Source organism: Xenopus tropicalis, chromosome 4 (assembly GCF_000004195.4).
Source record: "Xenopus tropicalis strain Nigerian chromosome 4, UCB_Xtro_10.0, whole genome shotgun sequence".
Taxonomy (NCBI): domain Eukaryota; kingdom Metazoa; phylum Chordata; class Amphibia; order Anura; family Pipidae; genus Xenopus; species Xenopus tropicalis.
The window spans coordinates 21,966,781-22,038,869 of NC_030680.2; the positions used below are offsets into that span (position 1 = coordinate 21,966,781).

The window sequence follows — 72,089 nt, forward strand, 5'->3', positions numbered from 1 at the left end:
TGCTCTCTAACCCTTTGGATGTTGCTCAAAACAGGTGCTTATTTTCTAATTTCTGGTTAGGGGGCAAGTTTTGATTGCATAAAACCAGGTATAATTGCCAAACAGAGCCTTCTATGGGCTTCCAGGCAACATAGGGACTGTCAAATAGGCAATTATGCTCTTATAGGCACCTCAAGGAGCTTTTTTCAATGTGGCTCATGGGTATAAAAGGTTGGGGATCCCTGATGTGATGGACGAAATGTTTCGCCAGGCATGGATTTGTGGCGAATTTCCACATTTCTCCATTGGCGGATTGTTTCGCGAAACAGATGAAAAAATTTGGCGCAGAAAAATTCGCAGCATGTCCAAAAATTGTCACCGGCGTCAAAAAAGAATAGTTGCGGGCGTCAAAAGAATAGCCGCGCGACAAAATAATAGCCGCGATGACAAAAGAATAGCCGTGCAACAAAATAATAGCCGCAGGTGACAAAATATAAGCCGCGGGTGACAAAAGAATAGCCGCAGGCAACAAAAGAATAGTCGTGGAGCGACAATTTTTTTTGCCGCACGTCATCTTCGCCATTTCGCTAATTTTTCGCTGTTTCGTGGATCTTTTGAAAGATTCGCTCATCACTACTGCTGTATAGTATAGAACCTATCAACCAAATGGTCACATACTGTGTATTGTTCTGTGGGTTCAGGTCAAGTGAGGAGGAACTGAAAATCCTCTTCGCTTCCTCAACTGACAGTGCAGTAGTTTTCTAACCTGCCCAATCCATGAACCAGTCAATACCCATGGAGCATAGGTAGAACCCTATAATGACCTTTGATAAATACAGTCAATATCACTATGGTTTCCCAAGACTCGGCGGAATGGCATATATCATCGAGGAACAAACATCCATTATTTGAACTTGTTCACTTGAAAGTAAGGGCTACACACACGTACGCATTCCTATGTACATGTAAGACAGTTAACAATTCACTCGAAAGTTAGCGGTGTCTTGTTGTTGCCCTCAGAAAAGCAACAGACTATGACCGTCTGCAGTTATTTTAGGTTATGAACTCATTTATATGCAGTGGAATTTTTTGAAGTTTTCCCGCTGAACTTCTGGTGACTGGGGTGTAACTATAGAGGGCATAACTGTGACTGCTGGGGGGCCTGGTGGTATATGGGGTCCAGTGCAGCACTAATGATTAGCCATGGGCGTTTCGCCAGGCATGGATTTGCGGCGAATCTCCACGTTTCGCCATTGGCGGATTGTTTCGCGAAATGGATGAAAGAAATGGCCGCGGAAAAATTTGCTGCGTGTCCAAAAATTCTCGCCCCCATCAAAAGAATAGTCGCGTGTCAAAAAAAGAATAGTCGCGGGTGACAAAAGAATAGCCACGGGCGACAAAAGAATAGCCGCGCGACAAAAGAATAGCCGCGGGCGACAAAAGAATAACGGCGGCCGACAAAAGAACAGCCACGCGACAAAAGAATAGCTACGGGTGACAAAAGAATAGCCGCGGGTAACAATTTTTTTTTGACGCGCAGCATTTTCGCTGTTTGGTGAATCTTTTGAAAGATTCGCAAATATTTTGGCGAAGCGGAATGGGACAGATTCGCTCATCACTACTAATGATAAGCAGTTTCATAAAGTTTTTTGAGGGGGGGATGCATTGCCTTTGCTGTGGGATCTGGAATCTTCTATGCAACAGTCTGAGGATATTTTATTTAATTATTGGGTCATTTCCCTTTACATTTTTCCTTCCACGTCTGAAATAGAGCATAGAATTGAGAAATAACTGGCCCGTGCAACCTACAGAATGTAGACTTTTTGGAAAATACATATCAGGAATAAACCTTTTTTCCCAATGACATTCCAGGCATTGTACGGATGAATTTGCATTTCAAACGCACAGGGAGATTAGCACACAATTCAGTCTGAGGCACAAGTGAAGCTGAAAGGAGAAAAACAACAAGGCCACAGAGTGGCTGTTTTGCACAACCTAAGTGCTGAGTATGCAGCTATATATATATATATATATATACAGGTATAGGATCCGTTATCCGGAAACCCAATATCCAGAAAGCTCCGAATTACGGAAAACCTGTCTTCCATAGACTCCATTTTAATCAAATAATTCAGATTTTTAAAATTGACTTCCTTTTTCTCTATAAAAATAAAACAGTGCTTTGTATTTGATCCCAAATAAGATATAAATAATCCTTACTGGATGCAAAAAAATCCTATTGGGTTTAATTAATGTTTTATTGATTTTTTAGTAGACTTAAGGTATGAAGATCCAAATTATGGAAAGACCCCGTATTTGGAATACCCTTGGTCCCGAGCATTCTGGATAATGGGTCCTATACCTCTATCTATCTATCTATCTATCTATCTATCTATCTATCTATCTATCTATCATCTATCTATCTATCTATCTATCTATCATCTATCTATCTATCTATCTATCTTTCTATCTATCTATCTATCTATCTATCTATCTATCTATCTATCATCTATCTATCTATCTATCTATAATATATACATAGGGACAGTTCTGTGCCAGTATAGTTATCTCCTACACAAGGTCCAGCATAGTTGTTCACCTGAACAAATTGTCAGGAGCTTTGAGGGTATAGTGCCATTTTATGGCCATAAAACACTGGAAAGACTATCTATTTCACAACTTATATTGAACTGCTAAACATTAGGGCCCCTTACCAGTTAGTTGCAGAGTCTCCTTCCCATATTGCATATTTGAATGTGGAGGTTCAGTTCAGTATGAATACAGTACCATACATAAACATGATATACACTCTCTTTTAGTGTTTTGGGACTCTCTGTGCTCATTGGTTGAACTCTACTGCTTCCAACCAATTAGCAGGGAGGTGATCAGATGGGAATATGATTGGCCGTTAGCCTGGACTGTGGGAACAGAAGGTAGGTAAGAAGCAGGGCTATTAAGGTGACTAAACTTCTAAAAACCAGAGGCCTTAGGGGGTGTTCGCAGTAGTTCAAGAACAACATAGGAAGGGCAGCCGCTTGTCCAGCCTTGCATTCATGTATTTCCAACTATTTCTATTCTTTTAACCATAAACTGTCATTAACTGACATCTCTGGTGATCATTAATGGCTGGGCCATTGCAGATCTGTGCTGTTGCTTTATATTGGGGCATTCTTGGATAGAACACGTCTCTCCTAGTCACATGACTGCTGAGTGAGCTAAGGCTACACCGATGTCCCTCAAATACAAGTTTGAACATTTTTAGGTTGCAACCTGCTTTATCCAGTCATTTCTGGCTTATTTCCATAATAACATGTGGCATGGCTGTATATCATGAGCCCAAAGGTCCCTGACTGTTTGGCCAATGAATTCTCAATGTATGTTGGGCTTAGGGCAGTGTGTGGATAGGATAAACTGTATACAATACGTATTGCCCAAAACAAGCACAGACCCCCAGCCAATATGCACAGGGGCAGCACGATTTGCAGTAAGGGCAGGGGAAATGCTGGTCATTCTTATCAAATATACTGAATACAATGTAGTATCAATGGCTGCACTATTTATTGTATTGTTATTCCTGTCTATTCTGTATTGTTTGACCTGCACATAGCTATGTATGCAAGTAGCGCTATACAAATAAAAATATAGATACATAACTAATGATAAACCTTAATGATAATGCAATACCAGAGAAGCTACAGGAGTGTATTGACTTATGTTAATGCAATGCCAACCTACTTGGCCCCAGGTACATATGTGCATAAAATAATGATATGCTATTGAACGAGGTGACACAGTCTTGTTGGTATTTCTCTGGATAAGGGATCCCCAACCTTTTTTTACTTGTGAGTCATACGCAGATGTAAAAAGTATTGGTGAGCCACACTAGCATGAAAAATGTTCTTTGGGGAGGCCAAATAAGCACTGCGATTGGCAATTTAGTAGCCACATGTGGACTGCTGATCTGAGGAGGCTCTGCTTGGAGTAAAACTGTGTCTCTGTGCTTCCAAAACTTGTCTCCAAGCCAGATATTTAAAAATGGCACCTACTTTGAGGCCACTGGGAGTGAGGGAGTGGTGAGCAACATGTTACTTACGAGTGACTGGTTGAGGATTACTGCTTTGGATCACAACTAGGATGTTTGGGAACTTGATGGACCATGTTGTACAGCAGAAAGTGGGTTAAGTGGTGTCCAATAAGCAGTATTCCAATTTATTACATAAATGGATTTGTTAGGGCAATGGTGCACTCAGAGGTTTGACTTTATATTTCCTTATTTTTACCATTGTCCTGTGCTCACAAATGCCAAAACAGTGATTCCTCATAGGGGGTCCACGGAACCACCACTAGAGCATTTCCGATCTATCACTATGGGAAATGGTAATGGTGAGAGACAGATATGGACATTAGACCACTGTTGCGTTCCACCTGATTACAAGCATCAGCCTAAAGGGTAACTAAACTCAAAATGAAGTACTTTGCCTGTTCCTCTGCTTAATGTCTTTTTCTGTGTGGGAAGTGCTATAACTGCTAATTGTGCAAGATCTATGTTATGTGTAATTTATCTTTAAAACACTGTTCCACTTTCAAGAAACCTAGGCACTTCACTTATGTGGAACTAACTTTCTCACAGGTTTTCAAAAACAACAATTACAAATAGTGAGAAGATAGGGGGCTATATCGCCTAGTACAAACATCATTTCTGTAAAAGTAAATACATCATACTTTATCTCAAGTATATTATTATTATTATCCATTATTTGTATATACAGATGACAGACCCCCTACACCTCACATATTAAGCATACCTTTTCAACAGTAGTCCAGACCACATGAACATTAGACAGATACCTTTACAACTGTCAGCAAAGGCATTTTTGAGGGAAACGGCCATTAAGCTTATGTATACCTGCTACAGAGTCCACAATATAGCTCCATAAATGATATCCACTTTGCATGAGAACATAAACAGAAGACGCCCGTAGCAATGAGTAAGTAGGAAGCCATTAATTGAATATGCAATGCTGTCAATAAATAACAATCTACACAGGGGGAATATTCAAGAGAATTCTCTATAAGTGTACATGCTATCCATAATGGCTAAACAGTTACATGTATAATGAATAAGTAGCTGCTTCATGTTCTTAGTGATGCCCATCCTCAACCAACCATTATAACCAGCATGGGAAAATGACTTTGTCTGAAGCAATGTAATTTCTTGCTGTAATGTAATATAATTAGAGGTGAGCAACGCTGTGTGACAGGTAACCATCTGGAGCACTGAAGGATGAGGCCGACTCATTTGCTTGGAGATTTCCCCACTCCCCAAGGAAGATGAGACAATGTGCTCCTAAAACCTATGTGAATATGGTAAAGCCAATGTTATGGGAGACCAGGTTTGGACTGGGATTCAAAATGGTCCCTGGCATTTCAAATACACAGAGGGCCAAATAGCCCTGCACCAGCCCCATAGTGACTGACTATGACTCCTTACAGCAGCCCCTCTGGCATTTGCCTGAATCCACAGATTGCCAATCACACTCACTTAGAGTACAAGGTAGTTAGGCTTATTTAGTAAGCAACAAAAAGTTTATTTGACACCTAGGTAATAGCCACTAGCCAAGGGGCCAGCAAAATAGACAGACTGCACTAAATAAAGAATGTTTTCAATATAGTTAGTCAGGCAAAAATGTAATCTATAAAGGCTGGAGTGGGCAGATGTCTAACATAATAGCCAGAACACTACTTCCTCCGTTACAGCTCTCTAAGCTGTTAGCAGTCAGTAACCAATCAGTGGCTCGAGGGAGGGCCATATGAGCCATAACTGCAGTTATTTTGCATTTGAATCAGGGCTCACAAACTAACTGAACAGTTATGTCCCACGTGGCCCCCCTAAAGTCACTGACTAACTTAGAGGTTAGGGAGCTGAAAGCGTAAAGTAGTGTTCTGGCTCACTCCAGCATTTATAGATCCTTTTTCTCTGTAATAATAAAAGAGAACCTATCTTTAGTACTTGATCCTAACTAAGATATAATGAAGGCAAAACCATCCTATTGGGTTTATTTAAAGTTTAAATTCTTTTTTAGTAGACTCAATGTCTACTTAAAGAGCCCCAGGTCCCAAGCATTCTGCATATCAGGACCCATACCTGTATATGAATGCATGTTGCATAGCTTAAATGATTACAAGCAATAGTAGCAGATTTGCTGAATAGGATATGGTTTATAGATGGGCTAAGACACATGCAAAACACAGACACCCAGATGCATACTCCTGATGCACTTCAAAATATACAACAGTGCGAGGGTTATGAGATTTATTATATACTGGGCTAACAGCATGCACTTAGTGTTGGAGTATACCGTATGTGTATAGGAGGGATGGGAAGAGATGTAGGGGTCTGTCTGGAGGAGTGTGTAAATAATGTGTGTGCGTAATGTGCTGAAGGGGAGACTCCTTTATCTGTTATATCTCCCTCATACTGCGTCTCTATGTATCTATTAAACTTATTCTATTGAATAATCTGATTACACTCAATGGACTATACAGCGTCTATAATAATTAGTCATCAGTCATTAACTAAACATAATTATTAGAATATAAAAACTCTATGTCTCTAGCAGCGGCGATCATTGACTCTAAAAATTTAAATTTCATATGAGATTTGCCTAGACTAGTGCTGTCCAACTTCTGTGCTACCGAGGGACGGAATTTTTCTGGCCTACATGGTGGAGGGACGATAATGGAAGCCAGTTTTGACCACTCCCCTTTTTTAAATTGCACCCACTTCAGACCACACCCATGTTATCGCAAGAGCTTTTAAGAGCATACCCACATTAAAGGAACAGTAACACAAAAAAATGAAAGAGCTTTAAAGTAATACAAATATAATGCACTGTTGCCCTGCACTGGTAAAACTGGTGTGTTTGCTACAGTAACACTACTATAATTTATATAATAAGCTGCTGTGTAGCCATGGGGGCAGCCATTCAAGCTGGAAAAAAGGAGAAAAGGCGCAGGTTACATAGCAGATAACAGATAAGTCCTGTAGAATACAATAGTGTTTTATCTGTTATCTGCTATGTGCCTGTGCCTTTTCTCCTTTGAATGGCTGCCCCCATGGCTACATAGCAGCTTATTTATATAAATTATAGTAGACTTTCTGAAGTAAACACACAACTTTTACCAGTGCAGGGCAGCAGCACATTATATTTTAGTTACTTTTATACACTTTCATTTTTTGGTGTTACTGTTCCTTTAATGGTGGTAGCGCAGCAAAAACCCAAATGGTTGGTGCTCACTGTAGGGATATCCCCCTTCATTCATATGTGAAAGAATTATATTAGGTCATATTAAGACATACCCTTAAATCCATATGGCTCCTCTTCCCCTGTGGGTAGCACAGCAACCCCATCACATAATTACACACCTTAGGGATGCAGAGTATGGCACACACAGGCAGCATAGGGCAGGCATAGTATGGCACACACAGGCAGCATAGGGCAGGCAGAGTATGGTACACACAGGCAGCATAGGGCAGGCAAAGTATGGTACATGTAGGCACAATAAGGCAGTACATACAGTGATACAATGCCACTCACAGCAAACAGACAGGTGGGGGGGCCCACAAGGGGGCAGCCACGGGCCGGATGCAGCCCTTGGGCCACCAGTTGGACAGCACTGTCCTAGACAGAGGGAGGTGCAAACTTGGCTGACTGTCATGGACATAGTGTGACCATTCAGAGTAACATTTGTATATAGCAGCACCATTTATAAATGGGGTGAATGGGAGATAACAACTATAGCAGAAAAACATGCTCCAAACTGCCCTTACCACACCCACACATGCCCAGTCTGCCAGAGATCACCACCACATCCATAGATCCCTTCTCCCTGGCATTAATGAGCATTTATCTGACCCTTGGGGACCATTTCTCGGATTAAAATAAATACCTTAAACCATCTGGATAAGGATAATGGCACAAGGAACATTTTATTGCCCGTGCTTAATTTCCCTTAAGTTCCCTTCCCGCAGGCACCAATGTAAATCACTGATGGGAAAACAAATGCATTGCCTCTTCTATGGGGTACTTTGGGCTACTACATGCATAATGTATGTTTTCCCACCGGCAATTTACATTAGTGCAGGTGGGAAGGGAACTACCGACATTTGTCACCTGCACTGGAGGAGATTAAGCTCCGGCAACAAAACGTTCCTTGTGCCTTTACCCTTATCCAGATGGTTCAAACGATTTATTTTAATCCCAAAAATGTTCCTCAAGGCTCAGATAAATTCCTTGCCTACACTGATCAGCCAAACTCTTCCCTAAACTTTTTGTGGGACAACTCTTCTGTGGTGGTTGAAACTGGCCTTCTTGAACAGGAACTGGAGCATCAATAATTTAGCATACTATAATAACTAATTGGAGTGTGTGACCTAGTGGCTTTGGTGATGTCCTTGTTGGCTGGAGAGTAAATGGAATACTGCATTGCAAGGCCAACCTTTGAGCATAAAGTTTGAGCATAAAGTTTATGAAGAGATACCATAAAGCTACACCAGTCCCAACTTTCCCCCGTACTAAGCACAATTCAGTAGAGCTTGCCTTTACAATACATAGGGACTTTGCCCCTACACCCAACCTTCTCCCTGTGAAGCACTCCTTTCATGGTAGCCCCATAGTGCCCTCCTGTTGTAGCCATAGGCTAAATGAGGATAGGGAGCAGTGCCAAACAGGCTGTGGATGGTGTCGGACTGGCCCACCAGGATACCAGGAAAACTCCCGGTGGGCCCAGGTGTCAGTGGGCCCTCCTGCTCCTGACCATTTGGCCTGCTTCATGGTCATTCCCTATTTGTGAATGGGAATGAAGAGGAGAATTAGATGGAAGGATAGATACTAGCATGTAAATAAAAGAGACTAGGAGAATAAAGAGGAAAAAAGAGGAAAGGAGAAAAAATAGTTTGGAGAGTGGGCCTAGGGTCTAAGGGTTTCTGGTTGGCTCTAGGGTCCCAGACCGACACTGGTTGTGGAGCAATCAGATAAGAGTGCGGCCCAACAAGGACCACCTCTTGCTTGAATCCCACTACTTGGAGGCAACACAACAAGTGTCACTAGGATCCCAGTCTCTTCCTATAGAATTTGGGAGTGGCTACGGTTTGTCCATGACAGAAATAAATTATCAGAAAGTTGTGTAATACAGTAGGGATTTAGGGTAAATTCCCAGCATATTGCAGATTGTATTGAGCACATCATTGCTTAAACTATAGCACCGGCCCATATTCTCTTCGCTGTGGAGTTTAAATTCCAATGAATACTCAGCGGTTTCTAACGTTGAACTCTGGACTTAAAATTGCTTCGTCTTATTTTAAACACTGCCGAGCCCGGTCACGCAGAACTAAGTGTCCTATTTTTTTCATTGTGACGCCATCCAAATGTTTTGTAATAAATCCTTAAGGTTTTCTACCTATATGTACATTGCAATGGGTCCCCTGTATCACCTAGTATTCCCTTCCATTGTGAATACTCACTATACTTCCAGAATACTTTCTATGCTTCTTTTCATTTATCAGTGTTTCACTTCTGTCACTAGACAGGAACTCCATTGTAGCACCATTCTGTTTAAATGGGGGGGATTTTTTATTATCTATCATTTTATGCCGAACTCTTGGAGCTCTAAACTGCTGAGATGATAAATCTCCCCATGTTCCATTACCCTAAAAAGTTAAATGAATAGCAGCAAAATTGGATTACAAATTCTGTGTAGGTCACTCACTTTTATTAGCTCAGCAGCAATTGTCTTACAGATAAGTCATCAGAGCTTCTGGGAAGCACCACAGAACCAACAAGAGTCAGTACCATTGTTAGATGCTGATTAAAGGACAATGCAAGCTCAAATCATGGCCGGGAGGGACACTAAATGACTAAACTGGGACCCTAGGCTTCTCCTGGTTCTGCCCCCAATAAGGGGTAATTATATCATAGCCGGGATTAAGTACAGGTACTGTTTTATTATTACAGAGAAAAGGGAATCATTTAACCATTAAATAAACCCAATAGGGCTGTTCTGCCCCCAATAAGGGGTAATTATATCATAGCCGGGATTAAGTACAGGTACTGTTTTATTATTACAGAGAAAAGGGAATCATTTAACCATTAAATAAACCCAATAGGACTGTTCTGCCCCCAATAAGGGGTAATTATATCTTAGTTGGGATCAAGTACAGGTACTGTTTTATTATTACAGAGAAAAGGGAATCATTTAACCATTAAATAAACCCAATAGGGCTGTTCTGCCCCCAATAAGGGGTAATTATATCTTAGTTGGGATCAAGTACAGGTACTGTTTTATTATTACAGAGAAAAGGGAATCATTTAACCATTAAATAAACCCAATAGGGCTGTTCTGCCCCCAATAAGGGGTAATTATATCTTAGTTGGGATCAAGTACAGGTACTGTTTTATTATTACAGAGAAAAGGGAATCATTTAACCATTAAATAAACCCAATAGGGCTGTTCTGCCCCCAATAAGGGGTAATTATATCTTAGTTGGGATCAAGTACAGATACTGTTTTATTATTACAGAGAAAAGGGAATCATTTAACCATTAAATAAACCCAATAGGACTGTTCTGCCCCAATAAGGGGTAATTATATCTTAGTTGGGATCAAGTACAGATACTGTTTTATTATTACAGAGAAAAGGGAATCATTTAACCATTAAATAAACCCAATAGGGCTGTTCTGCCCCCAATAAGGGGTAATTATATCTTAGTTGGGATCAAGTACAGATACTGTTTTATTATTACAGAGAAAAGGGAATCATTTAACCATTAAATAAACCCAATAGGACTGTTCTGCCCCAATAAGGGGTAATTATATCTTAGTTGGGATCAAGTACAGATACTGTTTTATTATTACAGAGAAAAGGGAATCATTTAACCATTAAATAAACCCAATAGGGCTGTTCTGCCCCAATAAGGGGTAATTATATCTTAGTTGGGATCAAGTACAGGTACTGTTTTATTATTACAGAGACAAAGGAATTCATTTGTAAAAAATGGAATTATTTGATTGAAATGGATTCTGTTGGTGATGGCCTTTCCATTATTCAGAGCTTTATGGATAATGGCTTTCCAGATAACGGATCCCATACCTGTACTGCCTTGCTTTGCCCTGGTAATAAAACTATGCCTTATTCAAAGACATTAAGAAAATAATTTATACAGCTATACACTTAAAAATGTCTTGTACTTATGATTTAGTATTATATCACATTCAATAACTATATATTATGTAATGCTTTGTGACTTAAAATATACATGTAGAATAAACATTTTAGCATAGACTGATTGACAGATGGGCAGGCAGATATAGATAGATAGATACATGATAGAGATAGATGCAACTTGTAGATAGAAAGAGAGAAAGAGATAGAGAGAGAGAGATAGATAGATATATGATAGAGATAGATGCAACTTGTAGATGATAGATAGATAGATAGATAGATGCAACTTGTAGAAAGACAGAGAGAGAGAGAGAGAGAGAGAGAGAGAGAGAGAGATAGATAGATAGATAGATAGATAGATAGATAGATAGATAGATGCAACTTGTAGAAAGACAGAGAGAGAGAGAGAGAGAGAGATAGATAGACGATAGATAGATAGATAGATAGATAGATAGATAGATAGATAGATAGATGATAGATAGATAGATAAATAGATAGTTAGATAGATAGATGCAACTTGTAGATAGAGAGAGAGAATGATAGATAGATAAATAGATATAGATGCAACTTAGATAGATAGATAGATAGATAAATAGATAGTTAGATAGATAGTTAGATAGATAGATAGTTAGATAGATAGATAGTTAGATAGATAGATAGATAGATGCAACTTGTAGATAGAGAGAGAGAATGATAGATAGATAGATAGATAGATAGATAGATAGATAGAGAGAGATAGATGCAAATTGTAGAGAGATAAATAGCTAAATAGATACCGAGCTTTTATACTAATAATTATGATGATACAAATATATATATATAAATACATATTGGGAATCTATAGGATTGCTGCTTTCCATGCTATAAAGAATTATTGAATGAGATTTGGTTCTTCATATGAATTCTCAAGACTGTGCAGTCAAAGAAGTATAAGACTTGAAGAGCCACTGGGGGTCCAGTAATACTGGGCTAATATTTGTGTGACCCTATTATCTAGAGTGAAGTGCAAACAAGAACTAGATGCCTATCCGAGAGCAGTAGGAATTTACTATATACAGATTATTGAAACACCCAGGCAGGTTTGTCCGTATACCTGTTAAAATTCTGCTGAAATCAATAATACAGAGAGCATGGAATGAGTCCTTCTGCATGTCAGTCGCTTCAGACGTTCAATCCCCCCCTGCTGCCAGAACATTTATGTGCTCTGACCGGGACTGGGTTTAGTATTAAAAAAACCCAAACTAAGTTTCTATCATCTATCTATCTATCTATCTATCTATCTATCTATCATCTATCTATCTATCTATCTATCTATCTATCATCTATCTATCTATCTATCTATCTATCTATCTATCATCTATCTATCTATCTATTCTATCCTATCTATCTATCATCTATCTACTACTATCTATCTATCTATCTATCTATCTATCTATCTATCTATCTATCTATCTATCTATCTATCTATCTATCTATCTATCTATCTATCTATCTATCTATCTATCTATCTATCTATCTATCTATCTATCTATCTATCTATCTATCTATCTATCTATCTATCTATCTATCTATCTATCTATCTATCTATCTATCTATCTATCTATCTATCTATCTATCTATCTATCTATCTATCTATCTATCTATCTATCTATCTATCTATCTATCTATCTATCTATCTATCTATATATCTAGCTAGCTATCTATCATCTCTCTCGCTCTCTCTATCTATCTATCTATCTATCTATCTATCTATCTATCTATCTATCTATCTATCTATCTATCATCTATTATCTCTCTCTCTATCTAATCTATCCAGCCATATACCTAAATGGAAATGGAGAATTTAAGACTAAAAAGTTATTAATCTCTCTCTGTTATATATAAAAATTGTACATTCTGTATCATCCAGCTCTTTATGGAGAACAGACCAGGGATGATACGCTCATTACAATATATTGACATTTTTACAGATTAACAAAAAAGTAAGTGAATTAAAACAAATTCATGTATATTCTCTCATTATATTCTAACATTAGGATACCTAAACTGAGTATATTTGACATTTGTCAGCTTTTATGAGGTTTTATTGCATGTGAAACATCCTTCTCATGTTTTATCCCCGTATTATCCATATACGCCAATGAATTTCCTAAATAATATAAACACAATTTTTTTCATGCAGTTTAATCGAGCCCTTTGGTCATTGAATATATCCATTTGTACATTTGCTACCTTGATTGTCTTCATTCTGTTGTCCCCATAATTCAAGAACAAATGTGTCAGTTATTTCTATTTTTAATATTTAGTATTTAAAAATACACTAGAAATATTTAGTGTTTTAAAAAAAACTATAAACTGGAAATTAAACATCCCATTTTATTTTATGCTTATTTTTTACATGCTTAATATAATGTATGAAATATAATAATACAATTATATGTAATAAAAATTATGAATGTATTAAATATAATATTAGTAGTAGAATGCGCAATAATAATAATAATAATACATTAGTACGTTTAAAATTAACTATAATAAAAATGCATACAGCTACATATTTACATATTACAAATTTATTTATTACTTTATTTATTTTTGCAATAATAAAGATAATAATTATTGTAAATAATAATCATGTATATCATAAATAATAATACAGCAATAATAATAATAATAATAATAATAATAATAATAATAATTTGCATACACATTTCAATTCATATATTATTTGTAATAATAATAATAATAATAATAATAATAATAATAATAATAATAATTGGTATGCCAATTATTATTCACCTATTAATGTATTATTTTTATTCGTATAATTTTTTATAAAAAAACATAATAAATTGTATACCAATTATTATTCACATATTAATGTATTATTTTATTAGTATTTCTATGAATAATAATAATAATAATAATAATAATAATAATAATAATAATAATAATAATAATAATAATAATAATAATAATAATAATAATAATAATAATAATAATAATAATAATAATAATACATTGTATACAATTATTATTCACATATTAATTTATAATTTATAGCAGTATTATTTTTATGGCTAATAATGATAGTTATATAAATGCTTTGACATGTACATATCACAAAGTATATATTTATATATTATACCTTTTTTCCTTGGTATCAGAAGCCGCTCACATCTACCTGCCCAGATTTAAGCGCAGTCATTAATATTCCAGCTTTATTAGAAATCTAACAGGTTTCCCTTGGGAATGAATTTGGGAGACACACATGGCAGAGCGGGGACACTTTTGCTGGTACCTTGCTGACCCCTGATACACAACTGACTTATGGCTACAGGGAGCCAGGGCAGAACAATCACTCTTAGTTGTTGAATCATAACAAAGAGAGCAGAGATAAACACTTTCTCATTTTTTTAGAGTGTGTTGTTCAGGAGCTTTATTAAAAAGTTTTTTTTGGGGGGGTGGGTGATGAGGGGAAAGGGGAGTGGAGGTAGTCGTACATGCCTACTAAATCAGTAGGGGTGGTGGGGGGGAGGAGGGAGAGTGTATAAAAGAAAGGGCAGGCTCCCTCCTCAGCCTGTCTCCCAAGGACTGGAGCAGCTAACAACATTATCCTGGCTTGGTGAGACGGACTTACAGACATCCTATCACCCTCCTCCTTCTCACTCTCTCACAAATCAATCCTAGTAACGTGCACTCTGCCCAAAACTGCCAACGTGAAAAAAAAAAGAGAAAAAAAAAAAACAAAATTACCAAACCTTCTTTTTTTTGTTTTATTGGAAAAAAAAAAAAAAAGCACATTAGCGAGAGAAAGCTGAATCATTGAATCCCAGAGGAGCTGCCAACACATTTACAGAAAATAAAAGAAATGGAACAGCTTAGTTGCAAACACAGAAGTAGCAGCGTGGATGCAGAAGGCCAGCTCTGCAGGCAAGCGGAGAGCAGGAGTACCCAGGTAACCAACTCCAGTAGGATTGTGCATAGGGGGTTCACTCTGGAATATGGATATGCATTAGCTGCTATTGTTTTGGTAGCTGCTACTTGTAACATACCTTCTGGGCGTGCAGAGACGGCGCTCTTGTACTTGACTTACAGTTGTCTCTGCCAATACCTTGGCATGGGACAGGTTTAAAGCAAATGTACAATGTGCTTGTTCTGTGCCAGGCTGTGACAATTATTATATGGGGTTTCTAGGAAACAACAAGGGCAGAACAAGGCAGAAATGGGTCAGGTTGGAGATGCCAAGTGACAGGGAATAGATAATTGATAATGATTACATGTCTTATCCCTTAAATGCCGATATCCCTGCTCTCAGCTGATGCTCTCAGGGAGGCAGAAATGAAGAGCAACTTTGCGTGTTGATTTGTTGCCTATGGCTAATGGCTGTTTATATGCCTGTTGGGATTGGTGCAAAACATAGCGGAGCTAGCTACCCTCAAAGAGAGTAAGGCAGCGCCAGCCAATAGCAGGACAGCCATTGATAATGAGGCGTTCAGACCTATGATGCTGAATAGAAAAGTACCCCAAGGAAGCAATTTATGTTGTTATGAGTGTCTTTGTACCACCACTGGCTTGGTTCTTGCTGTTAACCATTACAGAGAGATCATAGCCATAGGAAAGGGTTAAACTTGCCGCTTTGTGATTGTTTTTTTCAATCCATGCATAGACACAGCTGCTACCAAAAGGTGACTTTATATACTGGGATCTGGTGGGGCAAGTTTGTACCTCTTTCTGATATGTTTGCTGGTCAGCAGCGTAATTAATGGCTAGCTCTTTGTTTAAAGTAACAATGCCTTAGTTTGCTCCTGGCCATGGTGCTGCTCAATCCCCATGTTGCAGAAAGATGTTTGTAGATGATAAAACTTGCTCGGCCGCTGCGGGGTACAGTATTAAGGGAAATAAGCTGCCAAAATGCGATTGTATAGAAATTCTTTCATTTTGCCACTAGAGGGCGTCAGAGTAACAGGCATTTTACAAATCATATTGTTGTGGTTACTTTAGTAAAACACATTTATATTTTCAAGGGGCAAACATTTCCTAAATTTCTATTTTTTTTGGAAGCTGTATAAAAATCCATAACTAGATTCATAGTTTTCGACACATAGATGTTACATATATATATTTTGTGACCAGGGTTAGTGCCTATAATTAAGCAGCGTGCAAGCTTCTAGTGTTGTTATTGCTGATCTGACTTTCTGTGCTTGGATATAAGAGTCTGGGCATTTAGAATGAATGGCAACCTGTTTGTGGTTGCAGGTAATTGCATTGATCGTTGAAGGTTTGGCATTTTCAGCCTGTCAGTGGTTAGGGAGCTAGTTCTATAGAAGTCCATAGAGGAACCCACATTCCCTGCGTTAAGTTGGCACGCCCCCCCCAAACTAATAAATCAACATCTCTTGATCTCTACAGTTAAAAGACTTAAGACTAATGGAGCTACTTAATAATAAACAGCACTTGGATTTGTGTTTATGTCTGAAGCAAGACCACAAACCATTCCGACACACAACAACCATTATATAGGTTATTTAGATGCATTTAATACATTCCTCCCTTATTATACTGGTAGGCTTTGGAGGCTAGGGCTTCCAGCCTACCAATAACAGTAATATCTATAGGCAGGTATGCGTATAGATATGGCCACCCCACCTTATCCCCTACAAATGAACCTCTGCTTTAGCTCAGTCTGAGCCCCCTGAGGCTGTGTGTAACCTGAACTGTGGCTGATCTGGGAGCCTGTGTATGTGTGTGTGTGTGTGTATCCAGGGCCCCTCGGCTAAATCATTTCTAGGAAAATGCTTGTTTTCCCCTGTCCTTTGAAGTGCGGCTTTGTATAATGTTTCAAGCCCTTGTGACGTTGCTCACAGAGAATGCTTGTTCGAGTTCAGTGTCACCGATAAAGCGTGCACTCACTGCTTCTACTAACTGCTGACTCAAGATTCTGAGTAGGGAAAAGTCTTCTTCCCACACAGAGAAGAAACACATGGCACAGATATGTGGTGCATGGGGGCTAATTCCTGCACACTGGAAGCTTTTAACCCCCTTAGCTGCCAGTTAGTCTTGCAGCAATGCAACCTGTTGGGTGCAACCCCTCCCAATAGCACCTAAAAGGTTAAAAGGGGAAAGAAGAAGGGTGGGGTAGGGTGGTGGTGGTGGGGGGGGGGGTTGGTTAGTTCAAATCATTTTTGAACGCAGCCTGGGAAATGTTTGAAAATTCAAACCAGGGAATAATTCAACCCCCATTATCTTCTGTTTTTGTATAGTGTGTAGGTGGTCTTCCAGGGGGATAGGACAGTAATGAAACATTTTAGCATGAGAAGATATAATGTTACCCAAATTCTGCACTTAAGTAGCTGCTCGGAGAAAAAAAAAGAGTGTTTTACATAAAACACCTGTGGGGGCAGCGATAACGACAGGGGCCCTGGAGGCTGTGGCCCCTCCATTTAAACAAATTATCTCTAAATTTCATAAGTGGGGGGGCTACAGGTTTTCTATCTATGATCTATGTATTGAAAAATATTTTTTTCCCCAGTCTTTTGTACATTGCCAATTTAAGTTGCGCTTTTCCATAATTATGTGACATCATATGTCTGCTTGGTCTGTGATGTCATACAGAGAAGTCTATGGAGCAAGTTTCTTGAAAATCCTCTGTAGGGCCAAATATGCATACAAAAGCCCATACCTGAGATATATATCTTTTTCAATCCTTTCTTTACCCAATCAGAATAAAGACTTTGGCTACTTTGCCAAAGGGATTGAATTTCTGCTGCAATAGGGACTGCTGAGCCCAGATTCCTGCAAATTCCCATGACTGTCATCTGTAATGGAGAAGTAGTAGGTACTGACATTTGCTTTGTGGAATGTGGGGCCAGATGGTTGCATAAGCGAAGTCATGACCAACCGTTAGGCAGCTTTTCTAGCATGGCAATGGGAAACCAAGTTGTCTCCGCCTGCCTAAGGGCCACTCTTCACCAAAGCTACATGCTATACAGACCAAGCTCAGGTTTTGTCTATTGTTTTCTATGCCTGTGTTAAGGCAAAATCTTTCCTTGAAACACAATGATTATATGTGTCTGCTGGTTGGACTGTGATGTTATACAAAGAAGTCTAAGGAGCCCTTGAGTGCATGGTGGCCTCCAACTGGATTAAAGTGACTGATAAAACTGCCAACTCAGCAGCATCAGACAGAGTTAGCAGCTTGTTGGCCTGTGTATGGGGCGCTTGATGGCCTACATGACCAGTATGTGGCATAAAATCAGCCAGATATCTATTGGGCAGGTAACCCAATCCTGTTGGGCAAAGACCACATCAGCAGTAGATGTGGTTTCCTGACTGGTCTCTTTAGGGCCACTGTATCTTCTGACTATTGTCCTGGGGGCCAAACAATGCCCTTTAGGCAAACTATTGATTAAAATAGTGTCCAACTGGGGTGTCTGGGACCCACCGGGGCTGCAACATCAAGGGTCTCTCTCCTGGCATCCACCCCCCTCCCCTGCCTGCACTTTGCTGCATACTCTTTACCTCCTTCCTCCTCCTTAACATGGGGCTGGGAATGGATGAGGGATCACTCATAGCATCTAGGTTGGCCTATAAAATCCTGCTGGCCAGGTTCAACCCTGGCTTAAAAGCAGTTTGAGATTAGATGTCTGCGATAAATCTCATCTACTACGGGCAACTAATCTCACGAAAAATGCTTTCCCACTGGCCAACACTGCAATTGCCAGTGGGGAAACAAACACTTGGCTTCAGTTTTCCGAAGTCGTCTGCGAGGAAACTTCAGGCAACGTCACGCCGTATGGGTTTCCCCGCCAGCAATTTCAATGTTAGCCAGTGGGAAGTGCCATCACCCTAAAGCTCTGCTCATTAGCGGCTCTTTTATTAATGACTTTATCAATGAAATCATCAAAATCACTGGGCAAACATGTGATACCTGTTAATCTTCTAGTAATCATTTCCCTTGGAGCAAAGCAGTGATTTGTTGCAGACATATAGGAGTATTAGCCCAGCCTGCCCAAAAGCAGCATATATCTTGCTTCTGTTCTATAAATACGCCGACTCCTTCACCTAAATATTCCTGATCCTGAGTTGCTTTTTAAATACCCCCTGACTCATGTACTTTCAGGATCCTTTTCTTTGCACATGATCAGGGTCTGATGTGCTTCCGTACGTCAAGGGCTGAGTACAGTAGGGAAAAATAGTACTCTGACATCACGCTTCCAAGGTGGAAACCCTTGGCGAACGTCTGACATGAATTTGTAGAACTGTCACATCGGGCAGGAAGCTTGGCCGAGGCTGCTGGGAGTTTTTAGCTGTGCGCCAGTTGGAGTGCCAAACGTTCCCTAGCCATGAGCTGCAGGGGGAAGCGTAATGTTACATGATGCATCGTTTCTTATGCAATCTACTCAGCAGTTTCTGAGTGTTCCCCCCCCCCCTCTGTTGCTTTCATGACCCTTTGCACCAGATCAGGGCAAAACAATATGCAGAATGTATTTTCAAAAACAAGAACAGCCAAGGGAGCTTCTTTCTAAGGGATTAAAGGACAAGTAAACCCTCACGCTTTAGAGCTCTTTTAGATTTTAATAATTTGCTGCTGTAAACTGCATTGCCACTTTGCCTTGAATCATACGGAAGCCCGTGGTGGGGAGCAGGAGTGTGCATGGGGGACGCACGCAGGGAGGGAGGTAAATGGACAGTGGTGGGGGCTGGATTAGGGATAGGCAGAAAGAAGTGGTACATGCCTAGTGCCCCCCGCCATTGCACCCTAGGCACATGCCTCCTTTGCCTATCACTAGGTCCAGCCCTGTTGCCCACATTGACGTAGGCAGTTTTGCAGTTCCAGTATAGTTTGTACCTAGTGGTACGTGCAAAATGGCAACTATTAGAAGTATACGTATACTGGAATTCTGGAAAAATATATGTCCTATTGCATGGATTTATATTATAAAAGGCAATACGTTTGCCCAGGAGCAGTAACCCATAGCAACCAATCAGCAGGATGCATTTACTGGTCATCTGTTAAAAAAATGCAATCATCTTATTTGTTGCTATGGGTTACTGCTCCTGGGCAAACTTAGTGCCTGATAGTACATATAAAAGGCCCTAAAGGCACTGGTCAGTCGCTCAGCATCAGAACCCAGAGACTGGAGCTGTGGGACAGACTGACATTGACATTTATATTGAGTCTTAATTGATTAAAAACTGTGTTGGAATAAGTACATTTCCCTAAAAACGCTCTCCTGAATCCAGAATCATTTATTGCTCCAAATTTTCAGGGTCCTTAAACCCAAACTTGGCTCCACTCCAACATTATAAACATGTTGTGTGCATCATTTTACATCTAGTGCAAAGGGATACAGAGATCATTTAGAAGCAATTGGGGGGAAAACAGGACAAGGGGATAGATACTATACTGGGAAACAAAGGGGAAGGAGGAAATTAAAAGCAAAAAAAAAAAAAAGAGAAAGAAAAAAAGCCTCTCCATCATATTAAAGTCCCGGAGGGGAGAATATTCAGGCAAAACAAGTGAGAATGGCCAGAAACGCAGAGTTAATGGCTGGCGTAAGGCCAACTGAAAAAGTCTGTTGTTTGCTGGTTTGATTCTGTTTTTCTTCCTCTTTCTCTCCCAGTTGCTTTCTCTCGGCAGTAATTGTTTGAAGAAGCAGGGACAGAGCAGAGTTGGAAAGGCTTCTGCATTGTTGAGCAACAGGGAATAGGGGGCAAATGAGGGAACTTTAACATGCAGGAGTCGCGGCAAACGAGCAGATGTTGCTGCCTTTTCCCATTTCCCCGCTTCTACACCTTTAACTTCTCCCTCTCCCCTGTTTAATTGTGCATTTGAAACAAAACACAGACACAGGCTTATTTGTGCTGGAGCGAGAGACTTGGGATAGGGGCAGGGTGGGGGGACCATTGGGAAGAATGAGGTTGACATGTGCGTAATTTGTCAGCTAAATTCTGTCAGACCGGTTGCCGATATCAAGTATGGAAGGCAATTTGGTGACAATTTGTGTCATAAACTTCTTCCTTGTGCCAGACAGTCAGCTAATGGCAATGGCCGGCTTTTGGCTGCCTGGTTATATGAAAGGGGAGGGTTACCTTGTACTATGATCTTCTAAGGGATCTTTTAAGGCAGTTTGCAGTTGATTTTTTACTTTTTTATTCTTTCATGTTTTTACATTATTTAATGGCATAATAGCCTCTGGGAAGGGACTGTGGCTGTGGGATAGCAGGTATAGTAGGGAGAGATGGTGCCTATAGTAGCAGTGGGGGGATAATAGCCTCTGGGAAGGGACTGGGGCTGTGGGATAGCAGGTATAGTAGGGAGAGATGGTGCCTATAGTAGCAGTGGGGGGATAATAGCCTCTGGGAAGGGACTGGGGCTGTGGGATAGCAGGTATAGTAGGGAGAGATGGTGCCTATAGTAGCAGTGGGGGGATAATAGCCTCTGGGAAGGGACTGGGGCTGTGGGATAGCAGGTATAGTAGGGAGACATGGTGCCTATAGTAGCTGTGGGGGGATAATAGCCTCTGGGAAGGGACTGGGGCTGTGGGATAGCAGGTATAGTAGGGAGAGATGGTGCCTATAGTAGCAGTGGGGATAATAGCCTCTGGGAAGGGACTGGGGCTGTGGGATAGCAGGTATAGTAGGGAGAGATGGTGCCTATAGTAGCAGTGGGGATAATAGCCTCTGGGAAGGGACTGGGGCTGTGGGATAGCAGGTATAGTAGGGAGAGATGGTGCCTATAGTAGCAGTGGGGATAATAGCCTCTGGGAAGGGACTGGGGCTGTGGGATAGCAGGTATAGTAGGGAGAGATGGTGCCTATAGTAGCAGTGGGGATAATAGCCTCTGGGAAGGGACAGGTGCTGTTTTATAGAAGGAGGAGGTATCTTTGCATTAGTTATGACTATAGAATGCCTTTAATCATGACAGTAATTAACAGATTTTAAGCCCTGTAAAGTGTTAAAAAAGAACAAAAAAGATGAGAGGCCCTTGTTTCATGGATTCTGGTAACCCCTGGCAGGGTATTTGGAGGCTGATTCTGAGCAAACATTTGAGATCAGATTGCTGGCTGCCTCAGCTCACCTCCCCTTCTGTACATCATGTACACTCTGCCCTAATGTACAGACAGACAGCAGGGGACAAGCTATAGGAGTATCACATATTTGGACTTGCTATAATAAAGCACCAGGGAACAGTGACCTGATTGGCCTTCTACAGGATTGTGACATCATAATGACTACAAATAAAATAATTGTTTATAGCCAAGCTCAGAGCAATAGGCAGAACTAAGCCCATATATATATATATATATATATATATATATATATATATATATATATATATATATGGAATAGTAGTGGTTACTAAACACTGCTACTCAAGCATCTCCCACTGACAAGCAAATTCACAAATATAGGGGCACTCTATTACACAGGATACCTAGAGCTACCAATCATCACTTAGCTTTCATTTGTTTAGTGCAACTTACATTTCCTATTGGTTGCTATGGAACTTGTCATATAATTTGACCTGGCAGCAGACGTAGGGCCATATGGCAAGTTCTTATGATTTTCATGCCCCTAGTGAAAGTATATTTCTTTAGCTTGATATCTTGATAATTCTTATACGTTAATGAGAATGGACGTTGATTGGTCGAGCATTTATTAAGGCTGTCAACACCCACATATATATACTGATGAAGCCTGTCATTGCCTTATAAAACTAATTATAATGGCAACCCCTCCCCATGAAGACCACCCAATGTGCAAGATTAGATGCTTATCTTTCCTGTTGGATTCTGGGTAGCTGTTATGAATTGATTGACGTCATGCAAAACAGCAGGGGGGAAACCAAGTTCAATGTCGCTGGCAGTCTAGACGTTAGGTATATCACTTAGCAATCTATAGTTGAACAGTTGGACTGGGCTTGGGGATCATATAGGGAACCAGAGCAGGTGTGGGTTACTATTAAAGCCAAAACTTGTTGCTCTAATGAGAATTAATTTCCTATTTTCTCTTCATGGAAGTATTAAGAGCTAAATGGATTTACTTACCCTTTGCTTTGTTTTCAAAGCTTCTATGAAGGTATTACTGTCTCAGCTTTCAACTTAACCACTGTCCCCCTGGGTGGCTGGGCACAAGTGTCCCATAAACATCCTATTGTGTTACACTGGACAAGACCATTAATAACTTGTAATAGCCTGTAAAGCCTCTATGAAAATGGTGGGTCTGTTGTGTTAATCAGTTGGAAAAGTTACAAGAACATCAATGTTTCCTATTATAGTCTATGGGAAGATGTGATTATTGGCTGACAATGTGTATGACTGAGTTTTGGCTGGGATTACGCGCACGTGCCATGCTTTGGCTATTATGGGAGGTTATTCCCTGCTGCTATCTCCTTTCCATGTAAAAGTGGCTGCAGTCAGAGCACGTGGAATATCCTGCCTGCCCGTCCCTTCGCTGATGATTTTAGTAGTGTCGTAGGGCTATTGAATCTCCAGGTGTGTACAGTAGCCCTGGAACAAAGGTTTTTTTTTTTTAGATTCTGCATTTAGTTGCCCTTACCTTACACTTACCAAGGTATGTAACCTGTTTTTATCAAAATAGGATTTAACATTAACGTCACGTCAAATTACGATATGACGAGGTCCCATTCATCGCTTATTGCATTTTAATGCATTGCCGAAGCTGATAGCTATTGTAGAAAAACACATCCTAAACAGAGCTATGTAATTAACAAAGAATTGACGTCAGTGGCTTTCCTCTGACTGACGTCCTCACGTATCCCAATGTTATTTTTTCCCTTCAGTGTGCTGCTTGCTATTAATCTCTAAGTGAACCTGATTTTTAATGTTAATAACCCTGTCAGGTGGTGATTTCACCCTTCTCCGAGCTGCTCCAGCCATTACTTACAGTCATGTACAAGTGGCGCCCATGAATGGCCACCCTAGTGTTGGCTGTATGGAGTACGGATAAGCACGGAGGCATGGACCCCTCCATACTTGCCAACGCTCCCTTTAAAAAGGGAGACAAATGCAATGAGCTGCTTTGCAATGTATGTGGTTATACAATGGGGACTCCTTTGTTGGCATGTATGCCCCTTTAAAACTAGATACTTGAGAGCAATAGGCAGTGCCCTAAAGGTAGGCTGTTCCTTACTATATGGGTAGTAGATCTCAAACTTCCTTTTGGTTTAATAGACATATGTAACAGTGTTCCTTCTAAGCTGTAAGAGGGAACATAGATGTAATTCTAGGTTGTAATGGTTATATGTGTCTAGGCCTGGTCTCATGTTCTTTAGATCCCGTTTGACTCCCATATAACCTTCAGGAACTCTTTCAGCACAAGTATTTTCTGAGTGTTAATCACATGACACCACAGACCATTGTTTTCCTCCTTTCCCTTTACTGACCATAGAATAATCAACTACAGCCTGGATTTCTTTAATGACCTGGTACTGGGAAAACACTTAAGGTGGCCAAACACGAGCAGATCCGCTCGCTTGGCGATGTCGCCAAGCGAGCGGATCTTCACCCGATATCCCCACCTACAGGTGGGCGATATCGGGGAGAATTTAGGTAAAAAAAAAATAATCCGATCGTTTGGCCCTGGGGCCAAATGATCGGATTATGTGGGCAGCAATGGGGCAGTCGGTTCAGGGACCGCATCAACGAGCCGATGCGGTCCCCGATCCGACCGGATTTTCTAACCTGGCCGATCGAGATCTGGCCAATTTCAGGCCAGATATCGGTCGGCCAGGCCGCTCTGCTCTCCCCATACACGGGCCGATTAGCTGCCGAATCGGTCCAAGGGACCGATATCGGCAGCTATAGTCGGCCCGTGTATGGGGACCTTTACAGTATACTCTATCATTGGCCAAGATTGTCATGGTTTAGCAACTAACAACAACCAATAGGCAGCTGGCTTTGTCTGCTTTCACTATTACAATTGGAATAATACAAATCAAACATCTGATTGAATATTCTGCAGATGAATGGACTCGTGGAAACCTGCGACTTGTAATGGATTATGAATAGGATAACCATTTTGTATGGCAGCCCTTGAGCTGTTGGTTCTCCTACTTAAATGAATAGGCATAAATATGCCTCCATGGGAATAAGCTCTGAGCCTTCTGCCAGATGAAAAACCTGGCTAACAACACAGAGCATTGCCCTGGCAGGCACAAGGGTGCCTTGTATTTAATGCTTGAAAGGAAAACTTTATGTGCAAGTAGGGTTACCCATTGCAAGTTCAAGGTGTCAACGGGTGCCTTCTTAGAGGGTGCCAATCCCTCCATCATAGAGCACTGGGCCTTATTAATTCTTGGGAAAGCAAGGGTGTGCCTAAGGTCCAGCAGGGCCTTATCTCTATGGTGCATATACGGTGCAACCCTATAGGGGGGCAATAAGCAGTTCAAAGTGCAAGAAACCTGCCCCGCCAATGAGCCCTAGTATGCTTTACTGAACATTTAGAAGCCTATAATGAACAAAACCCTTATTCATTAAGATTTCAAACAAACCACCGACAATTCCAAGTAGCCCGCATTAAACGATTCCATTTTCAGAAAAGTTTGATTGTGAAATTCTCCTATTTTTTTTTTTTTTTTTCTCGTTGTTGTTGCGTTGCAGATATTGATGTAAGGAAGTAATTTCAGGCCTTCTACCCCAGTGGGACAAGGTCCTGTTTATTTAAACCGGCAGTCACTCACTTCTTCTGCGAAACGGATAATTTTTCTAACTACTAAAAGGTGCACACTCCGTTGGAAGAGAAAGTACTCGTTAGCAGATGTGGCCGCGTACGAGAAAACATCTGCACGATGTCAACAGCCATTCCTGCTTTCCTATAAGGGCGCTCGATGGTTTTCTAGTTAAATAAAGAAAAAAAAACAAACAAACCCTTAACTGGGGGAAAAACCTTACAATTACTGTTTTTTTTTTAAACTTTACTTGACTAGCGGCCAACAGAACTTTGGTACCTTTGCAGTTCTTTGTCCTGTCAGCGATTTATGATGCCTGCCTTCAGATTTAGGATACTATGCTGTGTTTTCATATTTTATTTTTGTTATTTTTAATATCTGTATGATATGAATTTTCCAGTGACCGGTCATGGTAATTATTATTTCTCTCAATTTGGAAGTAGGATTAAGGTTACATATAGAGTCGCTTTCAAATATCCTTTTGCTGTTTAATTTTGAAGAGTGCTATATTCTAATTGGCTGTAGGTTGGCACCATCCAGGCCTGGACTGGTATTCTGTGGATTCTGGAAAATGCCAGAGGGACTGATAGAAGATGCCATAGACCTTTTTTACCCATGGGTCACATTCAAATAAAAAAGGCTTGGAGAGCAACACAAGCATAAAACATGTTCCTGTGGTGCCAAATACTGTTTGCCTATTTGCTAGCCCCTATGTGGACTGGAAGCCTATAGGATGTTCTGTTTTGCAATAAACCTGGTTTTTATGCAACCAAAACGTGCCTTCAAGCCAAGAATTAAAAAAATATGCACCTACTTTAGGGGCACCAGGAGCAACATCCAAGGGGTTGGAGAGCAACAAGTTGCTCACGGGCCACTGGTTGGGGATCACTGTCATAGACAGTCACTATTTATTGGGCTGATGGGGAGCTGTTTGGGCATCTGTGTACTTGAAATGCAAGGGCCTATTTTGAATCCCAGTCCAGGCTTGGCTCCACCCATAGCTACTGGCAGCTGGCCACACGCAGGCCAATAATTTAAATAGCAGGAGGTGCTTCAACCCCAGGGTACGTGACAAAAGTATAGAGGTAACATAGATAATATAGACACCAGTGACTCTAAATGCAAATAATGGCAAATTCCTAAAGTCTGCAAACAGAGCTGTCTTTAGGGAGTAGCAAACAGGGGCAGCAGCCTTTGGCCCACACTCAAGAACTAAAGAAAGGACCCTGAACTGATAACAACATGTGGAGCTTTTCCATAATGCAAAATCTCGTACCTGCCCCATTAGTGCATATAGCCCTTTTGTCTGCTAGATCAGGAGAGACTAAGTTTCTTATAGAGGAGAGACTAGGTTTCTTATAGAGGAGAGACTAGGTTTCTTATAGAGGAGAGACTAGGTTTCTTATAGAGGAGAGACTAGGTTTCTTATAGAGGAGAGACTAGGTTTCTTATAGAGGAGAGACTGGGTTTCTTATAGAGGAGAGACTGGGTTTCTTATAGAGGAGAGACTAGGTTTCTTATAGAGGAGAGACTGGGTTTCTTATAGGGGAGAGACTAAGTTTCTTATAGAGGAGAGACTGGGGTTCTTATAGGGGAGACACTAGGTTTCTTATAGAGGAGAGACTGGGTTTCTTATAGGGGAGAGACTAAGTTTCTTATAGAGGAGAGACTGGGTTTCTTATAGGGGAGAGACTAGGTTTCTTATAGAGGAGAGACTGGGGTTCTTATAGGGGAGAGACTAAGTTTCTTATAGAGGAGAGACTAGGTTTCTTATAGAGGAGAGACTAAGTTTCTTATAGAGGAGAGACTAGGTTTCTTATAGAGGAGAGACTGGGTTTCTTATAGGGGAGAGACTAAGTTTCTTATAGAGGAGAGACTGGGGTTCTTATAGGGGAGAGACTAGGTTTCTTATAGAGGAGAGACTGGGTTTCTTATAGGGGAGAGACTAAGTTTCTTATAGAGGAGAGACTGGGTTTCTTATAGGGGAGAGACTGGGTTTCTTATAGAGGAGAGACTAGGTTTCTTATAGAGGAGAGACTGGGTTTCTTATAGGGGAGAGACTAAGTTTCTTATAGAGGAGAGACTGGGGTTCTTATAGGGGAGAGACTAGGTTTCTTATAGAGGAGAGACTGGGTTTCTTATAGGGGAGAGACTAAGTTTCTTATAGAGGAGATACTGGGTTTCTTATAGGGGAGAGACTAGGTTTCTTATAGAGGAGAGACTAAGTTTCTTATAGAGGAGAGACTGGGTTCTTATAGGGGAGAGACTAGGTTTCTTATAGAGGAGAGACTAGGTTTTTTTTTATAGGGGACCAATTCTTTGTAGCTTTCCCTAGGCTCTTCAGTCACTAAGAACTACTCTATCTGCAAACCAAAGACCTACCTACTGGAAGATGTTGGTATTGGTATTTCAGCAACATCTGGAGGGCCGTAGGTTGGACACCCCTGCTGTATAGGCTAATTAGACAATTATTAAGCCATATGTCACTTTTGCTTTTATAACCAGTTTATTATAATGCTGAGTGGAATGGGGGCAGAGTTTTTCTTCCCCACCCTATCTCAGTCCAGCAATTGTTTGGATTATTCCCACTGTGAGCCATTCTGGTTTCCTAAGCAATAGTAGATGTGTTGGAGATGATGATGATAATAAGTCAAACACAGAAAAGACAAAGAGAAAGAAAGGAAATATTAAAGTAAACAGAAGTCTCTAGAGAACCGCTGGACTGGCAGACAAAATAATAATCATAAAATAACAGCTTTGGGCCTCTCTCAGTACAATTAAAGTGCACTCTTGGGACTTCATATAACAGCTCTCCTTTATTGCAAAATGATACATGGCCGACGTTTCGCTCTGTTCCTGATCATTCTCAAGACTTTCTGTTCTTTGGAACGGTCCGAGAAACCCACCATGTGTTATGTTTCAACAAAGGATTATCGCATAATTAATGGCCAAAAGAACATTTTATTCATTTTTTTTCTTCTTTTGTACATAATATAAAATTGGGTTCATGGCAAAGCAACATTTAAAAATGTTTAGTTCATTCATTTTAATATCAGCATATGTGTGCCACCCCTCGTCCATAACAGCATGAACCCATCAGTGCAAAAGAGCCGGGGTTTCCAAGCACAGGCCCATTCTGTTTATCGGGGAATGACAAGAAGTCATTTATAGAGCCAGGGAGGAAGAAAAAATTAGTTAATTAATGTTCCACTTCTGAATTGGAAGAAGCTTTACTATTGCATGGTACCTTGACTACAGTGTAAATGTTTGCTTAAGCACTTGCATAGCATTGCCTAGGGTAAAATTAGAAATGCAGGTTGGTATGGACCAGATTTATCATCAACTTGTAAACAGGTGGAAAGCTCTGATATACTTCTTTTTAAAAATTAAAGGGTCCCTGACAGTTTAAAACACCTCCCTGCTATAATATTTAGTTCTAGCATCAACCAAGAGTGGTGTTTTTCCGCCACTGTTTCCATGAGGTGAAACCCATAGCTGACTTTTCTCCGGGCAACTGTCTGCAAGGTTCTCAGCTAAAACAGTCTAGCTTGAAATTCCTGTTGGGAATGAAAATTCTTGAAGATTGATATTAGTAATGACCTCACTGGGCTATCTCTAGGGGCCATTGCTTTGTAGGAATCTTTATCTTGTGGCCCTTGGGATGGGCAGACTGTATTATTATTATTATTATTATTAACATTTATTTATAAAGCGCCAACATATTCCGCAGCGCTGTACAATAAGTGGGTTACATACATTGGACATACAGAGTAACATATAAAGCAATCAATAACCGATACAAGAGGTGAAGAGGGCCCTGCCCAAAAGAGCTTACAATCTACAAGGAGAAAGGGTTGAGACACAAGGTGTGGGAATGGGCATGACTGCCTTGTTTAACTGCCATTTCCTTCTTCCTAAATGTTGGCACTTAGCAAATGGTAGCACGTATGGTGGTTCATATGGTAAGGGTTCTTGTTACTGACCATTATCCTTCTGCATAAACACAATCTACATATAGTATCACATAGTAGGTAAATTATACACGCCATTTCTTTGTGCCATAATGCCTTCAATGAGGAAGGTATTGGTCCTCATTTTATAGTTTACAACTGATGAGCGGCTAGGCCAGTACGGATACCCGCACCCCTACTTTTTAGTATCTTACAGATACAAGAGCCCTAAGGGGACAACCTGGCAACTCTCTGCATCTTATCCAAGCATCATTAATATAAATGACATGGAAGTGAGCATCAACACATTTGGGTTAATTAATCTTCACTTACTATTTGACTTGGAAAAATATTTGTTCTGCAGAGTTCTGCAGGAAAGCCTTTCACTTCCTAAAATACATCACTAATGCACAGGCACCGAGGGTGATTAATGGAGTCAGGCTGGAATCATACATCATGGAACATGACAATTCGTGATGGAAGGGCCTAATAAGAGAAAGCTCCCATATCAGTCTCTTTGATCTACTTGTGTGACTGACAACTTTTGAACAATTATATATAGGCAGGTGAATAAAACCAGCATTGCCGGGGCTACTTACCCCTCTGCAGCCCCTCACAGTCAATGCTGACATCCTGCAGAAGCCAAAAGACAGGGTTACTATTATAAGAACTGCAGCTAAGAGAGGTACTTAGAGGTTGCTAGTGCATTACATGGTCTTACACCTTCCCCAACGCGTGGCTGGTTGCCAAATGTGGGGTGACTTACTGCAGGCATTTCAGCTGGATCCAAAAAGTCTTCTCATCTGTAGCAGAGAAAATCAATCACTTTGGTTGTTTAGAGCATGGTTAGTTTTTCTAAGAACTGGGGCCCCAAGCGGCACCTTCCGTGCTAACGCTCTCCAGCTGCCAACGGTTTCTATTTCCCAAGCTCTTTATGGGTGGTGTGGGGAAGTATTGTCAAGGGCATATAATGCCTGCTGCTTCTGCTCCTGTCACTAAGTATATGGCCACGTGGCTTTGTACAACATTGTTCTGGTTTTAAGATGGAATGCCATGCATCAAAAAAACCTTGAATGCCTCTACTACGGATAGAGAAGCTTGGGTGCCTCCAGACTGGGAAAAGATTCATGTATTAGGGTGCCCAAGCAGTGTTGCTTCATAACAGGGCCTTGTCTAGTAGAAGCATAGAGGCACTTTATGTACAGTATACAATTCCTTCTGCCCCTACTTTATATTTGTCTGAATGTATATTCCTCAGTACAGGAAGTGGTTACATATTCTCTGGTAAGAGCTGTGTAATATGATGGTGCTTAATAAATAATACAAATAATAACATACAGTGTTTGTATTTCCTGGCCGGTTCTGTGGCACTTGCATAACATCCCCGTGTTCCTTTTTCTCTCCAGCTACCAAGGATGTCAGTCATGAGGCATCTCCTCCTCCTCTCTATCACCTTCCTGGTATACACGCTAGACTCTGCTAAAGCCTATGGAGCAACGGAGACCCTGTGCGGTGGGGAGCTGGTGGACACCCTGCAGTTTGTTTGTGGAGACAGGGGCTTCTATTTCAGTAAGTCAAACTAAATATATATCGACCAGTTGTGGATAGGAATTGTATTAATATGTCCACTGTTTTCAAAGTGCAGACATAAAATGTCATCAACCACCTGCTACTCATGTTCAGCTTCGAGGCTTGGCGCCGTATCTTTTCCACAGAGATTGAGAATGTTTAACTCCCCTTCCAAATAAGATGGATGGGGGCTTGCATAATGAAAGCTCTGTTGCTCTTTAAAAAAGCCAAAGCTATAACATCATCCGTGACACCACTGAGGTTATATGGTTATAAGGCTAAAATAAGACATGGCATAATAAAAAAGCATCTTTTAGTACTGGAGGTTGCTTTCAAAAGCTTTTTTGATAGTCCCATATTAGCCTCCATAATATAACGGCTGAATATGTATAAAGCAACAGGGGGTGCCAAACATCAAGAAGCAGTTGATACCTCAGTCCATCCAACCTCCATCTCTGGCCCATGTATGTATGTATATCTTTATTTATAAAGCGCTACTTATGTACGCAGCGCTGTACAGTAGAGTACATTAATACAAAGAGGGTGTTAAGATAATAATAGATAAATACAAAGTATAACAATAAATACAGATAAATACAGCTGCAATAAGTTAAGAGTCGAGGACACAAGAGGAAGGAGGTCCCTGCCCCGTAGAGCTTACAATCTATGGCTACATTTAGTGGCAGTTACTTCTCTGGTTATCTCATTGCAACCATCAGACATTTTATTTCAAACTTTGGGCCAGTAAAGGTTTCCTGCTATGGGATACTAATCCTGGTGCAATTGTTAAAGTATTTATTTATTTCCTTAGTCATCTATAGCCTCTTCCTTTATGCCATGCAAATGCTTTGGTCAAAGACTGCCTGATAAAGCAAACAACGAAGAGGCAAGTTGTGTTTCCATCAGCAGTTGATGTACGTGTTGGTGTTTTATTTTAATGGGCAACTACCTAATTTGCTAGCCAAAATAAACTGGAGATTAAGTACTTCTCCAGCTATAATGTCTTGGATGGACCACCTACCCCAGTAAACCATGTGTTGTAACCTGGCCATTCACTTAACACAGCTACACTGTATGAATATTTGCACCCCCTACTGCCCCCCCGATTCAGACACCACGTGTAGAACAGCAGTTTAAGGTAAAGAGAGTAGGGATTTGTAGGTATAGCAGTGAAAGAGAGTGGAACATAGTGGGTCCAGTTGTTTTTGTTAAGGGACACAAACAGTGCTTACATGATTTATCAAGCTTTTCTTGCCCTACAGTGTTGCTGAGTCATTATACTTTAAATATTGACCAATGGCATCTACCTGTGGGTCTAATTTTACAATATCATACAAATGGGTGTGAGTGGGCTCATATCTTGCTTTAGACTTGACCTTGAATCTTGAAAAATGGTTTGGCCATTATATGAAGTTCTGAATGCTTTGGCCCCCAAAAAAGCAGTAGGTCCAAACAGGTTGTTTGTATGTCCTAGTTAAATTCCCTCCCCTACCACTTGCCCACTTCAGTGTCATCTTCACAACATCCCCTGAATATTGCTGGAGTTATTAAGTCCTCTCAGTCTTGACAGCTGCCTATCGTTCGGAACAGAGACAGCTCCCAAAAAGGAATCGAGTTCTCTGCTCAAAACAGCTGATAAGAGTTTGTTCTGTGCAGCTTGTGCTGACTGTGCACATTCCTGCCCTATGTGTCCTGCTCAGTAATGTTGGCAGGGGAGAAAGGAAGACCCAGGCAGGAGGCATAATGGGGGGACAGTGGCTCAGTCAGCCAGGTCCCACAAAGACCCTCTTTGTTGCTTCCTGCATTCCACTGGGAGAGTAGAAGGAGGGGAAGAGTATTGTTTACTTCATATTCCCCTTTAACTCAGTTTGATTGATTTGGCATGGGGGGGAGGGAGGCTGTTCGAGGTAAGGGGGGGGGCAAGGGAAGGATGCTAAAAAGGAAATTGCCAACATATTTATTGAACACATGTCGTGAGAGAGAGAAAGATAGAAACATGCAGGAAATCTGTGGCTAGTCATTTCTCCCTGGTTAGCCAGGGCTTTTGTGACAACATTATTACAGCTGCCTTGTAGGTTCCATGGGTGTGTAAACCTTGCCTAGCATTATTGCTCTGCAGAAACATTACAGGACTACAACTCCCAGCATGCTCCAACATATCATTAGGATTAAAGGCATGCTGGTAACTGTACTACCACAACACTATCCCCCCCTGTAATTATGTTTGTGGCTACTTTCTCTGTAATGAAGTCTGATTGAATGTTAAGTTATAAACCCAATAAATATGCTTCTAGATGACTCTAAAAGAGTCTGAAAAAGTACACAGGAGACACTTTAAATGTGTTTATGTTCTAAGCCTAAGAAAGTAAACACACAATAAACCATTTGGGTAACTGGAATTCTAGCATTCTTTTTATGTTATTGACCATTTCAATAAGGGAATTCCACCTCAGTGGTGGCAATAGAAATCTCCACAAAATCTAGTGAAAATCCAGTTACGGTTTGGCTACAACCTGACCAGACTGCTGGCACTTCGCAGACAGTCAAAACAACAAGGCTTTTTAGCTCCTTTGTTCAAATTATATACCATGCTGGTTAGTATGTAATTATAGTGGAATTTTACTATGAGTCTGAGTTTTACTTCTAAACTTGAACTTATAAAAACCCACTGAGAATGAAAGGTGCTTAGACATTTATGGATGGGACCTAGCTAACTAGCAGGCATATTATTTCTTTAGTTTGCAGTTTGTTCCTTGGGTAGATTTTATATACTGTATATGTATATATGTATTTGCCTTCTGATCCTATATATTTTCATCTCCACTTTCCGGAGCACAAAAGTGCAGCCTCAGCATGGAGTTACTAGTGTGTCCCACTGGCCCATTTCCCCAGCTGACACCTGGGATAAGTAAAGTGGTCATCAAAGCCAGCTCAAGTCAAGCACAGGGAATCAGACTGACTGAAAGCCAAACTGTCATGGAGAGATGGAACTGTGCCAAAAACATTAAATAATCCTACATCAAACAAACACAATAAACCTACTTATTCATCCAGAAATGGACAACACTTTCAGTTCAGTACCCTATACTAATTCAATTAACTCTCAGGAAATGACAAGCATCCTCACGGTTTGAACAGGAAACTTAATCTGTGCAATCTAATATGCATCCTTAATGGATTCCTTTATGTCGGATGATCGATTCTATGCCAGTGATCTACTTGTGTTCTGGCTATATTATCCCTATTATTATGCCTATTTATTTCCTGTATATTCTGCATAGAAAGAACAAGCAACATTATGGGTGCAGCTGTTCAATAGACTACAGTTGGAAATTGTTGGATTGGTCCCTCTAGAGTAGTAGTTGTCAAGAGTTTTCGCTTGAAAAATCCAGCAATATGCCTTAACTTATACTTGGGTACAGATATGGGAAAGTATCAGTGCATCAGTCATTAAGGCATATTTCCAAGAAAATCTGGGACAGCAAATATATATTCAGTCCAAATCTCCCCCTAACTATACTTAAAGCTGAGTTTCAGGTGTATCTAATAGCACAAATGTCCATTGTACGAAACACTCTCCCTAACTGGACTCCACCACTTCTCTAAACTACCCCAGGTGAGCCAGTCCCATACTTTGGGAATTACTACTCTAGAGCAGTGATCCCCAAGCAGTGACTTTGACTTCTGAGTAACATGTTGCTCACCAGCCCCTTTGGTGTTGCTTCCAGTGGCATCAAAGTTGGTGCCAGTTTTAAAATTCTGGCTTGGAGACTCATTTTGGAGACACAATTTTACTCCAAGCAGAGCCTCCTGCAGACCAGCAGTCCACATGGAGCTACCAAATAACCAATCACATTCCTTATTTTGCATCCTAAAGGAAAGTTGTTTCATGCTTATGTGGCTCACCAACACTTTTTACATCTGAGTGTGGCTCACAAGTACAAAAGGTTGGGGATTCCTGCTCGATAGGACAGCAGAGTTCAGCCTGAGCAGCACTTAGGGTAAAATTTGTGGTGAATAGTTATTTGACATTCTGGATATTCTACAAACAATTTTTTGAATGTCTGTGTTATGAGTTAAGAGGGGCCTGATGAAATGTTACGTGCGAAAAGGGCCAAATAACTCTCTTTAGATCATGTTAATGTTTTTCCATCCTCTGTGCTCTGCAGCCAAATCATACTTTTCAACACCACTCGAATCAACAACCATCTCTTGGCAATAGCTCTCGTAATTTATTGTTTCCTCATTTCGTCCCTTTCTATCTTCAAATCTAAGGGCTGCCACTAAAAAGTTAAAGAGCAGTTTTTATGGAAAAGAGCTGACACGGATTACTGTGAAACCTTGTATCTGGGGCTGAAATCCAAACCTGTTGTTTACATGGCCTGTTCTGCTGGTATCAGAGATGAGAAACCAGTGTGTGTACTTTCCATTTTTTTCCTTTTCTCAGTTGGTGAATATTCTGTGCTTAGGGTAAAACTTTAAGATAAATGGTGCTACGGTAGTTATTGTTGTTGTCTTCAGTTTAATACTGATAAGGGGAGTTTTTGTGTTTAACAGCTTAAAAAGCGATTTGTAAAATAAAATGGCAACTGATAAAATTCAGCTTTGCGTGCTTTTTTAATGCCTGTGAAAAGTTGTATGTTCCATGGTTCCAGGTTAGGAACTGATTTAGAGATATTAAGGGGGTCAAAGAAAAACTGACACTGATTCTGAAACCTCTCCGCTAGCTGTTCTGGACGCCTGGCCTGATACTTGAGTACTTTACAGCAGGGCTGTCCAGCTAGAGGCATGCAGGCCTAATGTGACCCTTCAAAAGATTTTTATGGTCCCCAATTTGCTCATAGGCTCCATAGACGTCATTATGTAATGTCAGTTAGGTACTCAGTACTCAGTTATATTGCTGACAGGCAGGCACCTTGAAATTGAGGGATTCTCTGATGTCTCAGTGTTAAGGTTGACACCTATCCCCCTTAGACCTGAACAGCCAAGTTTTCAGAAGGGCTACCCGGGTCAAAACCTACTGCCTGGTTTCCCAAATTGGGAAAACTGGACAGGACTCAACAACATTGTCACGGCGGTCAGAAATGGCTCCGCCCTGTGCATGATCTAATGGCCCCACCTCCTCCTCACCCCACAACAACATGCCCCCTCCTCTTCCCCGCCCCCCCATGTAATGTTACCCCTGCCCTGCTAAGGAAGCCAGCAGAGGTGGCAACCCTACTCAGTGTGCTGGTCTATAAAAATTGGGTCCAAGAGGCAATAACTCATAATAACCCCTCCCCTTTAATGCTTTTAAGGTATACTGCCTTTTCTCTATGAAAAAATCACTTGTGTACATCAGCCTGCAATGGCTGTACTTCCTGAGGCAGAACTTCCTGTTTACATTAATTGTACAGGAAGTACTTAGTAAGACATGCTTCCAATTCCCCACTATCAATGTATTTTCTGCTATACACCAGGAATGTGATAATAACATGAATAAAAGGTGTCATACACTTTGCATCTATGTGTTCAGTTATTCCAGGGCCTGTGTAAAAACTGATGTTGAAGCCATTAGGAAACCTTTCTTTTTGAAACACAGACAATACAGGAAGTTCTAAAACAGGGATGACTTATCCAGAAAGCTCAGAATTATGGAAAGCCTGTCTCCCATAGACTCCATTTTAATCAAATAATTCAGATTTTTAAAATTGATTCCCTTTACTCTGTAAAAATAAAACAGTACCTCTATTTGATCCCAACTAAGGTATAATTACCCCTTATTGGGGGTAGAACAGTCCTATTGGGTTATTTAATGGTTAAATGATTCCCTTTTCTCTGTAATAATAAAACAGTACCTGTACTTGATCCCAACTAAGATATAATTACCCCTTATTGGGGCAGAACAACCCTATTGGGTTTATTTAATGGTTAAATGATTCCCTTTTCTCTGTAATAATAAAACAGTACCTGTACTTGATCCCAACTAAGATATAATAACCCCTTATTGGGGGCAGAACAGTCCTATTGGGTTTATTTAATGGTTAAATGATTCCCTTTTCTCTGTAATAATAAAACAGTACCTGTACTTGATCCCAACTAAGATATAATTACCCCTTATTGGGGGCAGAACAGCCCTATTGGGTTTATTTAATGGTTAAATGATTCCCTTTTCTCTGTAATAATAAAACAGTACCTGTACTTGATCCCATCTAAGATATAATTAATCCTTAGTGGATGCAAAACAATCCTCTTGGGTTTAATTAATATTTTATTGTTTTTTTAGTAGACTTAAGGTATGAAGATCCAAATTACAGAAAGACCCCTTATCCGGAATACCCTTGGTCCCGAGCATTCTGGATAACAGGTCCTATACCTGTACTGAGAGATATCTGAGAATACTGGACTGCTGGAGAGCCCTGTGAGGATCTCAGTTAGGAACCCTTGAATGACGCTATAATAGGAATTATAGGAAATAAGTGGTTTCTTTAAGGCTTTAATGGCTTTTATTGTTTGGATTTTAAATTGAAAGTTAAATAGAAAACCAATTTAAATGCTGCCGTTTTGAATGTGCGCTTACCGCAAACTACATTTCCAAGAGATGCATTGTCAATAAAGTGTCTGTTTCCTCCCAGGCAGGAATAATGGCCGCTCCAACCGCAGGGCTAACAGGGGGATTGTGGAAGAATGTTGCTTCCGGAGCTGTGATTTGGAACTGTTGGAAACGTACTGCGCAAAGCCAGCTAAGAACGAGAGGGATGTCTCCACTGCACCCTCCACAGCAATACCACCACTGAACAAGGTGAGTTAGAGGGCTTGTCAAGTACCCACTTTGCTTAGTGTGTAGATTCCCTGCAGGCAAGATGAGGGCAGTGGTGAGAGTTATAGCAAAGTTTCATAAAACTGCAAAGCTTGCAGATCCTAGAGAAAGTCAAGTCAAGCATTCAAGCAGAAATAACACTTTAACTGCAGCTACTGATTTGAACTTGTTAAGTGGCCCTTTAACTAGACATGCTAATTAGTTCAAATGATGTCTTCAAAGTGAATGAGCAGTTGTAGACTGCATTTCCCTTAAGGAGCTGTGTATGGTTGACCAGAGGTTCGCTACATGAGGCGTGTCCATAAGTCCATAAGCATTGTAAAATTAAACTCGCCCACAATGTCTAGTAACCAGGAGTAAAGGTGGTCATACACATATTTCAGCTGCTGATACGGGTCCTATTGACCGATTCGCCAGCTTATCTGCCCATGTATGGGGTCGGGACAGACATACCCAACCAATATCTGGCCTTAAGTCAGATCAAGGACTGCATCAGCTCATTGATGTGGTCCTTGCTCTGACGGGTCCATATCACCTACCTTAGGTGGGCATATTGGTGGTAAGATCTGCTCATTTGGCAACCTCACCAAATGAGCAGATCTTATGGTATATGGCCACCTTAATCTATTAACATAGTCACTTGATTGAATGTAAATATCTGATTGGTTGCTATGAATTACTAGACCTGACACAAGATGGATGGTAGTCAATGGACCCACTAGCCAGACTGTCATCCATATCCATGTCACTTACTTGCCAAATGCTCCATCTTACCTGCCTCAACCACAAATATAAAATATATGTATTTGTTACCCACAAACATCAGCTTTGTATGACCATTATAGGAATTTCATCTTGTGATTGGCTGCTCTAAGTTACTGCACAGGGTAAATTTAAAGTTCTTTAACCAGAAGTATCAGTATTTTGACGTTTTGTTGTTTCAATCTCCAGCAGGACCTGTACCACAAACATCACCACACAAAGAGCTCCAAGTATGACATTTGGCAGAGGAAGTCTATCCATCGGCTGCGGAGAGGAGTCCCTGCCATTGTACGTGCTAGGCAGTATCGATTGCTAATGCAGCAGGCTGAAGAATCAGAGCAGGCACTATCACATCGGCCCCTTACCACCTTACCCATAACGCGGCCTCTCCATCTGCAACAAACCTCAGAACCTTCCCTCAATTGAACAAGGGACCTTTCACTAGAAGAATCCCATTGCCTTCATCTTTTGTTTTTCTAACTTTTGTCATCTCTGAATGGGAGGGAAATCGGGCCCGGCCTTACCCCTCTCTCTATATCTTAGGCCGATGAACAGAGGTGAGCCTATAGCGCTCCTTATCACACCTCAAGGAGGAGAATAAAGGAGTAAAAAGAAAGACACCAAAACAGGAACAAGATGTTTTTGTCGGGTACATTTCTGTGGATTTACGCGTCCTGTTTTTTTTTTCTGCATTTTAATCTGCAAATCCATCAGTGTATGTGTACATATATATGCAATACACTTATCCGTCTATACATACATACACAAAGGAATCCAGATGGTTCAGCACTTCATGACTTTACCTGTGCACCGGAACTGCAAATATTTTCATTTTTTTTTTTCACCATTTCAAGTATTATAAATTACCACCAAAATCCTTATCAATTATGGAAATGGTAAAAAAAAGTAGTGAAAAAAAAAAGGGAAACTTTGTTACCCGTGGGTCTATAGTTTTGACACAATTTTACATCTATCCATACAGCATTTAAATAATGATGTCCAAATTAATTGCACCTTTTTTTGAATGCCTGGAAAGAATTCTAAGGACGTCTAAGGTTTTTTTTTTTTTTTTTTTAATATCTTAAGTGCTTTTGTGTCACGGGGACTGTGATATGCGATTCTGCAGAATTGTTGCAGCCCGTCTGGCACAGTGGGAGATAAGCACAAGAGTTTCCAAATGTATTTGCACCTTTTATGATCAATGAGAATGAAGAATGAGGGGAAATTAGACAGAAGGCTTTTTTTTTCATATTGGTGAGAGTGGTCTGCTTTGCACATGTGCCACAGATTACAATGATTTTATATATGTATAATATATTATATAAGTTTTTTTTTTTCTTTTTTGCAAAAGAAAGTCAAGCACTATTTTTTACGGGGATTCTGTTTTTTTCTAAAGTAGTGAAAGACAGGGGATTGGATAATTTAAGTATGATCTGCTATGGTGCTAAAGTCATGCAGAAGGTTAGAAGGAGATGTTGAGAGGACTTTAGAGGGTCATGAAACATGGGTCCCTTACATGGCGGAAGTTTCACAAAAAGCTTGTCGATTTACTTGAATCGGCGCAATGAACTTCATGTAAAGGGCCCCTGTTGTAGCATGGAAGCGACTGATTATGAACTTGAAAAAAAAAATTAGGCTTTTCGTTTTAAGAAAAGTAACTTGTTTTGGTTCTTTCCTCTGAATTGTGAAGAGGGTCTCATTCAAATATTAAAAACCACTCACCTCTGTCACCAAGAAAAGATACCGTTGCTCTACAGACTTCCACAGGTTGTACCTAGCGGAAAGGGAATTGCAATAGGCACTAAATCTTTTCCCACCACCAAAATGCCTAGCTATCATTTGTGAATAGAGAATATTATGGATCCCTTGTCTGTGCCAGAGGATCCCAATTCTGATTCGCAGAGCTGTCTTTAGGGGTGAAAATAGAAGCAACTGCCAATGTCCCAAAGCAGAGCATTAAATGACAGATAATATAGGGTAAGATGGTGCCAGTACTTCAGTATGGTAACAGCAGAGTAAAATGGCTACAGAAACATTTGATATCATTGTTATCTGAATTGCAGCATTTAAGCTGTACTCCTAGGACCAATTAGAAAGTCCTATTTCTGAATAATGAGTATTCTCTCTTTACTAAACAGTCACCTCAGATACCAATGATAATCTACATTCTACTACACCTAAATATGAACAAAGAAGTGTCTGTGCTTCTATTCTTACATGAAGGTACTTGTAAAATCTGCACTTTTACTTGCTCCAGAAATCCGGTAGTGTTCAGCCAGATCACAACGCACGTCTTCTCATGAAATTAATACCATAAATGAATTATGAGAAATATATACTACCGGGGTGTATTAGTTAAAAAGCTCTGCTAGAAACCAAGCTATCCCATGGGACATTAGGGTAGACTATTATTGTTGTTGGATTTATATCATCTGATCTTAAATGTAAGGGATTTTTAAGATCTGCTTTATATAAATCTCATTTTTTAGACTACACATTCCACTCAGTGTAAGGGCAAAGTATCACCAATTCCAGTAGATGAAAGCTCCACTCCAATTAACACAAGCATTGGCTTAGGTGGTGCAACTACATATAAGTTCATAAATGAGCATTAGTAGCTGATGATGCTCATACAACCCTTACTATGGCAAATGTCACTTTTATGCAACTGGACTTTTTAGTGTTTTATGAAGGCTAAAGAGAGCCCGACTGTTGCTCTAACTCTGTGGAACAATTACATCTCCTTGCTAGATCATGCTGGACGTATGAGTTCATCAAAAGCACTTTAGCCGCAGGTTGACTTTCCCTGGTGTAAGCAAACATTGAGGATTAGATAAGTCTTTTAATGAGCCAAATGATACAACATCTCCTTGCTTAAGGCTACGACCAATCCTGTAAGTAAGAAGGGCATCTCGTTCTAAGCTTTCGCCATTTAGCCTTTATCTGAGAATTATGCTGCCTAAAGAGAAGGGATTCATAGGCAATCCATAATTAGCATCTGGCCAATTCAGAAAACTTGGATCAGAAATTAAATATTAAAAAGAGCTGAGCAACATAGCACATCTCTCTACATCTCCCTAATGTGATCTATTTGCCTTTCAGTGCTCTGATCTTGCCTGCCACAAGCATTTTCTATCTGCCCACTACTTGCTGCAATTCCTAGAGATCCATAGGTAGCAATGTCTGTCACTTGGCAAGTTAAGTTGGCCTTAAGCACACACATTTGAAGTCACACTTGGTGAGAGCATTAGCTTTATTGGGTGTTTTTGCTTTTCTGCCTTATAAAGAAAAAAAACATTGGGAAGGCTACTTGAATTGTACAATTTTTCAATACGTTAAGTAGAAATGGGGGGTTTTGTGGGAGGGCTCTACGGGAGGGCTATGAAGGGTGTAATTAGGTCTTTTTATTGTGTAATCCATTTTTATATGATATTAATATTATTCTCTTGCAAAGTTGAGCCATGATACTTTTTTTTAATAAAAACTGAAAATGGAAAAAAATTTAAAAATAAAAAAAAATGCAAAAAAAAGACAAAACACAATGCAATAAGACAGACATAAAGAAAAAAAACAGCCTTATTTATTGATGTACAAAATTATGAGGGAGAAGGGAAAGAAAGATAGCAAGACAGAAAGAAAGATGAAAGAAAGAAAGAAAGAAAGAAAGAGAGAAAGAAAGAGAGAAAGAAAGAAAAAAAGAAAGAAAGAGAGAAAGAAAGAAAGAGAGAAAGAAAGATAGAAAGAAAGATAGAAAGAAAGTCCAAAAAAAGAACATTCAAACATTGAAAGGGGGAGCAACTTATTTCGATGTCTTATTTTGTACTTTTAGTGTGTACTTTTTAAAGAGAACTTTTGTAAATGCTTTGTACCAAAAGAAGAAAATCATTGAAGAAAAAAATAAGCATTTTATGGCTGTGTTAAAAACGAAACCATTTTGCTGTAGTTTTGTCACAAGAAAAGCAAAGTAAGAACGAGCAGGTGTTGTATCCCAACAAGCAGGCCTGAGCCATCTCATTTGTTTTGTTTTCAAGTGACTATATTTGTTAGAATGCAGTTATGTCTAGAAAAGAACCATATGGTCCTTGAATATACCCAGGACCTTTACTTGCAATGCACAAAGTCTGACCAACACGGCGGTTTCTGTCATCATTCTCACAGATCGTCAGGGCCTCAGACCTTCTTGTTGCCGATACATATGCAGATGCAATATTCATTTAACTTATTGGGGCGCAAGAACCCCTGAGTCTGCAGTCACATCATTGTCAGTCAGTTCTTCATGTACTATATCATCATGTATCAGTTTCATTACACAGCAGTTCTTTTTTCTATTATCATGTATTAATTATTCAACAATACAAACCGCATTCGGATCTGTTTTTCAGTGAATCTTTCAGGCTTTTTAATGACTACGACTGTAATTGAAAATACTTGTCACAGTATTGTATCATACACTTTCTGCCTTACTGAGGAATTAAGGACAATACAGATATACTCGTGCAACTGGTTACAAAAGAGCCAAAGCGCAGTGCCATACATTTCCAGAGGCTTCCATAGAACTATCTAAAGGGAACGTTGTGCTCACTTTTTTTTTTTTAAGTTATAAAGTGGCTGCGCAATGATGGTGTGTTTCCGCATTGTTCTGCACTTCCACAGGACTTGACCACCTTTCAACGGCAAGATTGGCCTCTGCACTATATGAAGGAAATGTTTCTATGCACTGCCACAGGACTTTTGGCTTTCCGTGAATATATGCATAAATGGATGGATTGTTTTAGTGGTGAGCCACGGGCACCTGTGTGTCGTGGCTTGTCCATATTTTATGTGCACTCTACATAATATGCAACTCAACAACCGCCCAGATTCTGCACCTATTGTACCTTTTTTTTAAATATCATATCAATAAAATAAATCTATCATACCATAAGGAAATGCAGTGTTCTCAGTGTGTCTTATTTATTGCTGTTGTTATCTATACAGTTGGTTATGCACAAGCCCATTGGCTAAATGCAATTCCCCAGGCCATTTATTGTTAAGGACTATGCTACAAAACTAAATAAAATACAGATCCCATATCTAGAAAGCTCTGAAGTATGGGAAGACCATATCCCTAGAGTCCCTAGAGTCCATTTTCAGCAAATAAAATGTATTCGTTTTTTTTCTATGAAATAATAAAACAGTACCTTGTACTTGATTGCAACTAAGCTGCATGAATCCATATTGATGGAAAAACAATCCTATTAGATTTATTCAATGATTTTTATACCTATGCAAGGGTTGATTTTGAGGATATTTTTAAAAAAATATCACCTGACCCGTATAAATTATGCTTTGTGCAAATATTGTTAAGAGGGGAAAAGAGCAGTGTAGGAAGGGTAATATTTTTACCAGAAAATGTGGTAACTCTATAGACCATATATAGAGCAGGGAACAGCAGAGATTAAATTAATATAGCCTTATGTAAGGTAGTCATTTGGGGGCCCTTTTGTTGCCCTGCCAGAGTAGTACCTCTCTCAAAAAAACATACAGTGCTGTCTGTAGGGGGTTGAAATAGGACTGATGGCCCTGGAGTTTCACTACCATGCGTTTAGTATAAGAATGGGGACAGCTACTCTTTGCTTGGCTGATATTCTGCAGTAGCAAATGTAGCAACAACTAAATAGAATTCAGAAGCCGCATAAGGCAATGCCGTACCTAGGGTAAGCAATATGACGTCTCCCACTGCATATTATGCAGGTATAAAGACAAATAATGTTCATAATACGCAATCAGCTCTGCTTTTATATATGGTGTGTATTAAGAGGGGCAGAAATACAAGGTAAACCTGTCCTTGTGAATATATTACTATTCAGGACACCTAGCTGCATTGTGGAGTTAAGATACATAAATCAGGGATATCCAAACTGCAGCTATTGTTCGGAAGGATGCTGAGATTGCCTTTCAACATCTCCTAAAGGGCCACAGGAGGGCCAATTTTACCACAATATAATATGGGGGGTAATGATATACAACTTACAAAGTTTCCACTAGGTCTACAAACCCATTGCTACCATTTGTTTGAAGGCATCCACTTGGTTGCTTTAGGATACTAGACCTGTTGCAAACTTACAACTATTGCAAAAGTATTCCATCTTTAGAAAAGGTTTGACTCCCAAGGTGCTCGGCTAATACCAGAGGCCCAGGCGAAAAACCATTTCTGCCCTGCCCTAAAACCTCCTCCACTTGAAAAAAGAGCAAGCGCACGATTCTGCCTACTCTTTATAAAACAAAGATGCTTCCTCAGAGAAGCCATCTTACTGAACCCTTTATTTCCTGTTTTGCAGAGCAACTTCCTGTTGCTGCCATAATGCTAAAACTCAGCAAATCTTTATGCTGATTGATTAGAAAAATGGCAGTGGGAACATTTCTGAGTGTTAATAAGTGATGTGTGGGAAAACAACAACCCAAAATGTAAGTTTTGCTAAATACCGATGGAGTTCTTACCGACTGGAGGAACGCTTTAGCACAGCAACTTTTGCTTTTAGTCTGTGAGAATTCTCTGGCGTTCCTGTAAAAAAATAATTGAAAATGAAAACTACAGTGTAAGAAGTGCTTATCATTACTTTATAGAACAAAAATGCACAGCATAGGTTAGTCTGCACTGAGAAACACATTTATTATTATTATCTTTTATTTATGCTTGCTCCCTGCGCAGGCTGCTCCCAATAATGCTCAGCCTGGAGACTTCCATCTTTGACTAATTCCAGCCAGACACACCATCAGTTTTATCATACTGAGTCCTTTTCACCACCAGACCATGCCTCCTTCTGACCTCAAGCAAGGGGATAAAAACAGAATTCAAGGGCTACTGGCAGGGGTGCAACTACAGCTGATGCAGACATTGTGGCTGCAGTAGGGACCAGTAGTGTAGAGGGCCCAGTAAGGACATACAAAATTAACAAATTAAATATATCCTCATAGCTTACTCATGTTGACCTGGCCTGGAACTAGGAGTAGCCAGAAGGGTGCTACTGTAAGGGGGTGCTATGGGCTGAGGCACATGCCTTTGCTGCCTTCTCTGGCATTGTGAGTAGAGCTATTTGTGGAGCTGTCGAGCAATCATGGTGGGTGATGTAGTGATGTAGTAGGTGATGTTTATCAGCTATGCAGCAGGTATTGGCAAGAAGGTTGGCTACACGGCGGGGGGGCTGTTTTTAAGCAGGCAGGGGGGAAAGGTAAGCAGGCATCCTTGCCTCTGGTGAGAAATTCTCAGAGGACCTATGATCATAACAACCTCCCTCCAATCTCCAATATGTGCCTTGTTCTAACTCTGAGTTTGTGATGTGCGAGGTTGACATTACCCGCCCCATCTATATCTATATACCCATCTGTATCGATAGACCCACGCCCAACCCGCCCTATCTCTGATGTCATGAAGGAGGCAGGGCAGGCAGGCACGCATCTATAAATATAGGCTGCTGGAGGTAGAAGCCAAGTGGAGTAAGGTCACAGACGGGTTGGGCGTATTTGGATAGTTTAGTCCAAATCCATCTCCGACCCCAAGTACTGTGCGAAGGTCATCCCGAACCTGCCTGACCCGCATTACTCTGAATGTGTAGCCCATGTTTTGCTAGACTAAACCAAAAGAGGCATCTGAACGATCCCAAGATATATTCTGGCCCCTTTTATCAGAGGTCTTTGAGTCCTAGAACAGAATGCAGATTGCACAAAATAAACTGGGCTATCGGAACCCTTTCATCATTAGCAAATTATGGAAATGTTTACATCTAAGTGAGAGTGATATAACGGCTTGGATTGTAGCACCACTGCCAGTTTTTCTGAAGAGGTTTCTTATTGTGATGCTTTGCCAAGACACTCATCATTTCATAAATATACATATTGGGATTATGTTGGTTTTATGCTAATAAACAATCTCATTGTGAGGCCAGCTACAAATAGAACAAGTTGGGCGTCTGGCCATTGTTCGACGCAGATGGCTAAAGGCACAGCTAGCGGCTTCATCACAACGGCAGTATAACTTTATAACTCTGCTTCCCTCAGGAATCAAACCAACTGCAAGCTATAGGGCACTCAAAAAAAAAAGCCTGAGTCAAAAAGGTTAAAAAAAAAAGGGTAAGTTCAGGATGTCCAACCTGCATTGCTCAGGATCTGTTGATGTGAAGCTTTACTGTATCCTTTTTCTAACTCGCTGAATTGTCTGCAGTGGGATTTTTTCAAGTATGTGTTGACCCTAGAGCAGGGATCCCCATCCTTTTATATCCGTGAGCCACATTCAAATGGAAAAAGTGTTGGGGAGCAACACAAGCATGAAAAAAATTTAACCAGAAATTCAAAAATAAGCACCTGCTTTGAGGCCCCTGGGAGCAACATCCACGGGGTTGGTGAGCAACATGTTGCCCCTGAGCCACTGGTTGGGGATCACTGGCCTAGAGTAATGCATCCTCCAGTTTGCAGTGAAATGGTAATTTTCAGAATTGTAGTTTTCCAAAAGTAAGGGTTACGTGAGTAATATCGTGCGCAGCGGGAAACGCACGCGGCGGGCGGGAAATAACGCAAGAAAAACGCTTGACACGAGTTAAATAACGCAAAGAATATTGCGTCTTAATGATGACACCTGTCCTTTTAATGAATCGAGCATTAAGTTGCAAAAAATAAGAAGCGATAAAATTTTTACCGCATACTAAAAATAGCGCTGGTTTTATCGCCCTTTAGTGAATCAACCCCTATGTGTGCTGCCAATTTGAGTCTTATTTAGCAGTGCTCAGTGCAAGTGCTAAAACATTAAGGGGCACAGATTGCGCACCATTGGGCCCATGCATGGAACCCCACATCTGGGGCAGAGGTCTGTGCAGGTCCTGTCCCAGGTTAAAAATCCTGTGCAAGGTGTAGAAAGGAGTGCAAGGGAGCCTTGTACTAGAGTCCTAGTAGGTAGGAGACCCATGTCCAACCTGGATCTGCTGAACCACAACCTGACCCAAACCGTTGCCTTCTCCCCACACCAGCTACCCAAACTTATTGCCAGGGCCCTAAAATGACCCCGTATAAACTGGAAATGATATGCCACTATGGACCAAAAGTGGTGTCACAAAAATATTCCTATTCTCCAAGAGGGCAGGACACAGATTGGGGTACCCGGCCCAGGGCAGGTTGGACTGGGGAGAAACATTCAGGTACCTCCTACTTTCCACCCATTCCTATTGATGGCAGCACTGCATTCTACTTTAGGAACAGAAAGAGCTGCTCCTGTAGGTGCAAATGTCAAGGCAAGGTGCAAAGCAGGCAGCACATCAACCTTGCCCAAGGCTTCTTAAATAAGTCTTCAAATATTTCTATTTATTTATATAGCACCACAAAGGTACGCAATGCTTTGCAAGGTGTAAACACAAGTAAGGTCAGGCTGGGGCACAGATATAAATAGATATGAGACAGTGAGAATAAATAGGTTTTTCAATACACAGATGGAATGAAGTCCCTGTTGTGAAGAGCTAACCAAATGGATGGGGAACATAAGTCATAAGTCAGGGGGTGTGTTACTGAAAAATATGGAGTGCTTCAAAGACAGAGGGGTGTTCCTACTATTGTACAGCGCTGCGGAATATGTTGGTGCTTTATAAATAAATGTTAATAATAATAATAGTGCCTATACTTCCATTAGCAGCTATTTTAACCAACCACACCCCAATGATGTTAGCTGTGCTCCTCTGGAGGACTAGACCACATTCCCTGCTACCTACATCCAAGGGTATAATAAGGACTGATTAATTAATGCCATATCAATTATGAAAGCATTATAAAATCATAATAGAATGTATGGATATCGATACACCAGTCCTTTTAAAAGACTGGTGTATCAATATCCATTCATTCTGTTATTTGATCCTTGAGGCTGAACAAATATATCAACCGTAAGGATCAGGCCTCTGTTTGCATAGGAAATATTTATTAAGATGCCAGTATGTACTTCTGTTGATAAATGCTATTATATTGATGGACTTTGCAGGCACAATATTTTCTGCCCAGAGTCTGTTGCTATAATTACACCGACATTCTCCTCCACAAAGGACTTACCTTACATTGTTTCATTTACTGTAATAACCATTCACATTTTTGCATTCTGAACACTTAGTACTTATTGATATTGAACCTCCTCAATGAATTAGATTCCCAGTATCCTGTTTTTTTCTTAATCTCTTTGTAGCGCAGACACATCCTGTGTGAGTATTTATCTGTAATATGGGATGGATCTGCACTAAGGAGAGCACTTGCATTAAGATGCCCAGTTGTACTCTAAATTCCATCTTCAGGGTCATTAATGAATAAATAGGAACCCAACTCTATCTTCCATTGAAAACACCAAAATATGGCGCCATTTATTGACAGGGGAAAAGGAACAAGCCTTTTAGAGCCTTTGGCTACAGGTCCTTGTGCCCCAGAATGCAGAGTAAAGCTGGCTATACACGGGCAGATCCGCTCCCCCTACGGGTGGGCGATATCGGGGAGGCATTTAGGCAAATTTGATTGTTTGGCCCTGGGGCCAAACGATCGAATTCACGGCAATGGGGCAGTTGGTTCGGGGACCGCATCAACGAGCCGATGCAGTCCCTGATCCGACTTGATTTTCTAACCTGGCCAATTTCAGCCCAGATATCGGTCGGCCAGGCCCCTCAGTTCTGCCCCTACACGGGCTGATAAGCTGCCGAATGGTCCATTGGACCAATATTGGCAGCTATAATCGGCCCATGTATGGGGACAGCGCCGGATTTCAATTCCAGGCGCCCCAAGGCCGCCCCCCCGGCACGCATGCGCAAACATCTCCACTCCCCCCCGCGCCGAGCCGACGCAAGCGCGCATGCGCGCCCATTTGAACTACCACACGAAGCAGTGGGGAGAAGTCCCCATTGCTCCATATGGCCGCAAAATGTTAAAACTTCGCTGCGGCGGGGCGGCATGCCGCCCCTAAAATTGTGCCGCCCTAGGCCCGGGCCTTTGTGGCCTCGCCACAAATCCGGGCCTGTATGGGGACCTTAAAGGACCTTTCTTCCCTCCTTTCCCTGCCCCCTATAAATCCTATCATTTGTCTGTCATTCAGACTTACAAGTTAGGGGGCACTGGGGGACACCTTGTGATTTACACCTGAATCTACACTTTGCACACTGCCTTCCATCTTTTGCTCCCACACTACTTCCTGTTATAGTCAGAGTTGCATTATTTCCTGTCAGGTGATCACACAGGCCATGATAAAATGGCGGCTCAAGACCGCTTAATATAAACTGGTGGTTAAGTATGTATCCTGGGGGTATAGTTTGCCTTTAAGAGTGGAGGGCGTTGTGCATCTTGCTGTGCCAGAAGCATCTACTTTGATACTGTAATTATTAAAGTGCATTTGTATGAAGAAATTGGAATGTGTTATATAAATACCCCTCGCTAATAAAAAAGAGACCACCCCTGAGAGGATATTATGTCCCCTTATATCTTTCCCAGAGCTGCCAGGCAAGTGAAGTGATGATATCATTATAAAAGCCCGTGCTCTGATACTGTCTGATATGATATAGTGGTTGCAGAACTCTAGAGCCCATAAAGAAACAAATTGTGCTACATACGTAACACTGCTATGTACTTTGTAATGCTTTACTGCACATATTTCACAATGGGGGGCAATTAATAATGCCCCGTACTTGAGTTTGGGGCATACCTGCTCTCTCCACCTCCCCCAGGCCACCCATCATGAATACAGAGCTGCTGAATGCAGGCTTGCAGTGGGCAGGGGTCCAATGTGTGCCACATATGACCCTTATGGGGTGTGCTCATCACCATCAATAACAAATACTGCCACTCCCTTTGCTGGGATAACAGAAAGCTGAACAATGAGTAGGCAAGCAGAAGATATATGTGCCTTGAACCCCACAGTGCTGCTGCCATGAGTTGAGAAACTCTCCTTAGATGGCTGTGCCCAGGAAGTTACCAGGGTCAGCAAAAAAACTCTCCTGGTAACTTAAAGAATTTTGGCTCTTCTAGTGCAGAGAGGGCTATTGAGCTCTCTGCGCTAGAGATGTGCCCCACCTCGGCCCTCTCCAATACGGAAAACCAAAACACAGGGGGTAGGGGGAAGTTGAGGCAACAATAACTTGGCTGGCCCAGGGCAAGGGGGACCCTTGAAATGGCCCTGGTTGCAAGCTAGGCAGGTGCCTCTTCTGCTGACCCTGAGTTCCAACCCTGGGTCTCATTAATAAAAGCAGGGCAAAGTGCAAATCACCATCCTTTTACCCATTTGAATGTAAAAGAATGACTCGATAACGACACCAGTAAATTGGTGTGAGTTGGAAGTGCCTATGGACATAATCTGGGTTCCCTTGGGTCCATGCACACAGCTGAGGGGGATTCAGCACTGGACTAGCAATCTGTGGGTTCTAGCTAGTGGTGGGTGAAATGTTTCGCCAGGCATGGATTCACGGCAACTTTCTGCGTTTTGCCATTGGCGGATTGTTTTGCGGAACAGATGAAAAAATTTGCGCGTCCAAAAATTGTTGAAAGAATAGTTGCAGGCGTCAAAAGAATAGTTGCACGTCCAAGAATAGTCGCAGGAATAGTCGCGCATCCAAGAATAGTCTCAAGAAAAGCCGTGGGTGTCAAAAGAATAGTCGTGCGCGTCAAAAGAATAGTCGCGGCCGCACAACATTTGTCCCCATGTCTGTGTGGGTTTCCTCTCACACTTCAAAAACACACAGGCAGGTTAATTGGCTTCTGACTGAATTGACTATAATATGTGTGAATGTGATAGGGACCTTAGATTGTAAGCTCTACTGGGCCAGGGACTGATGGGAATGTGATAGGGACCTTAGATTGTAAGCTCACTGGGGCAGGGACTGATGGGAATGTGATAGGGACCTTAGATTGTAAGCTCTACTGGGCCAGGGACTGATGGGAATGTGATAGGGACCTTAGATTGTAAGCTCACTGGGGCAGGGACTGATGGGAATGTGATAGGGACCTTAGATTGTAAGCTCACTGGGCCAGGGACTGATAGGAATGTGATAGGGACCTTAGATTGTAAGCTCTACTGGGCCAGGGACTGATGGGAATGTGATAGGGACCTTAGATTGTAAGCTCACTGGGGCAGGGACTGATGGGAATGTGATAGGGACCTTAGATTGTAAGCTCACTGGGCCAGGGACTGATAGGAATGTGATAGGGACCTTAGATTGTAAGCTCTACTGGGCCAGGGACTGATGGGAATGTGATAGGGACCTTAGATTGTAAGCTCACTGGGGCAGGGACTGATGGGAATGTGATAGGGACCTTAGATTGTAAGCTCTACTGGGCCAGGGACTGATGGGAATGTGATAGGGACCTTAGATTGTAAGCTCGCTGGGGCAGGGACTGATGGGAATGTGATAGGGACCTTAGATTGTAAGCTCCACTGGGCCAGGGACTGATGGGAATGTGATAGGGACCTTAGATTGTAAGCTCACTGGGGCAGGGACTGATGGGAATGTGATAGGGACCTTAGATTGTAAGCTCACTGGGGCAGGGACTGATGGGAATGTGATAGGGACCTTAGATTGTAAGCTCCACTGGGCCAGGGACTGATGGGAATGTGATAGGGACCTTAGATTGTAAGCTCTACTGGGCCAGGGACTGATGGGAATGTGATAGAGACCTTAGATTGTAAGCTCCACTGGGGCAGGGATTGAATGATAAATAATCTCTGTGTCAGCACTATATAAATAATAGGAAATACAGGTATGGGACGCGTTTTCCCAAATGCTTTGGACCTGAGTTTTTCTTGATAAGAAAATTATTTAGAAAGTAATTAAACCTAATAGTATTGGCTTCAATAAGGATTAATTATATCTTTATTGGGATCAAGTACAAGTTACTTTGTTATTATTACAGACAAAAAGGAAATCATTTTTAAAAATGTGAATTATTTAATTGAAAATGGAGTCTATGGGAGATGGCCTTTCTGTAATTTAGAACTTTCTGGATAATGGGTTTATGGGTCCCATACCTGTAATAACAATAACGATAGTGTAAATGTGTTTGTCTATTCTAGCACTTTGCACTTCATAACTTTGCCCTAATATCTACTGATCCTGATTTTCAACTCCATCCTTAAGTCTAATGCAGGGATCCCCAACCTTTTATACCTGTGAGCCACATTTAAATAGAAAAAGTGTTGGGGAGCAACACAGGCATGAAAAAGGTTCCTACAGGAGGCCCAGTTTGGCATTATACTGGGTTTTTATGCAACTAAAACTTGCCTTCTTACCAGAAACTCAAAAATGGGCACCTACTTTGAGGCTTCTGGGAGCAACATCCAAGGGGTTGGGGAGCAACATGTTGCTCACAATGTCACATCTATAAATCCCATGAGAAAGGTGGAGGTAGCCAAAGAAGACGTCTTGAGTTATATCTGCAGCCAGCTGCCCAAACTAGGGGTAGGCAGAATAGGCAGGTGTCTATGGTGCAATGGGGTGTAGGAGTGGATGCAAACTAGAGGGGGCAGTGAGATAGTCACTGGTAAGGGGTGGTGGTGGTTGCACATGTGAGGGACTGGAGAAAGAGGGGGCACGAGATCTGGGGGGGTGGGCATTTGGCACCAACAGAACCTGGTCTGGCACTAATATACACCCCCACCAGATGTGCTACACAATATCTGATGCCTGCAGGTCAGGCTCTTTATAACATTTGTTGTGGAATTTAGTGCATTAATTTGATTTATCGGAGCGCACGGCTGTGTTGCTGTGTGACATTTGGAATTGCTCAGGGAATATGGAAGCTGTTTGTGGAACTACAGGATATTATAAACCAAGAGATTAAATGCTATGGGATGTTGATCCAGGGATAATAACTGAGCGCCATATTTGGACTTAGAAATTTTTCTTTATTCCCCCAACTGAGGTGAAATTAAAAGCGCCTTCCCTTGTGTCAGCAGTAACGTAAAAGTGAGCAGAGCACGGGGAAATGGATACAGCGGACTGGAAAAACTCCCAGCAAACAAGTCCTGTCCAGTAAGTGGTCCATTAAGATTTATTCAATGGAATAAACAACCACCACAAAAGCACATCATCATCATTATAAATGTGTATTATACATACAAATAAAAACAAGCGATATGTGGCTTCTTTCATTGTTTTCTCACAAATAACCAAGAAATAAACAGGTGTCCGGCAATGTAAGGGGGAATTGGGTTGAATCTTTAGTCCTACTTCAAAGTATTTTCCTCACCTATTCGTATTCCAGTCTTTCATTAAAACCACGGCCTGGATGCTAAGGTAAACAAGGCCCTAGCAACGAGATAGCTGCTAAAATTCTAAATTAAAGAGCTGCAGAATAAAAAGCTACATAACTGACAGAACGCGCGCTAATCAATGCATCGCGCACAAATAGATGCCGCGTGTGAAAAAACGCACGCCATATTAGCCATACATACCATTACTTTCGTAAAACTACTTTTATGAAAATGCCCATTTCCCTGCAAACTGGCGGCTGCATCACTCTGGGGCCAACACAGACTTGAATAAATCCCACTGCAAAGTCCATATTTTATTGCCGAAAGCTCATGAACTGTACTTTTCTATAATTACCGCCTGCCTCAAGTAATGCGATATTTAGCGCGTCTAAGTGTTTGTGAATCATGCGTTAGTATTATTTCTGCGCGTTAATTAACACAGTGCGGTAAAATTAACGCATGCGGTTGCGCATAAATTACCGCACGTGATATGCGACTTAACGCATGAGATAATACTTTAGTGAATCGCGCAGTTTCTTTTTTGGCACCAATTTTAACGCAAAAAAACGTGCGATAAAACTTATCGACCTTTAGTGAATCAACCCTAATTACTGTGAGGGTAGGCAACTTTTTTTGTGGAGTGAAACAGAGTTGTTTAACTCATCACTCCTGGGCATAACTAGTCATGGTTTGGGCAGGAATATTTGGTAGAGTTTATTTGATAGAAAATATTTGGTAGAGAATATTTGGCAGAGTTTATTTGGCAGAGAATATTTGGCAGTTTGTTTGGTAGAGAATATTTGGCAGTTTGTTTGGTAGAGAATATTTGGTAGAGTTTATTTGGTAGAGAATATTTGGCTGAGTTTATTTGGTAGACAATATTTGGCTGAGTTTATTTGGCAGAGAATATTTGGTAGAGAATATTTGGAAGAGAATATTTGGCAGAGTTTATTTGGCAGAGAATATTTGGCAGTTTGTTTGGTAGAGAATATTTGGCAAAGTTTATTTGGCAGAGAATATTTGGCAGTTTGTTTGGTAGAGAATATTTGGCTGAGTTTATTTGGCAGAGAATATTTGGCAGTTTGTTTGGTAGAGAATATTTGGCAAAGTTTATTTGGCAGAGAATATTTGGCAGTTTGTTTGGTAGAGAATATTTGGCAGAGTTTATTTGGCAGAGAATATTTGGCAGTTTGTTTGGTAGAGAATATTTGGCTGAGTTTATTTGATAGAGAATATTTGGCAGAGTTTATTTGATAGAGAATATTTGGCAGAGTTTATTTGGTAGAGAATATTTGGCAGAGTTTATTTAGTAGAGAATATTTGGCAGAGTTTATTTGGTAGAGTTTAGGGATGTAGTGAACCCAAACTGCGAACATACGTTGAAAGTTCGCGAACATACGCGTTCGCGAACACCCGATGTCCACGCGAATTTGTTCGCCGGCGAACAGTTCGCTACATCTCTAGTAGAGTTTATTTGGTAGAGAATATTTGGTAGAGAATATTTGGCAGGGTTTATTTGGTAGAGAATATTTGGCAGCATTTATTAGGTAGAGTTTACTTGGTAGAGAATATTTGGTAGAGAATATTTGGCAGAGTTTATTTGATAGAGAATATTTGGCAGAGTTTATTTGATAGAGAATATTTGGCAGAGTTTATTTGGTAGAGTTTATTTGGTAGAGAATATTTGGTAGAGAATATTTGGTAGAGAATATTTGGCAGAGTTTAGTTGGTAGAGAATATTTGGTATGAGTGAAACAGACCCTCATCACTCCTCAGCAGAGGATATTTTATTTGGTAGAGTTTATTTGATAGAGAATATTTAGCAGAGTTTATTTGGTAGAGTTTATTTGGTAGAGAATATTTGGTATGAGTGAAACAGACCCTCATCACTCCTCAGCAGAGGATATTTTATTTGGTAGAGTTTATTTGATAGAGAATATTTGGTAGAGAATATTTGGCAGAGTTTATTTGATAGAGAATATTTGGTAGAGAATATTTGGTAGAGTTTATTTGGTAGAGAATATTTGGTAGAGTCTATTTGGTAGAGAATATTTGGTATGAGTGAAACAGACCCTCATCACTTCTCAGCATAACTAGTCTTGGTTTAGGGGCATAACTAGTAATGGTTTGGGCAACAATATTTGGTAGAATGAACTGTATTTAGTGAATCACCAGTTGTAATTAACCAATTGCAACATATACTGTATACCATTAAAAACACTTACTTGAGAGTGGAAAAGCTCAGCTTGGCAGGGCAATCAGATCTCTCTTAAACCAATTATTTTAAAATACAGATAATATATGTGTCTTAATTGGGATTTCATTGTGAGGGATGTGAGTTCTGGAAAGTTACAACTCTGCCCAATGTTCATCTTGTAGGTACAGTTTGTGTAAAATAGTAGCTAGAAATGTATGCAAACCCAGCCATCCAAGCGAGGCTAACCGGCCAAATGAGCCATCTAAATGGGGCCTTTGTTTTCTAACCTCTCTCACTGATATCTTTATGTCACTCTCATCTTCCTCACCCTTGATCCAACTCAAACGCCTTTGTTTTTTTCCCTCTAAACTTGTTCTAACCTTTACCCCTGCCTCCAACCTCTGACAACTGGCACATTTCCATTTTTTTCATACATTCTGTAATTACATCAATTTTCCGGAAAGATGCAGTAGAATCTAATGCTGTTCAGCTGTTCTTCTTCATGAGATAATGGGGTAAAATATGCCTTCTAAGAACTTAAAGCGGAACGCCACCCAAACACAGCTTAAAGTGGTACTGACACTAAACATTGCTCTTCAAAATATGAATGTACATTAAAAGTTCCCTATAGGTCATGCTGATCATGTTTCAGTGATAGGTTTGCTTTTGTAAGCAATTGTTTTGCAACCTGACTGTCCCTCCTCAGCCTGGCAGTTAGAGCTTCTAATGCTAATGGCCTACTGCAGGACAAATATGGCTGATAGATTACATTACATTAACATCTATTTATAAAGCGCCAACATATCCCGCAGCGCTGTACAATAAGTGGGTTACATACATTGGACATACAGAGTAACATATAAAGCAATCAATAACCGATACAAGAGGTGAAGAGGGCCCTGCCCAAAAGAGCTTATAATCTACAAGGAGAAAGGGTTGAGACACAAGGAGTGGATCAAATAAATTGTAACAGTAGTCGACTGTCTTTAGCCTGCCTTCAGCCTGCATCCTCCCAATCCCACAATTCCCTGCTCATGTGATGTCCATAAGGAAAGGAACATCCCAGTGCAATGCATTGTGGGTTATGTAGTTCCTGCATGCTGTATGTAAGCTGTGGGGAAGTTGTTACAATTTGTAACATCAGTGTTTTAGTCCTTCCTCCCCTGCCAGGATTTCAAATGAGGCAGAAAGAAAAGAACTGTTTTGCAGCTGGGTTTCAGCATATAGAAATGGTATTTATTCATGCTTTTTGAAGGAACAGATTGCAGTGATAGAAATATTAGGGGTCAGAAAGCCGGAGTCCCCCTTTAATATACTTTATATGCGGCCTCATTTGCTATAATGGAAGACAGTCATTCAAAACTATAACTATGTAACAGTTCTTATCAGCATCATGAAGCTAGTACATTTCTGGTTAATATACATTAGTTTATTAATGCAAAAAATGGAACAATACTATACTTTGAAACATTTATTAAGAAACATTTATTAAGAGACATCTGTTGAAATCCTGCCTTCCCTAAACCAAGCTTGCAATACTGCTTGTCCTGAGCCAAGCTTACAATACATGCTACCTGCCCTAAGCCATGCTTACAATGTATGCCTGCCCTGAACCAAGCTTACAATACATGCTGCCTGCCCTTAGCCATCCTTACAATGTATGCCTGCCCTGAACCAAGCTTACAATACATGCTGCCTGCCCTAAGCCATGCTTACAAAGTATGCCTGCCCTGAGCCAAGCTTACAATACATGCTGCCTGCCCTAAGCCATGCTTACAATGTATGCCTGCCCTGAGCCAAGCTTACAATACATGCTGCCTGCCCTAAGCCATGCTTACAATTTATGCCTGCCCTGAGCCAAGCTTACAATACATGCTGCCTGCCCTAAGCCATGCTTACAATGTATGCCTGCCCTGAGCCAAGCTTACAATACATGCTGCCTGCCCTAAGCCATGCTTACAATGTATGCCTGCCCTGAGCCAAGCTTACAATACATGCTGCCTGCCCTAAGCCATGCTTACAATGTATGCCTGCCCTGATCCAAGCTTACAATACATGCTGCCTGCCCTAAGCCATGCTTACAATGTATGCCTGCCCTGAACTAAGCTTACAATACATGCTGCCTGCCCTGAACCAAGCTTATAATGCATGCTGCCTGCCCTAAGTCATGCTTACAATGTATGCCTGCCCTGAACCAAGCTTACAATTGGCAGTGCCACTTCAGCTCTTCTACTGATCAATGACTATTGGGGAATCTCCAGCCTTATATCTTGGCAACATGAAACTCATTGTCGTGTTCCTCTCTAGGTGTGTGCCCTTACCAACTGCCCTCTATAATCCATAAATGACATAAGATTCAAGACTATTCAAGATTCAATATTAAGTACCCACATTGACCCACTATGATAACATTACCATAGGAATGCTTGCAAAAGTAGTTGACCCATAATGGGTTACCTGCCATATAATCCATAATTCAGAGCCATGTTGGATGGGCCTGTAAGTTAGGTACCCAAAACTCCAGGGATCCTGACCTGCAGAAAACTCCAATAAGCCACACTTGGCCAACTGCCATTTATACCAGGGCGTAAAGCTTGCCTTAGCAAGCATTTCCCACTTCCCATATCAACTGTGACTCTTACTACCCCAGTTAATTAATTTAGGGGGTTGATAGGCATGCTGCAGACAAGTGCTGACTGGAAGAGGAAGACCTGTGGCTTCCTGTTGACCTTGTCTTTGTGGTGCTCTCTGTGACCTGACCGGAATCTACTTCCTGGTCCTTTCAAGGCCTCTCTTCTCTACATTGCCTAGGTAAGGCGCTCCCTTACTAGCACTGCAGATCGGGGCAAAGACACTATCTGGCATATACTACAATCAGGATACTGGGGATCCCTGTCTTACTTATTGAGCAGACAACACCTGAAGGTCAGGTATGATTAATACATTTCTGACAACCTTATTCAGTCATGGGTGGCAAACTCAGTATGTATCTGATCAATCTGGGGCTCATCAAGTTGTGTGATTCTTTTCCCACTGGTTTCAGTTGAGTCCTGTGGAATGAATTTGATTGCACGGCACAGTGATTCCCAACCAGTGGCATACAAGCAACACGTTGTTCACCATCCCCTTGGCTTGTAGGCAAGTTTTGGTGCATAAAAAACAAGTGTCCTGCCAAACAGAACCTCCTGTAGGCTGCCAGTCCATGTAGGATCTACCAAACAGCCAATCACAGCCCTTATTTTATGCTTGTGTTGCTCCCCAACTCTTTTTACCTCTGAATGTCGCTGTTGGTAAACGATCCAAGACCCAAGCTCTAGCCTACTCTCATAATCATTTATGAAATAAGTTATTCTCTGAAAACTGGTGTAGCAAGAAGAAGATCTCCTGTCCTGTCTCCTGTTATCCATGGAAAATGCAAGGTAAGCTCTGAGCACACAACACCCATCCTTATGCATGAGTCATTAGGTATGTGTATAAATAGCCCATATTTCAAATGAAAAGGCCGTTGGTTTCCCGGTCCCTGTTACACAATGCTGCAGAACATGCTGGCACTTCATAAATAAAAAAAATCATCATTACTCTGTAAAGGCAAAAGTAATTGGGAAGTACAGTAGCTGTGTCCCAGATGTGGGGTGTTTTCCTCAGACCAGCCACATTCCATAAGCAGAATAAATATAAACTGAAAGATCTTCCCAGCAGGGAGTTTTTGTAATTATCATGCAATAATAAGGGGGGAAATACCAGTTACGTTCCACAATCCTGCAGATTAAAATATTTGGGTTTTTAATTAAATACCATTGGGTGTCCCCTGCCTGCTCACCGCATAAAGATGCTAATTATTTCCTGAAACAGACTAAATATATTCATGTGACAGTCAACAAAACAGTTTTGTCATTCTTTCCAAAGAAAAGAGGGGGTAACTTTGAATCCACTGCGAGGATCAGAACGCAGCTTTCCATGGGGTGCTCATTAACTAAGGGGGACCAAGTCGCCCAGTGCAGCCCCTTCCGATGTAATTATTTACACTGAGGAACCATTAATGCTCTACGAAGTTAACTTAGTTAGTGGCTGAGCTTGCAGGGGGAAATTCAGTAGTGGAACTAGGCTCCCACAGACCCAGGGGTCAAAATTTGCCTCTGGCCCCCCTGCCTTCTCCAGAACTACCAATGCCATCCTTCTTTTAACCCAGGGAACACCCAGTGTCAGACAGGGATGCCAGGAGCCCACCAGAAAACCTAGACCATCGGGCCACTTTCAAAACTCTTCTCTACACTTCACCTAGTTATTCTCCTAGTATCTTTACTTTACATACTATAATGCAGGGATCCCCAACCTTTCTTACTCGTGAGCCACAGTCAAATGTAAAAAGACTTGGAGAGCAACACAAGCACCATAACAGTTCATGGAGGTGCCAAATAAGGGCTAAGATTGGCTATTAGGGGCCTCTATGCACACTATCAGCTTACAGGGGCTTTATTTGGTAGGAAATCTTGTTTTTATTCAACCAAAACTTGCCCCCAAGTCAGGAATTCAAAAATAACTACCTGGTTTGGGGGCACTGAGAGCAACATCCAAGGGGTTGGGGAGCAACATGTTACCCCCGAGCCACTGGTTGGGGATCACTGCTATAATGTGTCCTTCCGTTTATTTAACCTCTTTGTTTTCATACAGCAATAGGTAATAACCATGAACTAGGCTAGAGGTTTAAGAGCAAAAGGGCTCACCCTGATAGTATGTTGCTCTTCTTGTTTAGTAACTAACTACAGACTTTAGCTGTTATTTACAAAGACCCACAGCACAAGTGCGAAAGCACTAAGGGGTGCAGACTGGATTATGGATAAAGAACCAAGGAGCTTAAATCACCCCGAAGTCTGGTTATGATGATTGTTCTATTTCCTGGTCCCTTCAAGGCCTCTCTCTCTCTACATTTCCTAGGTAATGAGCTCCCTTACTAGCACTATATATCAGGGGCAAAGACACTATTTTGCATGTACTATAATCAGGATACTGGGGACCCAACACCTGAAGGTCAGGTATGATTAATACATTTCTGACAAACTTATTCAGTCGTGGGTGGCAAACTCAGTATGTATCTGACCAATCTGGGGCTCATCAAGTTGTGTGATTCTTTTCCCACTGGTTTCAGTTGGACCATTTGCTTTCAGTTGAGTCCTGTGGAATGAATTTGATAACATAGCACAGTGATCCCCAACCAGTGGCATACAAGCCCCTTGGCTTGGAGGTAAGTTTTGGTTGCATAATATGTCCTTCCGTCATTTAACCTCTTTGTTTTCATACAGCAATAGGGAATAACCATGAACTAGGCTAGAGGTTTAAGTGCAAAAGGGCTCACTAATACTTGGGCAACCTGAGAACTTTCCTGGTATCCTAGGGGGCCAGTCTAACCCTGGAAACACCCACCCTGATAGTATTTTGCTCTTCATGTTTAGTAACTAACTACAGACTTTAGCTGTTATTTACAAAGACCCACGGCACAAGTGCAAAAGCACTAAGGGGTGCAGACTGCACCTCTGATACAGGCATTATGGATAAAGAATAAAGGAGTGTAAATCACCCCAGAGTCAGGTTATGACAATGTGGCATTAGGGAATACATTTCATGGATCCAAGGGATGGTACTAAATACCTTGCCTAGTAACCCTACCCTTATAGTCAGATCCAAATGTAAAATGGATGGGGGTTTCCAGTGCCAACACATAGGGCAATAGGTCATCAGTCTGGCCTGGTACTAATAGCTACTAAGGCATGGGAAGGCTATTCATTTAAGCCCACAGAGCGTTAACTGCAGGAAAACTATTCCTACAATTTGTACACACTGACCTTACAATATTTTCCTCATTCCAATCTCTCGCCTTCATGACCTTGAGTTGAATTTTGGAGATACCGGCGCAGCCAATCGTAAACCTCGCTCTGGCTTGTTGATAATGTATCTGTTTGTTTGCTCCACAGCTGCAGCATAACTTTTCAGGGAGTGCGGTGATTAAAAGTGGAACTGGCAGATACCTTATCCCTAGTGATTTGTGCCTGTGCTCGCCACACCCAAAGCGAGCTATCTTGGGTAGAAAATAAAGTGCCACGCTTTCCTCAAGGCCTTTCAATTCGTCACAGGGTAGGGACTTTATTTATGGAAACCCTTCGGCAGACAGCAGATGGCAATGCCCACTGCCAGCTCTGCTCTGCGAACTATTTTTTGAACGTATGTTCTTGCCTCGACATGTTCTCCTGACTCAAGAAGTCATACTTATCCATTCTGAAATGTAAGGGAAGATAAACATTATTTATAAGCAGAGCTTAATGGGCACTTATTTTGCCTTAAACAGACAGTAAAGTCTTGTGTTTAGCTTACTGTGTACCCTGGTTATTCTTTATAGGTCTGTCTATTGGCTTTTGTGCACTGCTGTAATGCTTATCGACAGACAACAGTGCACGAGCATGCACTGTTAATTAAGAAATACATTTATTGAAGGGGAACTCCAGACCCCTAATATACTGATCACTGTAATCTGTTTCAAAAAGTATGAATAAGTACCATTTTTAGATGCTGAAATCCAGATGCAAAACAGTTCTTCTCTTGCTGCATTATTTGAAATCTTGGCAGGGGGGGAGGGACTAAAATATTGATGTTACCAATAGTAAAAACTTAAAAACTTAAGAACTGCATAACCAACAATGCAATGCACTGGGATGTTCCTCTCCTTATTGATATCATGTGTGCAGGGAATTGTGGGATTGGGAGGATGCAGGCTGAAGGCAGGCTACTGTTACATTTTATCAGAGCCCAAATCATGGAAAATTATGAGAAGGGTGCATATTTTGAATTGATACATATTCCAAAGTCGCTTAAAATTATGTTTACTTTTGTGTTTGGGTGGAGTTCTACTATAATAAAATATAATGCACTTTCAAGTGCAGAAGTATAAGCAGCTCATCAAACAATGTATGCTCTAATACTCTTAGTGCCTATAGATATAGTATAGATATATTATGCTCCTATAAATACCTTAGCATCCCCTCCTCTGTGCTGGGTGCTCAGTCTGGACTTCCCTATCCTTGCAAGGAGCTTACATTTTCTTGTTGCCTAGTGCATAAAATGTTCTTTCATCACATAAGAGCAAAGGGCATCCACTTACCCTTAACACACCTCATCGTAATTGAAGTTGGAACTTCTATGGGTGCAAGTCGGAGCTGAATATGAAACATCTATGAGTGCAAAGTGGAGTTGAAGATGGAACTTTAATGGGCACAAGGTAGGGTTGAAGACCCTAGGCTTAGGTAGACAATAATCTCATCATTTCTATTCATTTTGGAAAGGAGATAGCCAATATATTAAGTCCTCTGTACCAACAAGTCTCCCAGTAGCAGGATGGATGCTGTAAGATATAAGGTAACCTACTACTAGTTATATGAGCACTGAAATCACTGAAATCAATTCATGTCAACTTACACTGAAGTTTCTTCAACTGACCATTATAGGGGCCCTGCTGTCACAGTAACCCATGCAGGGGAGGGATTACAACCCATACGCAAGGTCACCAAAATGTAGAAGAGAACCAGTACATGTGGTCACTGAGGTGCCAGAACCTTAGTTGCATACACTGTTATCCATGGATAAAAACAGCAATACAATATCTATATACAAGGCCTGACCCAAAAGTCAAAGACTAGTTTTCTTTGCATTGTTAATGACTAACGCTGGCTATATACAGTAAGATCTGTTCACTTGGCATGGTCGTTTGGTGCCCTAGGGCCAAGTGATCAAATTAAAATGGCGGGTATAAGCGCTGTCGGTTCAGGGGCCGTATCAACGAGCCAATGTGGTCAGCCTGTGTATGGCCACCATGCTGGGTAGGACAGACGCTTTGTCATTCTTTATTTGCCTTCCTCCTTTTTGGGATTCTATCCCTCCCCCCATTTACTTACTGTGATATCACTAGATCTCATGTAAGTGAAGGGAAGTGAAAGGCCTACCATATGATTAAAGTCAAGTTCCTACTTAATCCTTCCCTTTCCATACATACACGTGAATCCCAGCTGACTCATGAGCAAGTTACAAATAGCCTTTTCAACTGAGACAGTAAAATCAAACATAAAAATAAGCGCAATACACAAACAAATTAAGCAACAGGTTAAAAAGGCAGCTTTCCTACACAATTAAGAATATTAGATTTTTTTGCCTATACTAAAATCATTATGGAACCCTTTTCTAGGGGATAAATATTTCTTACAATGGTATCCTTATAGCCTGACATACAAAACATCACGAACCTACAGGTAGTATCTAAAGAAGATCTGCTATTGCCAAACCGTTATCACAGAGAAGGTGATACGATAATGACCAAAGGAACAGGGCTGGTAATGACTGAAATGACCCTATGGCAAGAAGAAATATCTACTCTTCCAAATGTCTAGTACAGTAGATATTAAAAATCCCCAATGACGTTTACAATGCTTAGTAGCAACTGATAAACATAAAGCAGGTTCTGCTGTGGTCTGTGGGGCCACATCATTTTTTTGGGGTCCCGTTATCACTGTACAAGGTAGAATTAAAGTCGGTGACAATTTAGATGTCTTAGGTGACAGCAGTGGAGTTTTCGACCAGCAAGAGATACAATTTGTCAAGATAACACACCTTCAATGGAGTGTGCCAAATTTGAATTTACTTCACCCTATGTTTAAACACTTTTGTTAAAAGTGTCTAACAAAACATAACATATATTTGCTTTAATGCCAAATTTTCTGAGCCTACATGAAATGTGCCCATAGTTGTTCCTAATTCTTACCACACCTCCCTTATATTTGTTTCATACTCACTGGCCTGTGTGGTTTATTTGTCAGTGTCCTTTTAGGGAAAACAAACCTTTTTTGGAAACCCTAGAACCTCACATCAAGTGCGTGTCCACTGTCATATCCAAATTTGTAAGAATAGTTCATTTGAACAATGCTAAGCTTTATTCTCTAGGTAAACAGTACATGAGGAAACCTTTAAAGTATATTTTCTTATCATCGGCCTTTATCCCTTTCTTCTTTGCCCAGCTTCCCCTGTAAAGTCCCAAACATCATCAAACCTACCAGCCTCAACAGACCACATCTTATAGGTGCATACATGTTTCTGACCGTACAGTATGCTGCCTGCACCAACCTAGTATTCTGTTTAGCTTAGGTTTTCCACATTTGCTCCCTCAATGGTCCAGACAGGGGAGCATGGTGGGTGACTTTGGGGGTGGAACTAATGGCAATGATATGTCAGCCAGTGATTGGCTGGATTTCACGACAATCAAGGCAGCTCCCCAGCCTGATTTCAGATCTTTGAAATTTGGACAGATGGAAACCCAAGTCTAATTATGTTTTGCCTCTCCTATTGGTAACATAAATGGGCGTTTTTTGTGGCTTGTCTTACACTCTGCTTCTCTTTAGCTTGAGGGACTTGGGGCCATATAATTGTTGGCACTTTTATGTTCCTGTGGCAAATGAATGCATCTCAAACCACTTGTTTAGAATGTAGTCACAAGCCTCATGCTTCTGGGAAGTAGTGGTTCTTAAATTGGGGCCTGGGGTATTGGCTTGGAGGCTCAGCCTGAAGGACAGCTAGGGTAAGAATGTCTGTTTGTTCTAGATACTCTGGGAAGCATAGCATGAAGAGCAAAAATAGGGTTGGATTTAGGGTTAAGCACAACCACTTCCCTAACCTTTCTAGTTCCTCCTTTTGGAGGACTCATTGGAAACAAATGTATCCTGATGAAACCGAAAACAAAACAAGATTTTTTGGCTCTGAATCTGGGATAGTGAACTAGTGGGTCTTAATGCATAGTTGGATAGTTGGAGTCATTTCCATGTTGTCTCTTGTGATCCTTTGTGTACGAGTTACACAACTTTGAGTTGCCATGCAGCTTAAGGTATATGCCTTCCACCATGAGAAGGCTTTCATTCACACAAACCAAAACCAAAAGATGTTGGTATTTTGTGTAGGGATGTCATAACAATTCCCTAAGCACTCCTGTATTAATGAAAAATATGTTTATAAAGTCCACTCAGAGATGTAGGTATATACTAGTAATGTCTGGACTTTCATTAGCTCCATCTATGTGCCAGGAGATTCTTGTTCCCTGAAGGACAAGTCAAGAGGTTCTCAGCCATTTTGTGGCCTACAAGATGTCTTCCCTGTATTCAAATATAAATCTTTGTACAATTGTAGCTCTGCTGTCAGGGCACTCTACAAATGGGTTCAGAACCATTATAAATTTAAGCATGTGTTTTCATGGTCAGCTGATAACATTATATGAAGTACCCGTGGTTCAATATACTGTAATTAGTGATGAGCGAATCTGTCCATTTTGCTTTGCCGAAAAATTTGCGAATCTTTCAAAAGATCCGCGAAACGGCGAAAAATTTGCGAAACAGCGAAAATGTCATGCGGCAAAAAAAAATGTCGCCCGCGGCTATTATTTTGTTGCATGGCTATTCTTTTGTCGCCCGCAGCTATTATTTTGTCGTCGCGGCTATTATTTCTTTGCGCGGCTATTCTTTTGTCACCCGCGGTTATTCTTTTGACGCCCACTGCTATTCTTTTGACGCCCGCGACTATTCTTTTTTGAGGCCGACAACAATTTTTGGACGTGCGGTGAATTTTTTCATCCGTTTCGTGAAACAATCCGCCAATGGCAAAACGCGGAAATTCGCTGCAAATCCATGCCTGGCGAAACATTTCGCCCATCATTATATATAATTAAATACATTCTGGTCACTGGTTGCCAATCTTCACAGGTTAAGCAGACAATGTACACTGGGCCTTGCTCCACATATTGACTGCATGTGAAATATATTTTAGCTATGCTTTCGCCATGGGGCTACGTATGGTAGATAGAGCCTGAGAATGAAAATTGAGATAATTTCAGGCAACATGTGTTATCTATTACAATAACATGAGAAATCATTTTTTTTGTTGCACAGCTGGGAGAGAAATGTAAGTGCATTAGAAATAAACTGTAATAATGATAGTCATCATAACAACATCTATAATTCGGTCCATATGCTGGGGACCTGGTGTAAAGTAGTGACCTCCTACACATCCCACACAAAGAGCATGCAGCGAGCTCTCCAAGCTATCAACACAGACTGAATATGCCTATATCAGCATTGGTGGAAGTAGAATTACTGGGTCCCCGCAGTCCATTCTTTCTTAAAAATTAGAGAAAGTGAAGCAGTTTGCACACAGATATTGAAACTACACATTAGCTGGGAACAGCCTTTTTGAAATCTTTATATACCTGCCTCTCCTGTTGTTCGAAGGTTAATAGTAAGGCTGCAGCATCCCCGTAATCACTTGGGTTTTCTTCTCCTCCTCTAACCCACTCGGACTCCTCCCGTAGGAACTGTCTTTGGCTCTTGGCTACTGAGCATGCTCAGTTCTTCTCAACTCAGGTTACCAAACACACCCTCCAGTCTAGCTGCCAATGAAGAGATGACACTGATGGTTTCCATATAAACTCTGCTCTAACTGTGCACTCTGCTGGAGAAACATGTTTTTTCTCCTAAACTCCTTTCCTGAGCTCAGTTTAACCGTTAGAGTGCTCAGTCCAGGCAGGACTTTTTATCAAAGTAAGTTCTGCCTGTGTAAGCCTGCATTCTTCATTGCATGAACTTTACAGCTCACATACCGTATGCTGGTTGCATATGTAAGTCACTGAAGATGTGTAAGAAGGAAAATAGCCACCTGGTGAAAGCTTCTATTTATTTTATTAAAATGTGGTGGTACTGGCGAACGGAAAATGTAGGTTTACATGTCATTTAACCAAGCCAGCATGTTGGGTATCTCCTAATTAAGTACTCTATATACAAACAAACATGAACATCATGGCAATACAATGAATCATTCAAAATAGCTCAGTAGTAAACTAGATCAAAGGTGTATTTCTGTGGCCTTCCATGGCACGGGTCTCTAAGCCAGAAAGATACGAGTTTCTCAGTTAGAACAAAATCACTTTATTTCTAAGAATTTGTGTTTTTCTCCTGAAAAATAAACATATTTTCAATGCTAGGTCTCAGCCGAGACCAGCTTACTGTTTACCCAACATGCAATGCCGTTAAACAACAATCACATATTTGCTAACCAGTCAGGCCAACTAGGGTTATTTAATTAGATAGGTCTTACTGCCAAATGCCAGGGAGTTGTTGCCAGGACTCAGCGGAGGGGGCAGAGAGGGGCAGACTATTTGATTGTATCTAGAAGGTTTCAACAATGTAGGCTTTGTGCCACTGTGTATGGCAAAGAATGTGACTGTTACTGGCATGTGTTGGAAACGTTACAGTGCCAGCCATTCCAGAAGGACACCACCGTCCCTTTATCCAACATTCAGACATATTTAAGAGGCAACGTCTTTGAATTATGGTTGTTTTTGGATAAACACTTGGGTTTAACCATTAACAAGGTGCAAATATACTCCTAGGTCATAACAACCAATCATAAATATAATTTCAGCCTGCACTTAATCCATTAAAGCAAATGACTTGGTTGTTATAGGTTACAGCACTCAGGCACAATTGCACCACATTACTCGATTAGCCTGTAAAACATTGGAGTTTAAGGGCAGTGACACACAGGGGGATTAGTCGCTGTGTTACAAATCTCCCTTGTCGCGGGGGACTAATCTTCCCGCAGTGTCATCCCACCGTCTAGAATGTAAATCGCCGGTTGGATGGCATATGCGGTGCCGTGATTTGCCTAAGTTGCCTGAAGTTTCCTCTCAAGGCAACTTTGGCGACTTTGGCAAGTCGCAGAGGCGCGTAGGCCATCCCACCGGCAATTTACATTCTAGCCGGTGGGATGGCATTCTGGGTGATTCAGGTTTTTTTGCTCTGAATCACCTAAGGTTCCATATCTCTTCCACTTTCATATCTAAATCAGTCCTAGAATTTTAAAAGCCACCCTTGCTGTAACTGTAACCTTCTCTGATGCTGAATGTACAGTATATATATACAGGGATCTGCAAAAATACCAGACTCAGCTTCTGTTTTACCTAAAAAGAAAGAAGTGACATAAAATCCACTTCCTAATGCAAGGAAAGTGACTTTCCGTTTATTAGAATAAAAATGAATCATTTTCCCCATAACTGAAGTGCTTTAAATAATTTTACACATTGGAGTGAGTAAGAAAAAACTATTTATATATTGTTGAAGTATCCATTTGTCAGTAAAAAAAACTTTTAATTCATAATAAGTGATGAGAGAATCTGTCTCATTTGCAAAACTTCAGAAAAGTTTGCTAAACGCAACTTTTTTCACATGGGCGTGACTTTTTTTGATGCGAACCACAAATTTTACGCAGCAAAATTTTGCAGGCCTTTTCACGAAAAAATTAGGCAAAATGTGGAATTTTGCTGCGAATCCACGCCTGGTAAAAAAAATTGCTCATCACTATTTATAATAATGCTATTGGTACATTAAAAAGTGATACATAGTAGGGAGAGATGGTGCCTATAGTAGCAGTGGGGGGATAATAGCCTCTGGGAAGGGACTGTGGCTGTGGGATAGCAGGTATAGTAGGGAGAGATGGTGCCTATAGTAGCAGTGGGGGGATAATAGCCTCTGGGAAGGGACTGGGGCTGTGGGATAGCAGGTATAGTAGGGAGAGATGGTGCCTATAGTAGCAGTGGGGGGATAATAGCCTCTGGGAAGGGACTGGGGCTGTGGGATAGCAGGTATAGTAGGGAAAGATGGTGTCTATAGTAGCAGTGGGGATAATAGCCTCTGGGAAGGGACTGGGGCTGTGGGATAGCAGGTATAGTAGGGAGAGATGGTGCCTATAGTAGCAGTGGGGATAATAGCCTCTGGGAAGGGACTGGGGCTGTGGGATAGCAGGTATAGTAGGGAGAGATGGTGCCTATAGTAGCAGTGGGGGATAATAGCCTCTGGGAAGGGACTGGGGCTGTGGGATAGCAGGTATAGTAGGGAAAGATGGTGTCTATAGTAGCAGTGGGGATAATAGCCTCTGGGAAGGGACTGGGGCTGTGGGATAGCAGGTATAGTAGGGAGAGATGGTGCCTATAGTAGCAGTGGGGGGATAATAGCCTCTGGGAAGGGACTGTGGCTGTGGGATAGCAGGTATAGTAGGGAGAGATGGTGCCTATAGTAGCAGTGGGGGATAATAGCCTCTGGGAAGGGACTGGGGCTGTGGGATAGCAGGTATAGTAGGGAGAGATGGTGCCTATAGTAGCAGTGGGGGGATAATAGCCTCTGGGAAGGGACTGGGGCTGTGGGATAGCAGGTATAGTAGGGAAAGATGGTGTCTATAGTAGCAGTGGGGATAATAGCCTCTGGGAAGGGACTGGGGCTGTGGGATAGCAGGTATAGTAGGGAGAGATGGTGCCTATAGTAGCAGTGGGGGATAATAGCCTCTGGGAAGGGACTGGGGCTGTGGGATAGCAGGTATAGTAGGGAGAGATGGTGCCTATAGTAGCAGTGGGATAATAGCCTCTGGGAAGGGACTGGGGCTGTGGGATAGCAGGTATAGTAGGGAGAGATGGTGCCTATAGTAGCAGTGGGGGATAATAGCCTCTGGGAAGGGACTGGGGCTGTGGGATAGCAGGTATAGTAGGGAGAGATGGTGCCTATAGTAGCAGTGGGGAAATAATAGCCTCTGGGAAGGGACTGGGCTGTGGGATAGCAGGTATAGTAGGGAGAGATGGTGCCTATAGTAGCAGTGGGGGATAATAGCCTCTGGGAAGGGACTGGGGCTGTGGGATAGCAGGTATAGTAGGGAGAGATGGTGCCTATAGTAGCAGTGGGGATAATAGCCTCTGGGAAGGGACTGGGGCTGTGGGATAGCAGGTATAGTAGGGAGAGATGGTGCCTATAGTAGCAGTGGGATAATAGCCTCTGGGAAGGGACTGGGGCTGTGGGATAGCAGGTATAGTAGGGAGAGATGGTGCCTATAGTAGCAGTGGGATAATAGCCTCTGGGAAGGGACTGGGGCTGTGGGATAGCAGGTATAGTAGGGAGAGATGGTGCCTATAGTAGCAGTGGGATAATAGCCTCTGGGAAGGGACTGTGGCTGTGGGATAGCAGGTATAGTAGGGAGAGATGGTATCTACAGTGACATTGGGGTTGGGAAAAGACTGTGGCTGTAGGATAATTAACTACAGATAGTATTGGGGAGCAACATTTAAAATTTTAGAATTTACAATAAACTAGCATTGCAGAATAGGTGCATGGCTATGTATCATTTTCTGGAACTTGAGCAATAACATTGCTGGGATTCTATCATGTTTCATGCTGTCTAGATATGTAAATATTATTGTACGGAAGCAATTTGGTATCAGTTCTTGAGACAACTTATCTGTGTAGACAAATCCAAATCTGCTCCATGACATTTCTTTATATGCCCTTGGATAACTTATCTTGTATGTTTTGTTATAAAGGCCTGCTTATGGGGCAGTAAATAAAAGAATTTTACAAACCAAGGCATTAGAAAAAGTACTGTAAGGCCAATAAAACACAAGGAGATTAGTCGCCCCACAAATAATCTCCTCTAGAGGTAGTGATTAATCTCCTCAAACTTCAGAAAGCCCAAGCAACACTTGTGTTTTCTTACTGGCAATTTACATTCTTGCTAGAGTTGCATTCTGGCCAGTACTTAATCTTGGCCTTTCTGGTAAATCACAATGAACTGTACTT

The 72,089-nt window shown here is 41.1% G+C and overlaps 1 protein-coding gene across 3 annotated transcripts; it reads left to right on the top strand.

Moving 5' to 3' along the window:
* The first annotated feature begins 2,879 nt into the window (after positions 1-2,879).
* Positions 2,880-43,903, top strand: igf2 (insulin like growth factor 2). Of its 3 annotated transcripts, none has more exons than NM_001113672.1 (4): positions 2,880-2,912; positions 31,251-31,413; positions 38,028-38,194; positions 39,164-39,609. In NM_001113672.1, the coding sequence occupies exons 2-4, from the start codon at positions 31,269-31,271 to the stop codon at positions 39,398-39,400; spliced, it is 549 nt and encodes a 182-aa protein (NP_001107144.1). In that variant the 5' UTR covers positions 2,880-2,912; positions 31,251-31,268; the 3' UTR covers positions 39,401-39,609. The 3 variants fall into 3 exon arrangements, with proteins under 3 accessions (NP_001107144.1, XP_012816008.1, XP_012816009.1); XM_012960554.3 differs by lacking the exon at positions 2,880-2,912 and adding an exon at positions 14,767-15,157 and having other exon boundaries at positions 39,164-43,903; XM_012960555.3 differs by lacking the exon at positions 2,880-2,912 and adding an exon at positions 14,767-15,157 and having other exon boundaries at positions 39,167-43,903.
* Positions 43,904-72,089: the final 28,186 nt, after the last annotated feature.

Coding starts and splice junctions, on each gene's coding strand:
- igf2 (XM_012960554.3), top strand. CDS start 15,071: ATGGAACAGCTTAGTTGCAAACACAGAAGTAGCAGCGTGGATGCAGAA. Junction 15,158..31,250: donor CGGAGAGCAGGAGTACCCAG/GTAACCAACTCC, acceptor TTTTCTCTCCAG/CTACCAAGGATGTCAGTCAT. Junction 38,195..39,163: donor CAATACCACCACTGAACAAG/GTGAGTTAGAGG, acceptor TTCAATCTCCAG/CAGGACCTGTACCACAAACA.